The following is a 72,089-nucleotide window of genomic DNA, read 5'->3' on the forward strand; positions in this document are numbered from 1 at the left end:
AAATGTTTTAGTCATACTTGGTTTAAAACGTATTCAAACGGGTACACGAAAGGAGATTCAACAAAAATAGCTGGGCGCTACCGTAACTTACGGTAGCCACCGTAAGTTACGGTAGCCACTGGGCATTCAGGGGCTGCCGTAAGGCAGTACATCTTCAGCGTAACAACTTTAGTTGCTACCGTAAGTTACGTTAGCTACCGTAACTTACGGTAGCTGCTGCATGTTCTTCATGCTTTGCATTACCACGTTTCTTATCATATAATTTTCCACCATGGCTGAAATGATTGTGGGTTTACTATGATAAACTATATAAACCGAGTTTTTACACTTCAACTCATTATTTACGGCAAGACTCAAATAGAGCCATTTGGCCAAGGTATTACATCTTTCAACTTCTATATTTGTCCTAAGTATTTGTCTAACCAAAAAAACTCGTTTCCAAACAACCTTTAGGGGTTGTTTGCTCAGTTGGACTTATAAGGACGTTTTGGTCCATTTTGGCCCTTCATTAACGATGAAAGATTTTTGTAAACAAGTTTGACCCATAAGCCTTCTTCTTAACTATGATTTTGTTTGAAAGGTTATTAGACCTTTCAAACGTAATGGCCATCGTTCGTAACATTCGGTTTACCTATTAAAGTAACCGAAATCTATTTTAGACTCCGATTAACTCTCATTAAACCTTACGTTTAAATGAGAGTTAATCTATTATGCGTACCTGGCTCAGATCATTATATTGACCCATTTAAATACCTTGCCTCAATAGCCGCTAAGTGTAGCGATGTAATTATCCATTCGATAACTATTTCTGTAATCATACAACTCAACAAATCATTAGTCGATATTGTCAAAGAGTGATATTTTCACCTTTTGACCCGTTTGGTCTAGATGACCGATTATATTGGCGAGATGAAGCTTTTTTGCCATCTCGTCTACACGACTCGCTCCGATTTACACCGCACGGTCGTTTTTAATTGTAATTCACCTCTTAATGCTTTTGGCCTATTAAGGCTTACGAAATACGTGCATTTCAAAATGAACAATTATTATCAACAAGTGACCGAATTACAATTTTTTTACCCTTAGTGGTTATCATGGTTTACCTTATATGGTAACCTTTAAAAGTACTTGTTTAATTCGTCATAATATGATCGAATCACCGATTTAACTCATTTTTTTTTACCATCAATACGGTCTCTTATCCTAATTGGTTATCTTGTTCCGTACGACCACACGCCGGAACACCATATCTCAAATTCCCATTTGTCTTACTCGTAATCAATACGACAAAAGAACATTCTAAAATATATGACTAGTGTAAGCTATACTTACCTTGCATCTTTGCGAGCTTCATACTTGAACTTGTATCCATTTGACCCGTTCATTTCCAAGCTCCTACCTAGCTTGTCAGAGTCAAACTACCATATCATATCCACAAGATGATTAGATTAGTCAACCATTAACATGACCATCACACCTTATGGATTCACAAACTTATTCACCAAAGTATGCTATTTATTCAACAACTATTTTTTTTTCTTTTTTCCATAATTCTTTCCTTTCACTAACCGTTTGACCCGTTAGTCAAGTTACTTATACAAACTAGTTAGTAAGTGATTTTGAACACTTTAAGCATGTCATATAAAGTGTTATTTGTTCCTAACAATAAATACTTCATGACTAAACAAGTATATGCAATCATATGTCTTTTTTTCGGATTAATAATAACATTATTAATGTGCAGCGATTTTCTATTCAGCTACTGTAATCGACCATTATGACCCATCTAAAGTCCGAACTAGATTAACATGTTCAAAATGGATCGTAGAAAACTTCAATACCTTCGCAAGCATATAAGGTACACCTTCTAACGAATTTTCTATGATTTTATATGATTTTTATAAAATCAGCACAGCAACTATATTTTCATTTTTCAATCAGCTTTTAAGTTTTCTAAACAGCAGTTTTAATCACATTTTTGACCTCTTTAACAACCACATTTGTTTCTTATTATTGAAAACAGTAAAAATTACTTCATAAGCTTTCCGAAAAGGTATAGAACACCCAAATCGGATAAACGGTTGATTTTATATGATTTTTTTTAAGATTAGTCAAAATCCATATAAAAAGCTATGGAAATCATGCTTAGGTTCCTTTCAAATTCGACCCAAACCATCAAATGTAACCCATTTCCATGGCTATAACCCTTATTAAACTCTTGGTAATGGTTAGAAACCTATAACACAGTGATTGTAGGCTAAGAGATGTCAAAAACATCATCTATTTCAGCACTTTAGTTTTCATTTAGGCATCCTAACAAACACCTAGTGTGCATAATTTTACATGTTTACTAACTAGTTCATAACTAGTTATTTTTACTAAAGTTAACATCAGTTTGGTAATTTCACATCAATTTTAACATAAACAAACCTGAAATTGCTTTAGAGAATTCAAATTACACTAGTACAACTATCATAATCCTAGTGTCTTCATACTTCTACATCACCCACTTAACACCTTCAATGGTGATTATGGAATTCTCAAGTATTGAGCATAATTTCAACAATCTAATGACTAGGGTTTATTCCTAGACACTATTTCATTCTAATTCCATCTAAACAACATTCATGCATGATTATCAAATTTCACAAGTATCATCAAAATATAATTTTTGACATACCTCTTGATTCTCTAAGCTTGGTGATCACAATTTTAGTAAAAGCCCCAAATTTTCTAGCTCGATTTCCCTTCGATTTACTGAAATTTCGTGAGTTTAGGGTTTCAAAGAGAAACCCTCTTTTGCTCTCCTGTACGTTCGACCAAGACACACATATGTGTGTGTGTTTTTGGTTTTTATTAATTTTATTCACTAACTTGTATCATTTTTCCTTTTTGGTCCCTTTAGTTCCAGTTTTATAAAAAAAAGGGTACCAATTCATGCTTCGTTTATTGTTTTAGACAATTAACTAACTAGGTAAATCATTCTTAGTTACTTGGTGGGTTCGAGGTAGTCATAACCTGTTTCGTTTTAAGTCCCGTTAACTCGGGTCTCTTTTGAACTTTGTTCCTACAAAAGTTTTTATTCTCTTTTATCTAATATTAGGTTTATTTATTTAAATCCTAATACTTACCGGGTTAATTTTACCACTAACGGTATTTTACCCGTTCTTTAATATTTACGTGGTTTGATTACCAAACCTGTTTTTGGGGTGTTACAAGTCTACCCCCCTTAAAGAGGTTTCGTCCTCGAAACCTTTATTAACTTAAATCATCGAGTTTAAACTCAATGCATTTGATCCGAGAAATCTTTTAAACATTACTTATACTTTTAACCAGTTGTTAGTATTACCGGAAAAGTATGGTAATATCTTTTTGGTTACTAATTGTCTACGTATCTCATACGACATAGTGCAATCTTGAAATAACGTAACCTCGTTATTTCCACTAGTCTAGTTAACTTAGCGATATCCATCGCTTTCATATATCATCGGATTCTTTATAAATCCGTTATTTTGGCCCGTTTAGTCTTTAGTGAAATCTTTCACTTTTAGCAACAATTCCTTTGTTTGTGAACTTATAGCTTTATGATCCCTCCAAATAAGTGATCAGTAATTCTGTTAGTGAGGTCTCATGGGCCGTCACTTTATTCCTTGTATCTATATACCTTTGTTGTTTACTTGACCGAGTCGCCAAACGTTGGCCACTTATTCACATAAGTTTATAGATTATGTTTATTCTACGTTACTCTTCGTAGTGAATAACGTATTAAACAATTTCTTAATTTGAATTTTGACCTTAACCGGTCCTACTAATTAGACTTATCAGTCCAGTTACTTTATACCAATCACTCGGGTTATAATATGATTACTTCACCTTACTTTTCTTGACCGTGATCGCGTCACGTCATGTTTAGGTTTATTCCAACCTTTCTTTATCGAAAACCTTTCTTTTCGAATGCATCGTCTTGCACTTATCAGTGTCAAGACTTATATCTTTAACATTTGCTATCTAAATTCCTATCAGATTTTAGGTTTATAAAAACGTTATTTCTTAAAATATATGTTTGGTGTCAAGACACCTTGTTTATATTTACAAAATCATTCGGTTTCAAGTTTCAGATTTGTTAACCTTGACTGTAGTTCATAACTACAATCGTTTTATTTTGGATCATTATCCCGACCCTATGACTTTTCACGTTGTTTATGCGTCGGTTTTTTTTTCTTACGCTCACCGTTTTCTGGTTTGCATATATCCATATTGGATTCTTTACCATTACCGGCTCATTATTCTTTTGCGTTTAACGCTACCGTTATCTGGCTTGCGCTTGCTTATGACATCCGGCTTTATATCGTATTCGACCCGTTCAACTTAAAAATGGTTTAACATAATTTATCAAGATTTCTATTTACGTCATTTTGTCGTCTTTTAGTCATAACTCAAAACCGGTGTCTTTTGACTTTCCATCCAAGTTCCCGTTTCTCGGTCTACTCACGTGTTTAACTCCTTACCCATCAATCGGGTGTTTTACCGAAGTCGTTATTATTGCAACCTTTCCGGTATGCATTAAGAACTTGTTTCACTTTTATATTCCGACTCTGTCCTTAAGTTTGGCGTTTTACAAAAAAACGGCCCGTTAAGAGTCATATTTGCATTCTCCAGGTTCGAGCGTAAGCACACCCCCTCCCAATGCATGTCTTAATCATTTTACATGTTTGGATTCTCCGGGTTCGAGTGCAAGTACACTCCCTCCCAATGCATGTCTAAATCATTTTACATGTTTGGATTCTCCGGGTTCGAGTGCAAGTATACTCCCTCCCAATGCATGTCTTAATCATTTTACATGTTTGGATTCTCCGGGTTCGAGTGCAAGTACACTCCCTCCCAATGCATGTCTTAATCATTTTACATGTTTGGATTCTCCGGGTTCGAGTGCAAGTACACTCCCTCCCAATGCATGTCTTAATCATTTTACATGTTTGGATTCTCCGGGTTCGAGTGCAAGTACACTCCCTTCCAATGCATGTCTTAATCATTTTACTTATTAATCATTGTCCCTTCACTCGGGCTCATTATCCTAATGTAATACGCTTCCGTCACCCGGCTGTGCATTTACATTATTATCAAATATTTTGCTCATTTGATTCATTTGGGTACTTTTAAAATGTCCCATTTACCTTGTCCTTACTACATCGGATGTAAGTATGTCCATCATAAAAGTTCATGGTACCACGTGTTCATTACTTACTTGGCCAGAGTAAGCGATCAAGACCTGATATGCACGACCTTTTATAATTTTCACATTCCACCCCATATAAGTAACACCTCTATTTAGTTTCCTTGGAAATAATATTCTGGATAGGTATTCTATTCAGATTTTTTTTCCAAGTTTTAATTTACATATGCAATGGTCAATCTCTATGTATTTGTTGCATATTACTATTGGCGTTATTATTTAAAATGCGCACCTGCAAATGCTTGCCCTAACGGGCTTCTCTTGCCATTAGCCTTGTTCGCATTGCCACGCGATTTAGGTCCTTGCTGAGTATGCTCTTCTTGTCTTACCTTGGACCGTTCCATCATCAGATCCGCAATTCATTCAACTCTCGTCATCTTCAGACACGTGTGTCCTTCAGTTAAAACATTCACAAAAGTTAGTAATGTCAACTTCAATAATTGCCCGTATTATAATACAAGGCTTTTCTACTATATGCGTCAACGCGCGTAATTTCGTCAACTACATTTATCGCTTAATTGAGGTAACGTGTAACACACGATATCCCCATGTGTTGTTTACAACACTTTAGCATGCTAAACTATTAGCATAGATGTACTTACCGGATTTGCGATCAAGCCTCGAACCGAACACCAATCTTCATCAAGAGCATAGGGTTTAAGTCCAAGTATAGTTTTTCCACCATACTTGAATCTCTTAAACCAGGGCTCTGATACCAACTTGTAACAACCAGGTTATAATTACAAATTAAATGAGTATTTAGATTTAAACATTCTTGCTCAAATACGGGTTTATTAAAACTTTTCTAGACTTGAAAGTAAAACAACTTAGTGTAATTAAATTCGTCGTTTGAAATGTAAAACGACAACAACTTGCGGAAGCATGTATCTTTATCGTGTTTGGTTCTTCGTTGAGCTTGATCGTCTTCCAGCATCAAAATGTACCTACATTTCATAAACGTGAAATGTTTTAGTCATACTTGGTTTAAAACGTATTCAAACGGGTACACGAAACGAAATTCAACAAAAATAGGTGGGCGCTACCGTAACTTACGGTAGCCACCGTAAGTTACGGTAGCCACTGGGCATTCAGGGGCTGCCGTAAGGCAGTACATCTTCAGCGTAACAACTTTAGTTGCTACCGTAAGTTACGGTAGCTACCGTAACTTACGGTAGCTGCTGCATGTTCTTCATGCTTTGCATTACCACGTTTCTTATCATATAATTTTCCACCATGGCTGAAATGATTGTGGGTTTACTATGATAAACTATATAAACCGAGTTTTTACACTTCAACTCATTATTTACGGCAAGACTCAAATAGAGCCATTTAGCCAAGGTATTACATCTTTCAACTTCTATATTTGTCCTAAGTATTTGTCTAACCATAAAACTCGTTTCCAAACAACCTTTAGGGGTTGTTTGCTCAGTTGGACTTATAAGGACGTTTTGGTCCATTTTGGCCCTTCATTAACGATGAAAGATTTTTGTAAACAAGTTTGACCCATAAGCCTTCTTCTTAACTATGATTTTGTTTGAAAGGTTATTAGACCTTTCAAACGTAATGGCCATCGTTCGTAACATTCGGTTTACCTATTAAAGTAACCGAAATCTATTTTAGACTCCGATTAACTCTCATTAAACCTTACGTTTAAATGAGAGTTAATCTATTATGCGTACCTGGCTCAGATCATTATATTGACCCATTTAAATACCTTGCCTCAATAGCCGCTAAGTGTAGCAATGTAATTATCCATTCGATAACTATTTCTGTAATCATACAACTCAACAAATCATTAGTCGATATTGTCAAAGAGTGATATTTTCACCTTTTGACCCGTTTGGTCTAGATGACCGATTATATTGGCGAGATGAAGCTTTTTTGCCATCTCGTCTACACGACTCGCTCCGATTTACACCGCACGGTCGTTTTTAATTGTAATTCACCTCTTAACGCTTTTGGCCTATTAAGGCTTACGAAATACGTGCATTTCAAAATGAACAGTTATTATCAACAAGTGACCGAATTACAATTTTTTTACCCTTAGTGGTTATCATGGTTTACCTTATATGGTAACCTTTAAAAGTACTTGTTTAATTCGTCATAATATGATCGAATCACCGATTTAACTCATTTTTTTTACCATCAATACGGTCTCTTATCCTAATTGGTTATCTTGTTCCATACGACCACACGCCGGAACACCATATCTCAAATTCCCATTTGTCTTACTCGTAATCAATACGACAAAAGAACATTCTAAAATATATGACTAGTGTAAGCTATACTTACCTTGCATCTTTGCGAGCTTCATACTTGAACTTGTATCCATTTGACCCGTTCATTTCCAAGCTCCTACCTAGCTTGTCAGAGTCAAACTACCATATCATATCCACAAGATGATTAGATTAGTCAACCATTAACATGACCTTCACACCTTATGGATTCACACACTTATTCACCAAAGTATGCTATTTATTCAACAACTATTTTTTTTTCTTTTTTCCATAATTCTTTCCATTCACTAACCGTTTGACCCGTTAGTCAAGTTACTTATACAAACTAGTTAGTAAGTGATTTTGAACACTTTAAGCATGTCATATAAAGTGTTATTTGTTCCTAACAATAAATACTTCATGACTAAACAAGTATATGCAATCATATGTCTTTTTTCCGGATTAATAATAACATTATTAATGTGCAGCGATTTTCTATTCAGCTGCTGTAATCGACCATTATGACCCATCTAAAGTCCGAACTAGATTAACATGTTCAAAATGGATCGTAGAAAACTTCAATACCTTCGCAAGCATATAAGGTACACCTTCTAACGAATTTTCTATGACTTTATATGATTTTTATAAAATCAGCACAACAACTATATTTTCATTTTTCAATCAGCTTTTAAGTTTTCTGAACAGCAGTTTTAATCACATTTTTGACCTCTTTAACAACCACATTTGTTTCTTATGATTGAAAACAGTAAAAATTTACTTCATAAGCTTTCCGAAAAGGTATAGAACACCCAAATCGGATAAACGGTTGATTTTATATGATTTTTTTTAAGATTAGTCAAAATCCATATAAAAAGCTATGGAAATCATGCTTAGGTTCCTTTCAAATTCGACCCAAACCATCAAATGTAACCCATTTCCATGGCTATAACCCTTATTAAACTCTTGGTAATGGTTAGAAACCTATAACACAGTGATTGTAGGCTAAGAGATGTCAAAAACATCATCTATTTCAGCACTTTAGTTTTCATTTAGGCATCCTAACAAACACCTAGTGTGCATAATTTTACATGTTTACTAACTAGTTCATAACTAGTTATTTTTACTAAAGTTGACATCAATTTGGTAATTTCACATCAATTTTAACATAAACAAACCTGAAATTGCTTTAGAGAATTCAAATTACACTAGTACAACTATCATAATCCTAGTGTCTTCATACTTCTACATCACCCACTTAACACCTTCAATGGTGATTATGGAATTCTCAAGTATTGAGCATAATTTCAACAATCTAATGACTAGGGTTTATTCCTAGACACTATTTCATTCTAATTCCATCTAAACAACATTCATGCATGATTATCAAATTTCACAAGTATCATCAAAATATAATTTTTGACATACCTCTTGATTCTCTAAGCTTGGTGATCACAATTTTAGTAAAAGCCCCAAATTTTCTAGCTCGATTTCCCTTCGATTTACTGAAATTTCGTGAGTTTAGGGTTTCAAAGAGAAACCCTCTTTTGCTCTCCTGTACGTTCGACCAAGACACACATATGTGTGTGTGTTTTTGGTTTTTATTAATTTTATTCACTAACTTGTATCATTTTTCCTTTTTGGTCCCTTTAGTTCCAGTTTTATAAAAAAAAGGGTACCAATTCATGCTTCGTTTATTGTTTTAGACAATTAACTAACTAGGTAAATCATTCTTAGTTACTTGGTGGGTTCGAGGTAGTCATAACCTGTTTCGTTTTAAGTCTCGTTAACTCGGGTCTCTTTTGAACTTTGTTCCTACAAAAGTTTTTATTCTCTTTTATCTAATATTAGGTTTATTTATTTAAATCCAAATACTTACCGGGTTAATTTTACCACTAACGGTATTTTACCCGTTCTTTAATATTTACGTGGTTTGATTACCAAACCTGTTTTTGGGGTGTTACACAAACTTTGACCCGACATTTAATCTAGTTAGAGCAGGAATCAGAGGGTGCCCTTTTAAGGGTTTAAAGCCCACATGATTACCAACTTATAACCACCTTTGATTCGACTAAACACTGAACCATTAGTGATTAATCGCTAAGTTAAATGTTAATTATGACGGTTTGACTTCTAAGCTAATAACTAAGTAAAACTCAATTAAGGAAGGTCAAGGGTACTTACCAAGGTCTAATGTACTATTAGAGATGCTTGGGAACAGGTCTTATGCTCCAGGAAGCTCCACAAATGCAGATGGAAGGTGTGATCAAAATGTTGCAACATGAGAGCCTTTTATAGTGAATTTGGTCCATTATGATCATGACAAATCATGCTACAACTGGTCATGGATCATCCACAAGTGTCCCTAGTGCCTAGGAACTGTTAGGGGTCGCCCATGAGGATGAAAATGTCTCTTTAAGTCGGTTAAAACATTTATAACAGCCAACTGCCAACTTTCTGTCGCTGGGCACTCCTTACGGACCGTAAGGCAGGACCTTTACGGTCCGTAAGCCTTTACCAGAAGGAAAAAAAATTACCCTTTCAAGCTTTGAACAAGCAACTTGTATAACATGTTTTTGAGCCAGGAATTGTCAGTATGAGGCCTTTAACCCATGCTTGACCAGTTGTGTCTACTCTATTAAATTGTATTATTGGCTTGAACTATATTGAAATTCATAAACGAAGGCTTCTCGTGCATTATTTCATAGGATCCCATTCTTGCAATTAGGAATCCATTATTGTTAGAAATCACCGGATTTAAAGGTATACTAGATGTTTATTATTCATTTTAGGGTCTTGGGATTTATAATGAAGTCGTTCAGAGGTATAAATTAACATGTCGACATGTTCAAAAATCCTGCCATACATCTTTAACTAAATCCGGGTTTATAATGCTTTTGTTGTACATGACACGTGTCGTTTATATATTGAACACAAATTTTCGAGGTGTTACATCCTCACCCCCTTAAAAGAAATCTCGACCTCGAGATTTACTGAAACAACTGAGGGTATTTCTCTTTCATTGTGGACTCTACCTCCCATGTATACTCGGGAACTCTACGGGCATCCCATTTTACCTTTACAATAGGCACATGCTTCCTTCCAAGCTTCTTAACCTGTCGATCCTCGATCGACACAGGTTTTTCAACAAACTTCAAGCTCTCTTCTATGTGCACATCTGTATGTGGTATGACTAGTGATTCATCAGCGAAACATTTCTTCAGATTGCAGATGTGGAATACATTATGAATACCACTGAGCTCTTCAGGTAAATTTAACTTATAAGCAACTGATCCGACACATTCGATGACCTCGAATGGTCCTATGTATCTCGGGCTTAACTTACCATTCTTACCAAATCGCATCACTCCCTTCCAGGGTGATACTTTAAGCAACACTTTATCACCTACCTCAAATTTCAGCGGTTTACGCTTTAGATCTGCGTAGATTTTCTGCCTATCCCTGGCAGCTTTTAGGCGTTCACGAATCTGGACAATCTTGTCCGTCGTTTCAAAGACTATTTCCGGTCCTGTCAGTTGAACATCTCCAACTTCCGCCCAACACACTGGAGTTCTGCACTTCCTACCGTATAAGGCCTCGAAGGGCGCAGCCTTGATGCTGGTATGATAGCTATTGTTGTACGAGAACTCGATTAATGGCAGGTGGTTATCCCAATTACCACCTAAGTCAATCACACATGCACGAAGCATGTCTTCCAAGGTTTGGATTGTACGCTCACTCTGGCCGTCCGTCTGAGGATGGTAAGCCGTACTGAAATTTAAGCGCGTGTCCAAAGATTGTTGGAAACTCTTCCAAAAATGAGATGTGTATCTAGTATCTCTGTCAGAGATGATAGACACGGGTACGCCATGTAGCGATACAATCTTATCTACGTACAATTGGGCTAACATATCGGAGCTATAAGTCTCTTTAATGGGTAGGAAATGCGCTGACTTAGTCAACCTGTCAACTATCACCCATATCGTATCATTTCCTTTCCTTGTCTTCGACAACTTGGTGATGAAATCCATTGTCACCATTTCCCACTTCCATGTGGGAAGTTCAGGCTGTTGTAGTAAACCTGACGGCTTCTGATGTTCAGCTTTGACTTGCGCACATGTTAAACATTTAGCTACATAGGTAGCTATAGACTTCTTCAAGCCTATCCACCAAAAGTTTACCTTCAAATCCTGGTACATCTTGTCAGCTCCAGGATGAATGGAGTATTTGGAACTGTGGGCTTCCTGGAGAATAACATCTCGAAGTCCTCCATAAACTGGAACCCATATTCGTCCATTTAACCTTAGAATTCCGTCCTTGCCATAGGATAACTGTTCTTCAGTTACTCCTAGCTTTTCATTAGGATAGTTAGCTTCCAGCACAGCTTCCTTCTGCGCAGCAAACAACCTTTCATTTAAACTATTCTTTATCTCAATGCTTTTGGCATTGATTCTTATAGGCTTCACTCTTTCCTTCCGACTCAAGGCATCAGCGATTACATTTTCCTTGCCAGGATGGTATCTTATCTCACAATCATAATCATTCAAAGTTTCCATCCATCGTCGCTGCCTCATGTTCAAATCCTTTTGGTTAAATAGATGCTGGAGGCTCTTATGATCAGAATAGATCACACATTTGATGCCATATAAATAGTGCCTCCATAGCTTCAGTGCGAATACAACGGCACCCAACTCCAAGTCGTGGGTGGTGTAATTCTTTTCATGCACCTTTAACTGTCGAGAAGCATAGGCAATAACCTTTCCTTTTTGCATAAGCACACATCCCATCCCGGTGTGTGATGCATCACAATATACCACAAACTCTTCTATTCTATCAGGCAATGCTAACACAGGTGCATTGCTTAGCTTCTGTTTAAGGATATCAAAGGCTTCTTATTGCTTCGGTCCCCAGTCGAACTTAATTTTCTTCCTAGTCAGAGAGGTTAGGGGTGCAGCAATCCTTGAAAAATTTTCAATAAAACGCCTGTAATATCCTGCCAATCCCAAGAAGCTGCGAATTTCTGTGGGCGTCTTCGGCTCTTGCCAATTCATGACAGCTTCCACTTTAGCGGGATCCACTTGGATACCACGCTCACTAACCAGAATTCACACTTCGAAAATTTGGCGTAAAGCTTCTCCTGTTGAAGTAGTGAAAGAATACATCGAAGATGCTTCTCATGATCAGCTTGGTTCTTTGAGTAGATGAGGATGTCGTCAATGAAGACGATGACAAATTTGTCCAAGTATGGTTTACAGACACGGTTCATGAGATCCATGAATGCCGCTGGTGCATTAGTGAGCCCGAAAGGCATCACTAGGAACTCGTAGTGACCATAACGGGTCCTAAATGCAGTCTTGTGTACGTCTTCATCTCTAACCTTCAGTTGGTGATAACCTGACCTCAAGTCAATCTTAGAGAAGTAACTTGCCCCTTGAAGTTGATCGAACAGATCGTCGATCCTGGGCAATGGATACCTATTCTTGATAGTGACCTTATTAAGCTCACGGTAATCGATGCACAGACGCATCGATCCATCCTTCTTCTTGACAAATAAAATTGGTGCTCCCCAAGGAGACGAACTAGGTCTAATGAAACCTTTAGCTAGCAATTCATCCAGTTGTGTCCTCAACTCTTTCATCTCCGTTGGTGCCAATCTGTAAGGTGCTCTAGCAACAGGTGCTACTCCAGGAATAATGTCAATCCTGAACTCCACTTGCCTATCTGGGGGTAATCTAGGTAGTTCTTCAGGGAATACTTCAGCGTATTCAGAAATGACAGGGATATCCTCAATCTTGGGTTTCGGCTCATCAATAGTCACTTGTGCTATGTAGACGACACAACCCTTCTTCAGACACTTAGAGGCCTTGAGCATAGTCACTTGCTCAGGCAGACCATACTGGGTATCTCCCTGAATGGTAAGTGATTCACCAGACGGAGTCTTGATTACCACTTGCTTCTTATTGCAGATAATCTGGGCCTGGTTATGAGATAACCAGTCCATACCCAGAACTATGTCGAAACCGGCTAACTTCAAAGGAAGTAGGGACAACGGAAAAGAGTGGTCCTTAATGGATATAAAACATCCATCTAAAATGATTGTGGCGGTTTCTAAGGTGTCATCTGCTAATTCCACCTCATACTTCACACTTAAGGTTTTAACAGGTAAATTCAACAATTTACAAAACTTATTATCTACGAAAGATTTATCAGCTCCTGAATCAAATAGCACTCTCGCATAAACATCATTTATAAGGAAGGTACCTGTGATCACATTGTCGTCCTGCACAGCTTCCTTTGCATCCATCCTGAAGACCCTAGCATTGGTCTTCTTTCCTTCATCAGCTTTCTTTGCATATTTTGGGCAATTTGTCTTAATGTGCCCTTTTTCGTTGCAACTGTAGCACGTTGCGTCCTTCAGTTTCTTGCAGTCTAGGGTCTTATGTTCCGAGGATTTGCAAATCCCACAAGGGCTCGGCTGAGATTGGGATTTTGAGTCAAGTCTGCACCTTCCAAATTGGTATTTCTGACAAGTCTTACACTTGGGCTTATCTCCAGATTGATGCCCATCCTTCTTAGAACCAGACCCCTTCTTGTGGTCATTGTTTCCCCGGTGCTTCTTGTCTGACCTTCGTGAATTGTCATCATCACGCTTCCTTTTCTCGGCATCTGTGTTCCTTAGCGATCTCTGCCTGACCGCGTCCAGTGTGAGGGATAAAGATATATCAGCTACAGATCTGAAGTAGCTGGCCGAGAGGCTTTTACACTTGCCTTGATCTCCGGGGCTAAGCCCCCAATGAAACGAGCTATTCTTTTGGGTTCCGGGGTCACCAGATAAGGAACCAACCTTGACATCGTATTAAAGCTCGTAAGGTAAGCTTGGCAATCCAGATTCTTCATAACCAATGACAGAAAATCCGACTCAATTTTCTCTACCTCATGCTGAGGGCAGTAGTTCTCCTTGATAAGGGCAACAAATTGTTCCTATGACATACTGTACAGTGGAATCTTTCCCGTAGCTTGAATCAATGATCTCCACCAGGCTAAGGCCTCACCTTTGAATGATTGAGACACAAACTTTACCACATCCTTCTCAGCGCACCCCCTGATATCAACCATTGTGTCCATCTCATCCAACCAAGTCATGCAGTCTATAGCCCCTTTTTCCCCGGTGAAATCCCTGGGTTTGCATGACACAAAGTATTTGTAGGAGCAACCCTTATCACGGGGTCCTTGATTCAACACGATCTTTTGAGATGGGACACTTTGCCTGTTTGAAGAGTGACGATCGTCATCGTCTTTCTTTAGTTCATCTTTCTTGGAGGGTGGAGGCTTGGTGTGGGCCTCAGAATGAGTCTTAGGCTTGGAATGCGGTGCGGATAGGGTCCTACTCCGAGAACTGCTCGACTCATTATACTGCCTATCCAAGGCTTTCGTAACAGCGTTGTCTATTAATGCTTGCAATTCAACACCCGCGATATTAATCCGAGCATCATTCTGATTCTCCCTTGGGTGACTATTGATCTGATCCGAGTCAGCCATGTAGTTGAACTGTTACATAAGATTTGACACTGGTTTATTATGGAATTGTCTTTTTATGGCAATTCATTAACCATGGTAAGCATAGACCATATTTGGTTAACTTTATTTAGGATTTTTATTTATAATTATCCTAATTATAAGACAATAGCAGTATTATTAGTGGCACAATAGGCCTAGTCACAAGGACATTTTTAAATCATACTTCGTGATTTCAGAGAATCAAAGCATTAGGGTTCGAACATAGTTCTTTACCTTTTCTGACAGGGAGTCGTAGACTACTACTGTCTTTTGTCTTATATGACAATGAGTATGGCCCGTAGGCATTACATCACCTATGGATGTTCAATATATGATCATCTTAATTGATGATTTAAACCCATGATTTATAGATCATTAAGTTAGGTTTAGGAATCTTTTGAAGAATCCTTATATAAGAATGACGCATGTGCTTTTAGCGAATCACGTCTGCCAAGAGTGTTAACATGTTTTCAGACGTTAACAGAGATTTGAATCTTTTAACCAGGTCTTACCATCTTGGCCAGGTCTTATCATGACACGAAAGGCTAGGTTATACCGTTAAGATTCTAAGTTAATATTTGAATAGGCAGATAAATTTTAAAAGGAATGATTTTGAATTATTTATTTCATATGTAATGTATTTATGCATATAACGACAAAATGAAATTTATAAACTTAGCATTCCATATTAAAAAGGATTACACATTGCCCTAAACGGGACTTTTAAAATAGACAAATTACCCACGCAGAGGCTAAACAGAAATACGAGTCCATGCAGGGACCCAATACTAAGATAGGTGTCCTCGCAGGGACTAAAGAGACAAGTCCACATAGGGACTGAAAAGACAAGTCCACGCAGGGACTGAAATGACAAGTCCACGCAGGGACTAAGTAACAAGTCCACGCAGGGACTAAATACACAGATAAATGTCCACGCAGGGACGTGATTGAAATAGAGAATACAATAATACATATAGGGATTAATGATCCCTCTTCTTCTTTCCTTTTAACAAGCTTGCCAGGCCCTTGAGGAATCCACGGTTGTTCTTACGCTCTTCTTCAAAATCTCGTTCCACCCTATTTAACCGGTGGAGGATTTCTTCCTGCTCCGGTGGGGAAAAACGTGGCGGCTACGACTGCTGTTGAATCGGAGGTCGAACAGGTGTTTGATACCCATGAGCTGGGTATCCCATTCCCTAGGGAGTTCCATATGGTCCTTCAGGATGAAGGGCGTTGTAGTTTGCCGCCGCTACTAGGTATGGGTCGGCATCAATATAGTTGTAGTGAGTGTGAGCTGGTTGCTCAAATGGGTTATATGTCGTGGAACCGGCGTATGTAGGTATCGGGTTATCATATCCAAATGGTAGCGGTGGTGGTGCAACTGGTGCAGAATTCGCCTCTTGAAGTGGGTTTGAGGGCCCACCCATTTGTGGGTCTTCCTGAAGTGGCGGGTAATGACTGCCACTGGAGTGTCGAGGGGTGCTAAAGTGAAAATCCCCTCTTCGTGCAGATATCCGCGCGCCTGTTCTCCTACGCCTTGGTGGTTCTGGAGGTGCTTGATGAACTGGTGGCGGTGGAGGCGGTGGCGTGACTGCCACGAAACGTGAATCCCCCGAGGGATCCTGCTACTGCTGCTGCTGCTGGTGAGGCGATGAATGGTGAGAGGGCATAAAATACCATTCATACTGGTTAAACCTTGCTTGGTAACTGTCTGGACCCTGATAGGGTGTTCCTGTGGAAGGATGATCCATCAGAGATCTCGATGGGATGGTTGGGGGTACCTCTTGCAGGTTCGACGGGATCCGTGTCTTCGTCCATGTCCATTGCATTATCTTCTGAGAAGTGGTCCTCTGGTCCTATTGGGTTAAAACCCACTGGTTCTTGGATAAAGTTTGCCGGGTTAAACCGGCCCTGAAAGACAGGAGTAGGGTCGCCGAAGGAACGGTGCGAAACGGAACGCTGGAGAGGTATGTATGAAGGTTGTGGGTTATCGGGCTCGTTTTCCGAGTGCGGCCCAAAAGAGTGACGGTAAGAAGGTGTTGAACTGTGTGAGACAGACCATCTAGCGGGCTCAAAAAGGTTCCTCCTGTTTCTCTGAGGTTCGGCACTCATTGTAGTGGAAGGAGTTCGCAGGTGAGAAGGCCCGGCCTCGTGATCATTGGGGGCAGTGATTGGCCCCTTGCCTCTTCCTCCTCTTCTGAATCTCGGTGGCATATTTCCTGATTAAGCAATTGAAATAAATAACAAACAATAAAGGACAAACTAAAGCAACAATTTAGATTCGTCCTAAGTTCTTGTCTAGACTCGAGTATGTGCAATTGTGTCATTGAGATTAAACACAAAAGGCTAGTGTTTAATTCACTCAATGTTGGCTCTGATACCAACCTGTCACACCCCGATATTCCAAGTTTTACAAGTGTGCCCGGTGGGGGATTATCGTGATGTAGTTGGTAACATTACAGTCAAACAACACAATATTTAAATGCACAACGGAAGCAAAAGATAGATATATTTCAACTTTAATAAATTGTAATATCAAGTATCACAACAGTTGAAAGTAATCCACAGGTGGATCAAAATAAATAGGAAACATTGTTCAACAGTTTTGACATCCAAGCTTGCGAGACTTATTGTGGACGCTAGGAGAAAGCCAGCCTAGTTCGCGTAGTACCTGCACTTAACCTTTTTGAGAAAATACGTCAGTTTACACTGGTAAATACATTCAACCGACTCATTTTGAAAAGTTAAATAAAATTGATTTGAATGCACGAGGCACAAACTTTTTATAACTTGGGATAATTATTTGTATATAATCTTGTAAAAGAATTACATGTTCCTTATGCGTTCAGTAGCCCGATCCGTAGACCGGGTTAAAGATCAATAGGCACACCACATTATATATTCTTGGCACTGACGGGTGTACGCCTACACCCCGTGCTTAGGTCGTGGCCATTTCGTGAAATGATACCTGGGATATCCAGGACATGGTCATTAACCCCCCCAAAGGCTTTAAGCAAACAAAACATTTCAAAACGGAGCATATCAATGAGTTAACCTCTAATCGATTAAAGATTCAATGTTCGACCAAGCGGTATTTTATATACCATACCACAAGCCCGTATAGGGAAGATAAGTTAAAAGTATTTACATGACAAAATGGTTTTAAACCCAAATTATGCGTTTAATTACACTTAAAAGGCTATTTTAAGCGATTTCCGGGTTATACAGGAAATCTGAGTTTTTTGATCAGGTTATATAGTTCAAAATACTTTATTTATTATATAAAATCAGTAGCAATTGGATTTGTGTCAAAATATTATGTAGAACTAGTTTTATGCCCGAAAAGGGTATAATCGGTGTTTACTGAATCAAGGCCATAACCTTAGGTTATGTGCAGGTTAAAAATAATTAAAAATCTTTAAAATCTCAAAATCTTATATTACATCAGTGGGTAAAAGGTTTGGTGCCAAAAGTTGGGTTTAGATAGGCTTTATGCTAAGTGCGCCGTTTAATTAACAAAAGCTTCTTAATTGCGCTATTTAGCATAACTCCTATTCTGGACCTCGAACTGTTATGAAACTTTAGGGACATGTTTATAAACTAATAACAAAGATTTTTGCTCTCTCACTTTTCCAAAATTCTCGTTTTATGGGCAAAAGGGCATTATGGTCAACATTTAAGCATTTAACGGAAACGTGCAATTTAATCGGACAATCAACGAACCAGTCATAGAGGGTTATAATATCATGTAACCTGGTCCTAAGTAAGTCCTAAGGCATCTCTAAACCCTACTAAAACGGATCAGAACTGAAGTCAAAGCAAAAGTCAAAGTTTTACGACTTTCGGTTCCGAATCGGGTCTAAACAGAAAATTGTCGGATCAAACAAGCCTAGACCAGTTCTTATACTTATTAGCATGATATATGAGTGATAAAATAGGTTACACGTCTTCTACATTGTTAATTCGAAAATCTTGCTTCTGTTGACTTTTTAATACAAACTTTGACCCGACATTTGATCTAGTTAGAGCGGGAATCAGAGGGTGCCCTTTTAAGGGTTTAAAGCCCACATGATTACCAACTTATAACCACCTTTGATTCGACTAAACACTGAACCATTAGTGATTAATCGCTAAGTCAAACGTTAATTACGACGGTTTGACTTCTAAGCTAATAACTAAGTAAAACTCAATTAAGGAAGGTCAAGGGTACTTACCAAGGTCTAATGTACTATTAGAGATGCTTGGGTGATAACAGAATTACATACAAAATGACCGAATTGGCCTTCTCGTTAACAGAAAAAATGGATGAAGTTAACCAAGTGGACTAAAATGGCAACTGTGAAACCTTTTTGGACCCACAGGTTAAAAATGAAACCTTTGGACTAAACTGGCAAAATGGCGCAAACCACAAGGACTAAAATGGCATTTAACTCATAAATAAATTATGTGCATAAAAAATGGTGATATTGAGGATAGGGAGGACCAGACTTCCTTGCCTAAACCTCCAAGATTTAGGGGTACAAGGTTTGAAGACATGGGGACATTTACTAAACAAAATGGCAATAATGGTTGCGGATTGGCTGCTAGTCAACAATTTTGTGTGTGAAGGAAAAAGTTGGAGGGGACTCAACTCACTAGTAGGTAAAAGTTTAGATGAAGGACTATAATTTGGTCTCTTGATCATATAGGCTTGAGAAAGTGGTATGGATAGGTTTTCATCTTGAACGATGATTTACGGAGTAAAACCAAAATCTTAAAAATTTGAAAAGCTCCAATTTGGAAATGTTTAATAATAATCTTCCAACCTATATATTAATTCGAAGGTTCTATGTGACATGTTGGTTTTTAAAAATTCTAGTTTCCCCTTTATACAATGTTAAGGTCTTGCTCACTTGGTATTTTAGAGGCATACCAAGGCCCTAGATAGATTTTCATTTGCCTACTCCTTTTCTATGTTTTCTTGGCTGGTATGGTTGCTAGGTGTTCATAGTTTTATTTTCAGTCTTGTAGTTGTTTTATTTCGTCCGATTGGTTGTTTTCAGTCATTTATTCAATGAAATTTGTAATTTTTTTGGTTTATTTTTCTATTTTTAATTCTAAAAATTAGTTATCATCAACTAGCATATATGTAATTTGGTATATATGTAATTTGGTGCAATGGATGAGAATGCTCTTAGAAGAAAGTTTTGTATGCTAGAAATAAAAAAGAAAGTTGGTTAACCATCATCTCATCTAATACACAATTTCATAAACTTTACAAAAAAAAAATTGTCATAATATTTTGGTCATAGTTGAACAGGAAAATCAAACATTAAATGTGACAAAATAAACTTTTTTTTTTTTTTTGAATGACTAAACTTGCACATCATGGGGATTAAACCCATGACCTCCTACTATTCTACACCTTGTCTAACTCACCAATACCATTGCGCTATTCCCAATGGATATGACAAAATAAACGATAGCATTTTTTGTGTGACTCTAAAAATATTTTTTTAACTAAAGTGCTTTGGTATAGTTTTGTAAGCTAGGGGTTAGGTAAAATGAAAAGAATGTGCCCGAACTTAAAAAAAATCACATCATATATAGTGATACCAAATACATTTAGAATTAACATCCCGCTGCAACGCACGGATTAGCGCTAGCTCGTTTATATAAAATTTAAACATTGTAAAAAACATATCACCTCATTAACAACATTATATTTTATTAAAATATAAGTTTTCAATACATGTTTCTAAACTTTAACTGATAGAAAAAAATATTTTCCATGTTTATATATAACATTTATGTTGTTAAATATCAAAAAATGTAATCCGAGGCTACCTATGTTTATACAAGGTAATATTTATATTTAAAAAAAAGAAAAAAATTGTGTAGAAACCAATGTTTTAAAAACCAAACCGGTTTTTAAATCATGCCAGGTTAAGCTTTGAAATGGTTCAACCGGTTGAATCGGGTTGTACCGAGTGGTTCAACCGGGTTACTAGTTAACCCTATAATTCCATAAAATACAAATTTATCTCAAAAATCGATCCAGTTTCAATTAGAATTTATGTAATTGATCATGGGTTTATCTAAAAAACAACTTTTTTTTTTTGTAAAATATTAAACATTTTAAGAACATTTTTATTACTCATAAACAATATTACATTGAACGAGATATGTAATAGCTTCAACAACGATAAAATATTAGAATGGAAGACATTAGTTTATTACCAGAAATACGGAAGGTTGGTATTACCCTAATATTGTATTTTATTATAATTAGAAAATCAAATTTTAAGATAATGCAATCTGATTTAACCGTTTGAACCGGTAGAATCGGATTTACCGCCTGTACATAAGACATACCATATTCGGATTTTACCAGACCTGTGTCCAGTATCCGATTTAACCGGTATAACCGTCCGATTCATACCGGTATTTAAAACATTGAAGAAAACCCTATAATGTAATGTAAACATTTATAAAAAAAACCCCACTGCCCCAGTCGAACACATTGAGCTTCCTTCCCCTTGGTCTTCTGTGTATATTTCATTATTTGAATCAATAACCTTTCCAAACGAAAAATGGCTACATCATCGCCGCCGCAGATCGGCAGTGAAGTGGTGGCCGAACGGCGGGGAATACCGGCGGCATCTTTCGTCAAAGATGTGCAAGCTTATTTGAATCAATTAGGGCTCGATGTTAACAATACACTCGCCTTTCTTCAAGAAAGGTCTTCATTTTCATTTTCCTTTCACATATTCGTTCCTGTTTTGATTCAGTATAACTTTGCTGTGATTTTTTATATTTAATCTCTAGTATCAGATCCGTATTTGTTGTGTTAGGGTTTATGAGCAACGTTGTTGTTTTGTTGAATGTTGAATTGTTGATTGATTAGCATTTGAAAGTTTTAGTTAAGCTAAGTAATGTAGATAGTTGATTTGATTTGAAAGTGAAATTGTTTTCGGATAAAAGTGTTGATATTTTGATGATTTGTAGTGGAAATATGCTTTAGAGTGTAATGTGTTTGTATGTATTGCTTTGAATGTGATACACAGGAAGGTTATGTAATCGGTAAATGATCCGGATAGTAGGTTTGATTTGGTATTGAAATGATGTTTATCGATATTCAGAAATTTAGTTGATTTATAGTGAAAATATGCTTCAGAGGAGTGTTCTTTTTGAGAATCAACCGTGTAATGCATTTGAATGTGATACACGGGACACTGTTTCTCTCGGTCATTACTTCTGATGCGGTTGTCATGGTTTTCAACATATTATTGATTCTGAAACCAAGGTGCCCCTTGTGCTTTATGACAATAAATGAGGAATGTTTATTTCATCTTTATTTGATATATCAAGCCGGCCCGCTAAATCGCTAATCAGATCTTATAAACCATTTGTATCTCTGCTAATAGGATTGATGAACGACTTTTGAACATTTAATTGATGTGTGTTCTTTTGATTGTATGTGCAGGCTTCAGCAATACAAAGTGGTTGAGATGAAACTTCTTGCCCAGCAGAGAGATCTTCAGGTAGTTATCATATGGATAAAGAACAGTAATAATTTGTATTAAAAAAGTTACTCTTTAATAACACATTGATTGCAAGGTTTAAAAAAACAGAAACGAGTTTCGAGGCGTGTTCCCTTCGCCTCACGAGGCGTAAGTATTGAGGTGGAACGAGGCGTAAGGCTGAGGCGGTATTAATAAATAAATATTAAAATTATATATATCATAAAATAATAATACTAAACATCAAAAAAAGAGTTTTCTCATCAAATTTCATCAGATTCAGTAGTTAAAAACATAAAAAAGATTCAAATTTCATCAAATACTTGACATAAAAAAGCTATTTAAAAAAACCAAAAAATAATGGCAGATGCGTTTTTGTGTTTTTGGATTTTGATAATGAATAACCCTATAAAGCTATTTAAAGAAACCAAAAAATAATGGCGCTGGTTTATTATTGCCGCCAATATGTTTTGGCGCCTAAAAAAACCCTCGTCAAATTAGTTCCGCCTCGAACCGAAACTTGCGCCTCACTCCACTGAGGCGTACATATAATTTCTGTCCCTGAGGCGCCGCCTCATATGCGTTTTTGCTCCATTCGCCTCAGTACGGACGCCTCGGCCGTTTTTTAAACCATGATTGATTGATATAACGTATGGATTTGGTTTGGTCCAGATAATTTTCCAGTTTCAAAATATATTCATATTTGTTTTCTGCTTACCAGGCGAAGATTCCAGATATCGAGAAGTGCTTAGACGTTGTTGCTACTTTACAAGCTAAGAAAGACAGTGATGAGGTTAGTTATTATAGTTAATGTTATTGAGAAATAATATTTATTCCCCAATCGTACTAACACGCAATTGTAATATGCTAATAAAAGCCTATTTTGGCATGACATATGTCACATATCTTATATTTGTGTTTGTGTGATTTTGTGAACATAATATGTGGGCACCTACTTTCCTTTACAGGCATTGCTTACAGATTTTGAAGTATCTGAAGGCATCTATGCCCGGGCCCGGATCGAGAATGCAGATTCTGTGTGCTTATGGTTGGGAGCAAACGTAATGCTAGAGTACTCATGTGAAGAGGTGCGTATATTGTTTTGGTATATCATTAGAGGTGGCTAAATAGGCGGGTTTAGCAATTGGTCAAAGTCGGCCGGTCCAGGTTGACCCATCACCACGTTTTGTTCTTTTGTTAAATATTTATTAATAGGTAATGCATTAAATATAAAATATCCCCACAAAAACTATACTTTCATCCACACATTAGATCTTTTTATGTTTTCGATAAGTTTTTGAAGTTTTTCTCCCTTTGACCCGTTGGAGATGAAGTTGACCCACATTGACTTATATGTGCGTGGATTAAAAGTTAAAACCATTCAAAATGGCACCTATGTAATTATATATAACCTTTCACTTGCATTTTAGTGAAATATTTCGCGCCTTCTGATTTATCATTTATGTACATTAAAACATGCAGGCCACTACTCTGCTCCAGAACAACCTTGAGAATGCAAAAGCCAGTTTAGAAGTACTAGTTGCTGATCTACAGTTCTTAAGAGATCAAGTTACCATTACACAGGTACCAATTTAATTAAATATTTTTATTTGCAACCTGTAGAATTCAAGCCGGGTTTATATCATAAGTTTGATGCTACTTTTGTTAAAAAAAACGATACATTTGCCTTTTCAATATTAAACCTTGTATGTATCTAATCAAACGCTTGGTTTAAAAAGGCATGCCTGATGCGGCGGAAAGCGCCCCCCTGGCGGTGCCGCATGTACGTTTGGGTCAAATTTGGTCAAATTAGGGTTTGTAGGAGACTAGTATCCAAAAGAAGCAAAGGGATAAAGAAGTTATGAGATGCTTGCTTTTAAAAAGGTTGATATGTAAAACACATGAGAGAGAGATGCAACTTCTGGTTGTAAATAAAGGTTATTTAGTTGTACATAGAGCAACACCTCGTGTACGTGATGGGAACTAAATGCCCGAGAGCATCTCACACTTTTTTAAAACCAAGATCGAAATATTACTCACTCACACACACACACACACACACACCTATGTTGTCAAAAGCGCAAAAAGCGCGCGCCTAGGCGGCACCTATAGCGCCTGGTGGTAGCCTAGGCGCAAAAATGGGTTTTTTAAAAAAAAAAACGCTGCTGAGGCGCAAAAGCGCCTCACGCGGGCCCGGGTTTTCGGAGCTGCATTCGTGTCTGCAGGATGTGCGGGCACGCACGAGTTCAACCAAATTCCAGCATAACATATTTTTATATTTTTTTTCTCTATGTGCGCTTTTCTTAAAAAAGCCCACGCCTTTTTTGCGCCTAGGCTCCGGGCGAGGCCGATGCGCCTCGCCTGCGCCTTGCGTCTTTGACAACATAGACACACACTCACTGATTTTGCCACCACTTTTCTATTGGTCGTATAAAAGTTCAATCTATCTATCTATCAATATTTGCACATGATTTACTTTCTTGGAATTACTTTTGTAAACTAGGTAACGATTGCTCGGGTCTACAATTGGGATGTCCATCAACGAAGAGTTAAAAGCACTTCTTCCTCACAAGATTCATGAGAAAAACAAATAGAAAGAGGTGTTTAAGGTTGTTATCAATTTAGGTAAACTTCTTTCATTAAACTTTCTGCAGTGTTTATGAATTTTGGTATCATTTCAGCATATTGGTTTGTTGCTATGTAGCCCTTGTGTAACATTAATGTTTGATTATACTGAAGAATTGTTTTGTGGCTATTTGCATCCACATCTTATCTGATATTCATTATTGAATATTATTGCCCGACGTTTGACTATCGTTGCTCTCATTTTTGGAAAAAAATAGTTGGAAAATAAAACTGTTAGTTTTTATGTGTAGGTCAAACCAGTCGGGTTGGGTTTACGGACATGTTTTTGTTCACTTTTATATTGTAAAAATGTTGCTAAAAATAACTATATTATGAAAATCACAAAAAAGTTTCTCATATAAATAGCTGAATATACGCTACACATATCCTTCAATGTTTTTGCTCGAGAGTTCACTTTCGCGATTGTGAATTTTGTTACTTTTTTTTGTAATATGTTCGCCTTATGATTTGCTGCCATCTAGATGAGTCTTTTGGTAGTTTCATATTACTTGTCGGCATCAGCCACAATCCAAACAGACCGAAAGGGAAACATCTGTAACTATGTAGGTGGTGTTCAGAAGTCCTTGCTAGCAGTAAAGGTGGTTCATGGGGTGTTTGAGAAGATGCTGACTCTGTATATCGTGATGTGCGTTTTTAGTCATTCGAGAAAGCTTTTCTTTGCTTCTATAGAGTGTGTTTGACAAAGAAAGGAACCCCACACAACGAGTCTGTGTGTGTTCATGAAACTTCTTTCTAAGATGCCTTGGCCATTGTCTCGTTATTGTAGCGCCCCTTATCAGCCTCAGTTTCAACAAGTTCTTTCTCTATCTTTTAGGCCTATATCAAAGAATTATAGGTGTGTAGTTGGTGTTTGAGCTTGTTGGTTTCTTCATGATCTTAGCCTCTTTTCTTTGTAGTCTCCAGTAAATTCAGAATTATGTAAAAGCATATCTGCCTTAACAACTCAACCTTGTGAGCTCAAGTACCATCCAAATAATGATAAGATGTGAGATCATTAGGTTCTAGTCCCAGCTCACTGCTCTGTAGGGAGTTAGGAAGAATGTTAACGGGGCATTATGTTAGCATTGATCTAACTTTGGCGCCTTTGGTCCTTCCAGCTTCAGATTGGTGTTAACCATGTATCGGACAACATACTTTGGACGCCATGGTGTTGGACAAAAGACTTTGGATATCACCGGGGTTGGTCATTGGTGTAGACCTAGTTCAGTACAAAAACTCCCGACTCGCTTTTCAATATGCTTAAACTTTGTTTTCCACCGTCAAAATCATAATAGTTAACACCGATCACACAACGTGATATACACATATACCCGTTTAAGTCTCGTAAATTTTGCACTTTGCTTAAACTCTGTTTACCACCATCAAAATGAAAAGATTGAGAGAACGACATGCATATCAATGGAGTTACATAGCTTCTATCACTCTAGAGACTCAATAAGATGAACATCAAAATTTGAGGGTTTGATTTAGAGAGTAAAATGCACGGATAGTCCCTGTGGTTTTGCAAAATAACACCTATAGTCCCCAACTTTTGGAAATTACACCGGTGCTCCCTATGGTTTGACAGTTTGTTACTCGGATAGTCCCTGGAGTGGATGACGGTTAGTTTTCTCCGTTAAGTGGATGTGAAATGACAAATTTACCCTTCATCTTCTCCACTCTATAAAAACAAAACAACCCCATCCACTCCCCACTCCCCACCTTTCTCTCTGTTTTCCCCCAGGTTAAAGTCACCAGAGTTGTGTTCCGTCAGTCTACGTGTTTCTCTTCCGCCGCTGCTTACGTGTCTAGCTCCGGCCACCCGGGTCTCACTAAACCGAAGCATCCACATATAACACTCCACCAGGTGGGTGTTTGTGAACATTAATTCTAACCTAAATCTAAAGCTGTTTGGGAATTTTAAAAGCTTGCCACCCAAGTGATGTACAGTGACCCAACGCAAAAAGCTCTGTAAATCTTGTTCGATATGTGGTAGGAAACGTGAAATCGTGTTTCCTATTACAATCACATGAACCTGGACCTCAAATCGAACTATATGACAACATATAATTATCGAATATCATCGAATGGGGAAACCAAATCTTCAAGATCGGAATTTCTCATCTAAACGCGAATAAAAAATGTCGGTTCAGTATTTGATACAAGTAAAGCACCCCTTGCACCTCTTCGAACGCTTACACACTGAATCGCACCTTAAAATCATTTCGGGTTCTATTCAGCAAGTCTCACCGGAAAACCTGCAACCTCACCGGAAGTTGGAACTCGCTAGACCTCACTCTATCTCTCTTCTCCTTCATATAAGAAAGGTATAATATGCACCCACTCATTCGTTTCTAATTTCTAAACAAAACCCCTAATACAATTTGTGAGACAGGAACTAGCGTTTCATTGAATGTGCTGGTGACTTTAATATGGGGAAACAGAGAGAAAGGTGGGGTGGGTGGGGTTGGAGTGGGGTGAGGTGGGTTGTTTTGTTTTTATAGAGTGGAGAAGATAAAGGGTAAATGTGTCATTTGACATCCATTTAACGGAGAAAACTAACCGTCATCCACTCCAGGGACTATCCGAGTAACAAACTGTTAAACTACAGGGAGCACCGATGTAATTTCCAAAAGTTGGGGACTACAGGTGTTATTTTGCAAAACCACAGGGACTATCCGTGCATTTTACTCAAAAAATGATTTTCTTATTTTGCTCACGTTTCTTCCTTGGTTACTTCTACTCTTGTTTGAAAAGAAAAAAGTGGCTATCACAAACACGTCAATATTTTTATGAGTTAACCACTTATGTTATTTCAGGCCAAAATTTAAAATTGTATAATTTTTCTACCTGACATTCTCGAAAGGTGTCATTTTAGTCCAAAAAAACTAACTCCGGTTAAAAAAAACTCAGTTAGTTCAGGGGTAAAAGGATCCTTTTTACATAAAACTTCTTCTTATTATTATTAAACTTCTTTTTATCTTTTAAAATGACCATTTTACCCAGAGTTAACTACGTTTTTTTACTAAGATTAGTTTTTTGGACTGAAATGACACGTTTCGAGAAGTAAAAGGAGGAAAATGGCACAATAATTAACGTAAGTGGACAAACTATAGGGACGTAAATGACTATTAACTCATGTTTTATTTTAGATTTCTTTGGTAAATCTCAAGTCAATCAAGTTTATTTATTAGACTTTGACCACCAAAACTTGACATTTACAAGTTTCTACCCAAAAATCAGGGGTGTTCAAAAAAAATCTGAATCCGAAATATTTGAAAATTTGTATCCGAAATTTTGGATATCCGAAAATCGGATAATCAAAATTTTCGGATTCGGATATGAATTTCTAAATTTCGAATAATCACTGTATATAATACAAAATTTTGAGATGTAACATTTGACCTATTTTATTCAATAATGAATTATTGTTTGTACTTCAATAATTAGTTAATTATTGTTTGTACAATCTTACGGTACGCGTCAATTTACTTTTCTCGTGTGGCTAGGGTATGGAAAATTGGATTTTAATAATCTCAATATCGATCTGCTGGCCGGGATTAATCCCAACTTAGGAAATGTTTACTGACAGTCCATACTTTGAACATATTTTCTTTTAGCGATTCCATACTAATTGAAAGTTAACCCAATTAGTTTTTGCATCCCAAGAGCCGCCTTTACTGTTTTTGAACTACGACCCTAGTCTAGGGTGGCTCGAATGACTAGTGTGGTCTACAGAAGACTGTTCAAATTCCAACAGTCTTTATGAATTAATTTTCTTTTATTTCTGAATTCATGTCACAAACTAATTAGATTAATTCATTTTAGTTGAATTCAGATTCATTTTTCCATTGAATTGCAGCAACCGTTTACATGGTCATTTCTGGTGAATACAAGGCATTTGTGCTTGGTTCACACACATCAAACTACATGTATTGAAAACCACACACATACTCAAACGATTTTCCTAACTTCTCGGCGTTGTGCGCTCTCATTTCAGGTAGTGTTTCGGGTCCTTGGCTAATCCCGGCAGTACAGTCTGCTTAGGTTGTTGTACCCTGGGAAACAGACAGGTTCACTTGGGTGACCCGAAATTTGTTTTTAAGGCCTCAATTGAACATAAATTCTTAGTCGTCTATGTTTTATTTTGTTTATTTTTATTTACTGTAATCGGTGTACGCATACTACTTTTGTTTTTGTAATGAGATTATGTTTTACTTCAATGTATTGTACTTCATAATATTAATTCAGGTTTACATAATCTTCCTTATACTGCTTTCTCTTCCTGCTAACAATTGAAAAGATATGTCCGAACGTTGAGCCTCTTTTCAGACCGGCAAGTTGAGCTTGAGCTTTCAGATGAGATTGCCTTAGTTGAGAAGTGTGCTCCTTTCACTCTCCCTCTCCTGCTTATTCATTAGGTCGGTACCGGTTCTGCACAGGTATTCACCGGTTTTTACCCTCAAATACCGGTGCCGTACCAGTACCGACCGGTACCGAACCGTACCATAATGAACAGTAGTGCTTTATTATTAAATTTGAAAAGATATGTCCGAACGTTGAGCCTCTTTTCAGACCGGCAAGTTGAGCTTGAGCTTTCAGATGAGATTGCCTTAGTTGAGAAGTGTGCTCCTTTCACTCTCCCTCTCCTGCTTATTCATTAGGGCGAGCGGCTTTTCACCTACGGAAGAGCTAGTTAGTCTTCCTTCTTCGCCAGCTAGGTGCTTGCCGGCGAGGGGAACTGCGAAAGGTGTTATGCTTTCCTGGTTCTATTGGGTTAGTGTTAAGTAGGTGATTGTGCCTTCTATCGAGAAGGAAGAGGGAAGCAGGGCGACAGCTAGTTGTTATCGCTCCTCTCCTTTCAGTTGAGCTAGGCTGAAGGCTTTCTCTTTCTAGCCAAGCAAGCCCCCAAAGGCACGTGTCGTTGGCTAAGCCCTCACTTAGGATGAGTCGTGCGGGCTGCCTTGAAAGAGAATTCTCACCGCTTTGCCTTCGATGAAAGCCTGAATTCACTTAGGGTGGACATGACCTTGGGCTCTGGTTGGCTTTGGCCTTTGGCCAGCTCTCTCTTGATTGAACGAGGGGAGATCATGCTGTCAATATCGCCAAGATCAAATTTTGAGGCAGATTTGGATGTTGACCTAGGAGCACCTATTTAGCCAACATAAAGATAAGCATTCGTGATCCTTTAATTTTATTTTATTTGATTATACATGAGTACTTAATTGACATTGTGAAGGAGGTGGATGTGATATCTTCTAAACCCTTTGCTTTTGGCTTGAATGTTCTAATCGTTGAGTCTAATGCCCAGAATGTAGCTATTCTTTGTTCAGTTCCAGGCTGCTCAGTAAGAGAGGAGAAATTGGTCACTGCACAAGTAAATAGAACAGGATCTGTTATCCTCACAAAAAAGGAACTCTCTACCGTCCTAACCTAAGGATCCTATATCCTACCCTTCAAAGTCCACTTTTTTGGAAGACTATTCCCTAAAGGAACAGTATCCCTCCTCACAAAGAAGAACTGGTTCCTCTAGGAGGTATCGTTTTTGGTGGTTTTGAGGAGTGGGAGTGGTTGCTGAGGTTTGACTTTGAATAGAAATTGGTGGGATCCAAGAGACACAAGATTGTACAGGCACGAGAGTTCAGAAAGGTTGAAATCCAATTCTTCATCACTTATGATCTACTCAAGAGTGTATAACACCCTCCACAGCATCGGCATCGCCTGACTGTAGCACAGACTAGTCAATGTGAAGAATCGTTGGGTGAACTCAGGGAAGGGATAGGAATAGCCAATTTGGAATGGTGCAGTAGGAAAACAAACCCAAACAGAGGATATCGAATCACTTTTGAGTGAAGAATCAAAAGATTGAAATACTATTCCCGGAGGGAAACGGGTATACAACTGATCGACTTCAGGATCGGTGAACCTACATAGCACTGTAGAAGGATTCTTCAGCAGGTTTTGGCTTTTGGGTTGGCTTTCATGATCCTGATCCTTATTCAGAGAGGATCGAGTGACCATTTTTGTCATTGAATTGCTGAAGAAGAAAGATGAATACAGAAGAAAAGAAGAAGAGAAGATGAGAGAATACCTGATGAAATTCTGATAAGGGTTTTAAATTAGTGATCTCTGATCTTAAATGGGATTTTCGACTCTATTTATTCCCCTATATATTTGTAATGATAGTTGCAAGCTTATCCCATCAATGACGCAAGCGGCTGTAACGACTAGTTCAATTCGTAACGACTAGTTCGAAAGAAACTGAAATATGGTAGATAAAATTAATCTAATATCAGCCATTTTTGGGGACAATTGTTAGGGGTTAATTTTTATAACAATGGATCACATATCCTTAGATTGGCGTCGATCACTGATCCTTAACAGATGGTGCAGGAAATCTGAGGATCATAGATCCTTATTATTGTTTATATTAACTAACAATTGTATCCTTTGTTTAAAACTTGTATTCGCAGGACATAACGAATTGGACTTAGTCAATGCTAGAATTTCGGGGAATATTGTAACACCGCGTGTTTTCGAATGCCAAAGTCAAAGTCAAAGTCAACTTTGACTTCTTGACTGTAATTAGTCGATTTTGTGTTTTATTTGTATTATGTGGAGTAAGTGTTGTCTAAATGAAATGATCGAATGTTTAATCAATGCGACCGATTTACGACTATGAATAGCAGGAAGTAACAATGTGATAAAGTTAATCAATCAACAATCAAGTTAATCGATTCGTCAATCAAACTCGAGACTCGAATTATGCGAACTCTGGTATTATTATACGTGTGTGTGTGCCTTGTGTGTTACTTGTGCGTGTTTACTTATATGTTGGTGTGGTATTCAAGCGAATCAATCAAAACTCAAATCGAAACTCGAAAAGCAATCGAACTCAATCGAAACCGACATCGAAACGTGACTTATAGAAGATTGTATGTTAGATATAGTAGTTGGGACTGAAAGTAATTTGACTAGGAACTCTATCGTATTCATATCGTCGTCCATCGAAATCGAAACATCGAAAATCGTCGTGAAATACTCAAAGTGGGTCGCGGATCGAACAGGAGGCATCCTGATCGAACAGGCCAGCCGATCGGCTAGCATCTTCCTAGCCGATCGAGCAGCCCGTTCGATCGGAGCTCCTGGCCGATCGGCTGCCACTTTCCTCTTTTGGAGCCTATAAATAGGGTTGTCATTGTCACACTTTCTATTTTTGGAAAGCTCTGACCGAACCAGCCTTCTTCTTCACCTTTTCTCAGATTTCTCTCAACTCCGGTAAGTTTTCACACTAATTCCTGTACGTTTTTGATCATTGCATGCTTCTACACCTTTCTATCTTTCAAAACTCGATTTCTAACCGTGAAATCACCAAGATCTAAGTGTTCTTGGGTGATGTCATCATGGTGTTCTTGAAGAACACCAAACTTTGGCCTCATTCAACCATGAATAGCTTAGATCTGACCGGTTTCCACATAAACAAACTAAGATCTGTAAGAATCTTAACATTTTTATGAATAATTTCCGATTTTCTTCAACCTTTCACACTCAAAACCTTAAACCGGTAGAAACGGAGCTTGAACCGGCTAACTAATCGTTCTAACAGTTAAGAGGTTCAAGATTCGAATTCTATATACAAGGTTCACCGACGATGGGTTAAACTCTAAACCGACGTTCCGAACCGTTCACCGGCCGGACTTGGGTGATTCCTGTCCAAGCCGATGAAGCGAGTAGGAACAAAGGATATCATAGTTCAACTCGTTATCAAAACTACCTCGATATGATGACAAGTAATCAAACAGCCAAGTGTTAGACGAAAGGCCGACCAGGTCAGAAATGATGGCCGAACGGCTAGGCTGTCCAAACAGCCCAGCCGATCGGACATGCCAGCCGATCGACCGGGCCAGCCGATCGGCTAGCACATGGTTCCACACTTTTCAAACTTTACGAAGTATGCTATTGACGAAGTGATGTTCGATCGAGTATGCTACTCGATTGGTAAACATTACTCTTCGGATCATGAGATACTATGCTTCAACAATCAATTGATTTTACAACTCGTTCGTAGTAGGGAATGCCAGCCGATCGAACAGTCCGTCAGATCGAGCGACATCCTGTTGAGCATCACTCTAAGGTTCCCAGCCGATCGGTTAAGCCGGCCGATCGAACGGACCGTTCGATCGATCGACCTGAAAGGTAAGGACATTTTTGTGTTCTCATATACTACAACGAAAACTTCAAAAGTTCAAATCCTCAAACACAAACACACCAGAGGAAGAAACAATCCACTCGAATGGCTCAGCCAATCGAGCCTACCGGCCGATCGAACAGGACTGTTTAACAGGCATACCAGCCGATCGAACAGCCCGTTCGATCGAACCTGCCGTTCGATCGACCAGCCTATTCGATTCATCCACATTTGTTTACATTTCCACGTTACTCATCGTTGTGCTATCGAACTATTCAGGCTAAGCCTACTCTCAGCGCTCCCTTCAATCCATAATCAATCACTGTGAGTATACTCGAACCCTTTTTGCTTTAGCATTTTTGGGTGTTACTTATCAAAATCACAATCGAACACACTATTCAAACTATTTGAATGCTAACCAATTGCATGTATTACGTGATTTAATGTATGCTTGTTGTTATGTTTACACGTGGAATGCTGTCTACCTGCCTTAGCAACGTAGTACTGTAGTTTGGACTCAGCACCCGTTCACACGGGGGTTGTTAAGGACAATTACTTGCATGGTTTACGGTGGTAACCATGTATTGCGAACTGTCTCGGACAGTCAACCCGCAGTCGTTGGTATTGATAGGTCCATGTCGATAATTTATATGCATCATTTCCCTCTGTGTACGTGCTGGTTATGCGTAAACTATTCGAACTCTATATGCTATTATCAAACTTGTATGCTCACCTTTACATTATATGTATTGACTTTATTTTAACGTATGTGACAGGTGTTTAGGATGCTTACTTGTTCTATCTGCTGTGAAATCGAGGCTAGGAAAGAGTCTAGAAACCAAGACAATTTATATTTATGTTTAATTTAAATCTGAGTTGTCGGAACAGGATTAATTGTTTGGATGTTATCTGTAATAACTTGTTATTTGTTCGGGATACGGTATGGGACCTATCATTTTAAACTGAATTTATATTAATAGTTGTTGTGGAAACTTCTGGACAATCTGTTTCGCTCAGTGTCGCGCCCCGATGATTCCGCCATCGGTTGGGGTGTGACAGATTGGTATCAGAGCCATAACTATAGGGAATTAGGTTAGACACGACCTAGTCCGGGTCGCTGTCTTAGAGACCTATACTATAGTTAGGAACCAACAGACCAAGTTTATGTGCCTTATTCTGCAATTCTTCACTATCACTGCACTCGAATTTTTAATTTCAGTCAAGCGATTCGGTCAGGAATAGGTGTGAAAACCGCAAACTCCCGACTAAATTGCTAAACTTGTACTGATTTCTATCCATTTACTCATGATTATCCTGACAATTTCACTAACATACGAGGAGAATTATACCAAAACAGGAGTGAAATCCCCATTTTGATGAAAATCCTCCTTAGGTTTCCTTAAAAACAAGGAAGAAATTGCTAAGCCAGGGGTGAAACCCTAACCTTGGCAAATTGTTCCGAATATTATTCCATCTCACCAAGGCATTCGACGGACTCCAACGACCTGAACTCACAAGTATGACCTAAGGAATGTGTGTTGAATGCCCAAGAATCGAGGCAGAAACACGACCCTTAAGGTCGAAAGTGACGACAAGTCTACTGTGAATAGTCGAGTTGCCTTGGGTAGTCGATGTCTAGTAGCCGCAGACAAACTATCTCTCGATTTTATGTTTTTCGAGTCTGAGAACCGCAACCGTGTACTCGGATGACTCGTTGATTTTTATGTGTTTATGTGTGCTTTCTCTGTTTTTGTGTTTATATTTGGGATATTATTCGATTTTGCTATCATTTCAATCGACACACACGACTCGTACTGTTATTCTATCCCTAATCGATCTCCAGTTGCTGCAATCTAGACGATATTACGATATGATATGCTATACGACTAAGTTGGGCTATACTATACTGTGCTACTCGATATGCCATACGCGATCGCTATACGAACGACACTCGACTTGGAAGGATAGGTTTCTGTTTTCTGACTGCCTCTGTGATTAAATGCGTATGTGCCTTTCGTGACTATGTGCTTCTGTGCTCTACTTGCTTATGTGCTTCTGTGGTTATGTGGATTCTGTGCTTTTGTGTCTATGAGATTACGTGATATGTGTTTCGACGTGTTCCTAAGCTTTAGTAAGTAGTAGACGTGTGAGGTGAGATTCGATTCTGATGTGTCTAAGACCTACGACGATGTCTGTTGCAGACCATGTCGTCATCCGGACAACGAACCCCACTTACTCGCCAAGAAAAGAGAGACAGGCGTCTTGCTGCTATCATCGCCAAGCAAGTAGCGAAAGCTGTGAGCGATGTTTACGAAAACGTCAGCAAATCATCTGAGGAGTCGAGAACTAAAGCTCCCAAAGATGCCGCCAAGACTGTTTTCAGCATCAAACAGTTCAAGGCATGCGGACCAAAGGAATTCACCGGAGAAGATGGCCCTACCGCTATGTTTCAATGGTTCGATTCTATCGAAGTCACCCTGCGCCAAAGCGGCTGTCCTGAGAATCTCCGCACACTCAATGCTACTGGCGTCTTCCAGTCCCGTGCTCTAGACTGGTGGACGGCCGAACGAAACAAGCGCGGAAATGATGCAGCTTACGAGCTGACATGGAAAGAGCTGAAAGCCATTATGATGGACGAATTATGCCCTCCCCATGAACGCCAAAAGCTGGAGGACGAGTTTTGGAACATCAAGCAGAGGCTGGAGACAAAGCTTCCCTGACTGCTCGCTTTAAGCAGCTTAACATCATATGTCCCGATCAGGTCAAGACCCCAGATCAAACCATCAAGAAGTACATTCGAGCTCTACCCGACTGTGTAGCCGACTTTGTTCACGCCGCCAAGCCAGCAACGATCGAAGAAACTTACCTACTCGCCGCTGAGATCAATGACAAGCGAGTAAAGTCTGGTTTTTGGGATAAGCAAACCAAGTCTCTGCACCAAACCACCGCAGCACCCACCGACTCATCTGCTCAATCCTCCAAGTCATCGAGAAGAAAGAAGAAGCACAACAACAACAGCTCCAGCAACAAGAGTTGTGCTGCCGCGACAACTGCCACTCATCTACAAGCTGTACCAGCTCAGCAGCAACAGCACCCTCGCTCAGCTCCAGTGATCAATGCACCGCCAGCGAAGCGTGCATACACAGGCCCTCACCCACTCTGCCCGACATGCTTGTATCATCATCCAGTGGGTCTAGCCTGTCGTTTTTGCGCTCACTGCAACCTATACGGTCATTTCACTGCGAACTGTCGCTATGGTCCCCGTCAAGCCCCAGTTCAAACCACTGTCAACCAAGCTCTACTCCCTGCCCCTCAAGGCCAACCAGCAGCTCAAGCACCAGCAGCCAACGCTCGAGTCTGCTTTGCATGTGGTGACCCTAACCACTTTGCAAACAGGTGCCCGAACAGGGTGGTTAAGCAGGAACCCCAGCAGCAACAGCCACAACAGCAGCCTCAGCAACAACAGCAGGCAGCCCATGCCCAAACCTTTAACATCAATGCCCGTCAGGCTCAGGCGGATAACAACGTGGTTAATGGTACGTTCCTTGTGAATGGAATTTATGCATCATGTTTGTTTGATACTGGAGCCGATAATTGCTTTGTGTCATTTGAATTTGAGAAGCTCCTTAGTCGTAAGCTCTCTTATCTGTCCTCGTCATTCGAAGTCGAAGTCGCTACGGGAAGGACTATTGCTGTTAATTCTGTACTCCATGATTGTACTCTTGAACTCAACAATCACATCTTTCCAATCGACCTTATTCCAATGCAACTCGGAAGCTTCGATGTCATAACAGGCATGGACTTTCTTCGCGAAAACCATGCTGAAGTTGTGTGCTTCGAAAAGATGATTCGATTCTCGCTCGCGAATGGTGATCTATTGTGTGTGTACGGTGAAACAGCGTCGAAAGGTCTCAAGCTCATGTCTTGTATTCAAGCCAGCAAGTATCTCCGCAAGGAATACCGAGCCTTCTTAGCCAACATTGTAGTAGCGGAGAAGGAAAAGAAAAAGAAAGTTGAAGTCAAAGACGTTCCAGTGGTTCGTGAATTTCCTCAGGTGTTCCCTGATGATCTTCCCGGACTACCACCTATTCGTGATATCGACTTCCGCATCGACCTCATTCCTGGAGCTAACCCCGTTGCCAAAGCCCCTTACCGACTCGCACCATCCGAAATGAGGGAACTCTCGAATCAACTCCAGGAATTACTCGAAAAAGGCTTTATTCGCCCAAGCACCTCTCCTTGGGGCGCGCCAGTCCTTTTCGTCAAAAAGAAGGACGGATCGTTCCGGATGTGCATCGACTATCGGGAATTGAATAAGCTAACCATCAAGAACCGATACCCCTTGCCCCGAATCGACGATTTGTTTGATCAGCTACAAGGCGCATCATGTTTCTCTAAGATCGATCTGCGTTCAGGATATCATCATCTACGGATTCAAGAGGAAGACATTCCCAAAACCGCTTTTCGAACCCGTTATGGCCATTACGAATTTGTTGTTATGCCCTTTGGTCTAACCAACGCACCCGCGGTGTTTATGGACCTGATGAATCGCGTGTGTAAGCCTTATCTTGACCGCTTCGTCATCGTGTTCATCGACGATGTCTTGATTTATTCCAAAACGAAAGCCGAACACGCGCAACATCTACGTTTGGTTCTCGAGTTACTCCAGGGGAACCAACTCTATGCCAAGTTCTCCAAGTGCGAATTCTGGTTGGAGGAGGTTCAGTTTCTGGGTCACATCGTGAATAGTCAGGGTATCCATGTCGATCCCGCGAAGATTGAAGCCGTCAAAAGTTGGATTACGCCTAAGAACCCATCTGAAGTTCGTTCTTTTCTCGGACCAGCGGGCTATTATCGACGATTTATTGAAGGATTCTCCAAAATCGCTATGCCACTTACCGCTCTTACTCATAAAGACAAGCCTTTTGAGTGGGGAAACGCACAAGAGACCGCTTTTCAAACCCTCAAGCATATGCTGTGTAACGCTCCGATTCTTACGCTGCCCGACGGAAGCGACAACTTCATTGTCTACTGTGATGCTTCTAACCTTGGTCTCGGCTGTGTTCTCATGCAGCGAGACAAGGTTATAGCCTACGCATCTCGTCAGCTCAAGATCCACGAGAAGAACTACACAACCCATGACCTCGAGCTAGGCGCGGTTGTCTTTGCATTGAAGATTTGGCGACACTACCTGTTTGGCACTAAGTGTACAATCTACACTGATCACAGGAGTTTACAACACATCTTTAATCAGAGAGAGCTTAATATGCGCCAACGCCGATGGGTAGAACTTCTCAACGATTATGACTGTGAGATTCGTTATCACCCAGGCAAGGCGAATGTGGTTGCCGACGCGCTCAGCAGAAAGAGTTACGTGCTCAGTACCAGGAACATCCAAGCCCAGGACGATCTCGAAACCCTTATCCGCGAAGCTCAACATGCTTGCTTTAACGAGCGTACATGGAAGAAAGAGAGAATCTATCACGATGGAGCTCAGTTAGTAAGCAAATCCGATGGGATATTCTATTATCTGGACCGAATTTGGATCCCTGAGCGGACCGAATTACGAAAGATTATCATGAATGAAGCCCACAAATCCCGGTATTCTATTCATCCCGGTGCAGATAAGATGTACCAGGACCTTCGTTATAAGTACTGGTGGCCGGGCATGAAACGAGATATCGCCCTCTACGTTGGAAGTTGCTTAACTTGCGCAAGAGTCAAAGCTGAACATCAAAGACCTTCTGCTTACTCGAACAACCGCCGATACCTATATGGAAGTGGGAGAGTATAGCTATGGATTTCATAACAAAACTCCCACCCACGCCATCAGGTCACGACAGTATTTGGGTTATAGTCGATCGTCTAACGAAATCAGCCCACTTTTTGCCGATACGAGAAGACTATAAGGTGGAACGACTAGCCCAAATCTACACCGACGAGATCATTTGCAATCACGGTACGCCTCGTGACATCATTTCAGATCGTGACGCTCGGTTCACTTCGCGATTGTGGGAAACGTTTCAAGCGGCCCTTGGTACGTCGCTTAATCTGAGTACTGCATTCCATCCTCAAACCGACGGACAGACTGAAAGAACGATCCGTACTCTTGAAGACATGCTCCGAGCGTGTGTCATAGATTTTGGTGGTAGTTGGAACAAACACCTGCCATTGGTGGAATTCTCGTACAATAACAGCTATCATGCCAGCATTCAAATGGCACCTTTCGAGGCTTTATATGGTAAAAGATGTCGATCGCCTATTGTGTGGCACGAGATCGGTCACTCGCAACTAACCGGTCCCGAGATTCTACAAGAAACGACTGACAAAATCCACCAGATTCGAGACAACCTGGTGAAAGCTCGGAACAGACAGAAAAGTTACGCCGATAAAAGACGCAAGCCCCTTGAATTTGAAGTTGGTGACTACGTACTCCTAAAGGTATCACCTTGGAAGGGTGTAGTCCGATTCGGCAAGAAAGGGAAACTCGCGCCTCGATATGTTGGACCTTTTAGGATTCTGGAAAGAATCGGAAAAGTCGCCTACAGACTCGAACTACCGGAGGAACTCAGGAACGTCCACCCGACTTTCCACGTCTCTAACCTCCGAAAATGCCTTGCTGGTCATGATCTAATCGTGCCACTCGACGATCTTCAGGTCAACGAGACCTTGCACTTCGTGGAAAAGCCTGTCGAAATCATGGATCACCAAACCAAGCAACTCAGGCGCTCACGCATCCCTATCGTGAAGGACCGATGGGAGGGCAAACGAGGCGCGGAGTTCACTTGGGAACTCGAAAGCGACATGAAGGCCAAATACCCGCAGTTGTTTAAATAGATCTGAAGCGTCAAATTGGTAAACGACTCACGGTAATGTGCAGCTTCGAGCCTAATTTCGGGACGAAATTCCCTAAACAAGGGGAGGCTGTAACACCCCGTGTTTTCGAATGCCAAAGTCAAAGTCAAAGTCCAAGTCAACTTTGACTTCTTGACTGTAATTAGTCGATTTTGTGTTTTATTTGTATTATGTGGAGTAAGTGTTGTCTAAATGAAATGATCGAATGTTTAATCAATGCGACCGATTTACGACTATGAATAGCAGGAAGTAACAATGCGATAAAGTTAATCAATCAACAATCAAGTTAATCGATTCGTCAATCAAACTCGAGACTCGAATTATGCGAACTCTGGTATTATTATACGTGTGTGTGTGCCTTATGTGTTACTTGTGCGTGTTTACTTATATGTTGGTGTAGTATTCAAGCGAATCAATCAAAACTCAAATCGAAACTCGAAAAGCAATTGAACTCAATCGAAACCGACATCGAAACGTGACTTATAGAAGATTGTATGTTAGATATAGTAGTTGGGACTGAAAGTAATTTGACTAGGAACTCTATCGTATTCATATCGTCGTCCATCGAAATCGAAACATCGAAAATTGTCGCGAAATACTCAAAGTGGGTCGCGGATCGAACAGGAGGCATCCTGATCGAACAGGCCAGCCGATCGAGCAGCCCATTCGATCGGAGCTCCTGGCCGATCGGCTGCCACTTTCCTCTTTTGGAGCCTATAAATAGGGCTGTCATTGTCACACTTTCTATTTTTGGAAAGCTCTGACCGAACCAGCCTTCTTCTTCACCTTTTCTCAGATTTCTCTCAACTCCGGTAAGTTTTCACACTAATTCCTGTACGTTTTTGATCATTGCATGATTCTACACCTTTCTATCTTTCAAAACTCGATTTCTAACCGTGAAATCACCAAGATCTAAGTGTTCTTAGGTGATGTCATCATGGTGTTCTTGAAGAACACCAAACTTTGGCCTCATTCAACCATGAATAGCTTAGATCTCACCGGTTTCCACATAAACAAACTAAGATCTGTAAGAATCTTAACATTTTTATAAATAATTTCCAATTTTCTTCAACCTTTCACACTCAAAACCTTAAACTGGTAGAAACGGAGCTTGAACCGGCTAACTAATCGTTCTAACAGTTAAGAGGTTCAAGATTCGGATTCTATATACAAGGTTCACCGACGATGGGTTAAACTCTAAACCGACGTTCCGAACCGTTCACCGGCCGGACTTGGGTGATTCCTGTCCAAGCCAATGAAGCGAGTAGGAATGAAGGATATCATAGTTCAACTCGTTATCAAAACTACCTCGATATGACGACAAGTAATCAAACAGCCAAGTGTTAGACGAAAGGCCGACCAGGTCAGAAATGTTGGCCGAACGGCTAGGCTGTCCAAACAGCCCAGCCGATCGGACATGCCAGCCGATCGACCGGGCCAGCCGATCGGCTAGCACATGGTTCCACACTTTTCAAACTTTACGAAGTATGCTAATGACGAAGTGATGTTCGATCGAGTATGCTACTCGATTGGTAAACATTACTCTTCGGATCATGAGATACTATGCTTCAACAATCAATTGATTTTACAACTCGTTCGTAGTAGGGAATGCCAGCCGATCGAACAGTCTGTTCGATCGAGCGACATCCTGTTGAGCATCACTCTAAGGTTCCCAGCCGATCGGTTAAGCCGGCCGATCGAACGGACCGTTCGATCGATCGACCTGAAAGGTAAGGACATTTTTGTGTTCTCATATACTACAACGAAAACTTCAAAAGTTCAAATCCTCAAACACAAACACACCAGAGGAAGAAACAATCCACTCGAATGGCTCAGCCGATCGAGCCTACCGGCCGATCGAACAGGACTGTTTAACAGGCATACCAGCCGATCGAACAGCCCGTTCGATCGAACCTGCCGTTCGATCGACCAGCCTATTCGATTCATCCACATTTGTTTACATTTCCACGTTACTCATCGTTGTGCTATCGAACTATTCAGGCTAACCCTACTCTCAGCGCTCCCTTCAATCCATAATCAATCACTGTGAGTATACTCGAACCCTTTTTGCTTTAGCACTTTTGGGTGTTACATACGTTACTTATCAAAATCACAATCGAACACACTATTCAAACTATTTGAACGCTAACCAATTGCATGTATTACGTGATTTAATGTATGCTTGTTGTTATGTTTACACGTGGAATGTTGTCTACTTGCCTTAGCAACGTAGTACTATAGTTTTGACTCAGCACCCGTTCACACGAGGGTTGTTAAGGACAATTACTTGCATGGTTTACGGTGGTAACCATGTATTGCGAACTGTCTCGAACAGTCAACCCGCAGTTGTTGGTATTGATAGGTCCATGTCGATAATTTACATGCATCATTTCCCTCTGTGTACGTGCTGGTTATGCGTAAACTATTCGAACTCTATATGCTATTATCAAACTTGTATGCTCACCTTCACATTATATGTATTGACTTTATTTTGACGTATGTGACAGGTGTTTAGGATGCTTACTTGTTCTATCTGCTGTGAAATCGAGGCTAGGAAAGAGTTTAGAAACCAAGACAATTTATATTTATGTTTAATTTAAATCTGAGTTGTCGGAACAGGATTAATTGTTTGGATGTTATCTGTAATAACTTGTTATTTGTTCGGGATACGGTATGGGACGTATCATTTTAAACTGAATTTATATTAATAGTTGTTGTGGAAACTTCTGGACAATCTGTTTCGCTCAGTGCCGTGCCCCGATGATTCCGCCATCGGTTGGGGTGTGACAAATATGCTCTCTATTTCGCACAAGTTGGAAGCATGTAGCCGTTATAGAGAACATGGGAGACTTGCACATTTTTCGGATAGTTAGTTAGCTAGATATTTCTAATTATATCAACGGGTATTGAGCTTGATTAGAACATAGAACTCGTACACTTTACCACTCTCGAAACTGCTCTCAAACACACACAAGAATTCGATTGTAACAAGCTCAATATCATCCAAAGCTGTACTACATTTTTATTACTTGTTGAATAGAGTTGGTGATCAGTAGTTTCCATCACCCGAGGTTTTTTATGCCGGAGATCTATCAAAGATCAAGGGCTTTTTCCTTGTATAAATATTGGTGTTCATTGTCATTTTTACATTATACTTTGATCACTCAAGTGTTCATACACATTAGCACTCTACCTCACATTCAAAATTTGGTTACATTATCCTTAAACTGATTTTTGACCAAAACAATCTCCAAAAGATTCCAATGTCCCATTCGACCTAGGTGGCTTTAGTCTGAAGCAAAACTCGAGGACGAGTTTTTTTCGAAGACGTGGAGGGGAGTATGATGCAAAATATTAATTTTATTGTACATTATTTAATTTCCTGTTTTATATTTATTTAGTTTCATATTGGAATTATGACTCCTAGTTATAAATTAGGGTCTAAGGTTTGTTGTCTAGTAGTTTTTTTCTTGATTTGAATTTAAAAGAACTTTGTTCTTAGAACCTTTGGTTCTTTTTGTCGTTTGTGATAACTAATCGTTCTTGATCCATTTGATTGCACCCGAAAGTGCAACAGAATCCCTAAGTGAATCGGGTTGTGATTAAAATGAGTGAATCTAGGGTTTTTGTATGTGGTTAAAATGGGTAAACATTGTTGGTGATTTTGAATTTTAAAGTGACTTTTGAGAAGAGAATTGTAGGATCTTATGGTTCAGTTTGAGATATGAATTGCAGGATTGTATCAGAGGATTTAGGGGGTGTAATTATTATTAGAAGACAAGTTTACCATTTACCTCTGAGATGGACAGTCAAACTAACGTTTGACAGACGGAGGGAGACATTGCGTGATGAAACGCAGCTACAAGGAGCCATACGACAAAAAATGGAAGATAGGAAGGCAAAGTACAATCTGGAGCGAACCACAAGATGACAAATTGCATTTTACTCCGATAAATATTAATCGGTGCACTACTTACGTTTCTTTTTACTAAGCTTTGCATACTGTGGAGTTCCATCAAGTCTTAAGAAAAAAAACTAGTAAATTTCCCCGCGCGATGCGACAAGTCTAAATGTAAAGTAACTCGGATTTGTGCAGTGAAGACCTGAACCGTTTCTGAACAAAAGTTGTGTCTTAACGTAGATAAACTGAAGATGTACATAAAAATAAGCACGGAAATGTATTGTATATGGCCCGACTTATTTACAAAATAAATTTACGTCGAACACCAACTTGAACTTATACCGACACGTACATAAAAATAATTAAAAATATGTTTTTAAGTTAAAAATAGTATCGTGCGTTGCGGTGGGGCCGAAACGTAAAGTAAGTCGAATTTATAAAGTCTAATGAAAACATATTATTTTTTACCCGACATGTTGTAAAACAAAATTTATGTCAAAACGTAGATCAATTGAAAATCTACAAAAAAGCGAAAAAACATATTATATCCGAGCCTACCCATTTTTAAAGATACATAATCAACTTGAATTTATACCGACACGTACATGAATATAAGCACGTAAAAAATGATTATAAAGTTTTTAGAAAGTTGAAGGGTTGTAAGTGCTAAGACTAAATATTGAAGGGTAAAGATTAAAATAAATAAAAATTTACTAAAAGACAAAAAGTAAGTTATCAAGTTGAAGGATTGTAAGTGTCAAAACTAAATATTAAAAGGTAAAGGCTAAAAAAAAACTTACTAAAAGAAAAAGAGTAAATTACAAGTTTTGTCCTTTATGTTTACACTAAATTGTAGGCGCTGTCCTTTTTTCCAAAAGTTTACAGGCAGTGTCCTTAACCTTCCAAAATCTTGCATGTTATGTCCTTTATGCCAAACCCAGTTAGATTTTTTGATTAAATCTGGTCATGTGCATTGCACATGAGAGCATATTTGTCTATTTACATTCCCAGGGGCTATTTTATAAAAAAGTTATTTTTCAGGAACTATTTATACAAAATTAAGAAATAAAAAACAAATATAAACTTCATCTCGCTCTCTTTATCTGAAACATCATCTCTCTCTACGATCTAGAACCAGAACAATATGTCATCTTCGCGGCTAATTCCGGCGATTCCTCGACCGAATAAGCAAGAGCGATGCTCCGGAGATGTTCCAATCGTATCTCAGTCAATGCCATTGAATTTTCAGCAATCGGTCTAAAGAATTAGAAAGAATATGTGATATAATCTAGAAGTCTCAAAAAAGAGAAATGATCCAAATGTGATTTTGCTCTATCTAAAATGTGCTGTAAACAAAAAAAAAAAAAAAAAGATAGAGGCATATAAAAAGAAATTAAAACCAAAAAGAATACCGTAAGAATATATAAACAAATGGCCTAGCGGTAGCTGACGGAGGAGATCGGCGAACGATATGAAAGTAACAGAGACTAAGGAGGGTTTTGTAACCCTAATCGATTGAAGTAACAGAGACTAGGGAGGGGAAGTATTTGAAGCTAAGATGCAATCTAAGGTATCCGGAATGGTAGACGGAGGGATTCGCCGGAAACTGGACATGATGGAGCTTCTGTAATCGCTCATCTTGTGTACCGCTTCGATTGATCTCGCCGCCGGGGAACAACTTACGAATGGAAATGACTTCCTGCTACTCCAGGGTTAACCTTTTGTGTTTCCAGATAAAGAGAGTGAAGAGAGAGAGAGTAAGTTTATTTTTGTTTTTTTATTTTTCAATCTTGTATAAATAGTCCCTGAAAAATAACTTTTTACAAAATAGTCCCTGGGAATGTGAATAGACAAATATGCCCTCATGTTCAATGCACATGACCAAATTTAATCAAAAAATCTAATTGGGTTTGGAGTAAAGAACATAACGTGCAAGATTTTGGAAGGTTAAAGACACCGCCTGTAAACTTTTGGAAAAAAGGACAGCGCCTGCAATTTGGTATAAATATAAAGGACAAAACTTGTACTTTACTCAAAGAAAAAAAAGGAATTATCAAATTGAATTTAAAAATGACTATAAACCTTTTTTAGAAAGTTCAAAGATTATAAATGAAATACAAATGTTTTTGAAGAAAAAAAGGTTAAAATAAAGAAAAAATACCAAAAAGAAAAATGTTGACCAATGCCCAGCTACTATCCAGCCGTTCCAGTGGCGTAGGTTAGGAGGGGCCAAGGGGCGTCCGACCCCCTTCCCCGAACTTTCGCTCAGTAGTGTTATATATGTAGTTTTCGTATAGAAATTTTTGGTGTACACGTTTTAGACCCCCCGGTCCTATTGAAATTTTTGCGTATAGACGTTTTCGACCCCATCAAAAATCTTATGCTTCGCCACTGAGCCGTTCCAACTTACAACTGTGAGTGTACAGAATAGAAAACTAAAAAAAAATGTTTTAATTTGGTGCATTGCAAGAAATGCGGGCATTTCATAGTTCATTCCCACGTTTGTATTCATAGCCACTTTATAACAAACATGTAAACGTTACATAGTAAAAGGGTAAGAAATGAAAATATTGAGCCCCACTATAATCGTCCTCCCTCACAATTAAAACAAACAATCCAACAACATTTGGTTCCATAAACCCTATTCTCCCTCTCTCTCTTTGAAATTGATATTCGCGATCATCTAAACCCTAATTGGACACCATCACCTTGAAGATTTGGTCCACTGCAGTCGTTTAAATCAAAGGTATCTTGCTTATATACATACAACTGCTACTTATATCTATTATGTCATGTTTTCCCTTCATAAATCCAACAACCCTAAAACTAATTTCCGTCTATCTCAATATGTGTGAGCCAAGATGATGATGATTGGTTACATATTCGATTCTGTGTTTCTCAGGTTTCATAAAATAGAGATTCTTAAAGAAGTTAGGTTTTAAAAACTCTGTTATCGGTTTTTAGGGTTGGATATTTCGCTGATAAACCTACTGTTCTTGCTTATCTTCTCGTTATAAATGTATGTTTCAGTGTAATATGCCACTTCTTCTGGCATTTTTTTAATGTATGTATGCATGTTTGTGATCACTGTCTATGCTTCAATGTAAATGGGACATACCCTCCTTAATCGATCATCAGGTTTAGCTTGCATCATTGTATATATGTTTATGAGTTTATCAAACGGTTCTGACCCTGAACCGAATTCCGAATTGTTTTCATAACCAATTACCAACCCACCTTCTTTCGGTCCAGTTCAGGTTCTTGTTTTCATGCCTTTCGGTTCGGTCCGGGTTTTGTCCAGTTCTAATAATCAGCCTTATCAAAAACTGAGTTGATTGTTCTTTGTTTGTGATGTACCATTCTATTATAAGATGTTGGAAAATCTGTTATAAAATAGTTACTACTAAAAAAACAGATTGTTGGAGTGCATCATTGGAAGCATGGTAGGAAAGGTCCCTGAGTCTTTTGGCTTCCTGTGATGAATATAATTGCTCAAAAGTTGTTTGACTTTGTTGGGAAGGCAATCTGTGTTTTTTATTATATTTTTGTTGATTTTGGTCATTCGTTTTGTTTTAAGTCGACCTGTTTTGACCCGAAACTATTTTGTACAGAACCCGTGTTGACCCAAACCAACTTGGATATGTTAAAAATCAGACCGCTTTGACCCGTTAACAGGCCTAGTTGTAGCACTACACACCTATTTATGTTTGTGTTTATTTGAAAAGTTATTAGGAGTTTCAATCTAATGATTAGTTTTCACACCCTTTAAACCAAGGTGCACCAGGGTCAAAAAGGCGCGCCTAATTTAGTTCTGGGTCAACAAATAATGTATGTAGCCATGTAGGAGGTTTATATGTAAAAAAACCAAAGGTATGAAGAAATTATAAACAGTCTACGTGATAAAAAGGTTGATGTGTAAGACAGATGAGAGAGACGCAATTTCCGTTTGTAAATAAAGCTTATTTGGTTGTATGTGATGCGCGCCTATCGTACTTTGGGACCAAAAAAGCTTTGGAGCGTCTTACGCTTTTTTAAACCAAGCTCACACCCTTTACCATTGATTACTTTATAGAAATTTGGAAGAGCTATTATAGATGGAAATTGATTCAGAGTCAAACGTTAAAGCATCAGAAGAAGCTGCATCATCTATGCCAGCCAAATCCACAAATTCATCTGGAGCCGTAGTAAAAGACTTGGCCCATCTTTTTCATCTACTTTTCGACATATATACATTTTTTAACTTTATAATGATTACCCTTTTTTAACACGTCGCTAGTCAACCGGTGAAGTGAAGGATGATATCACCATGTCCATGGAGAACCTCCAGATAGACAAATCTTCCTCTGCGGGTTTTAAGAAGAAACCCGTTATCATCATTGTCGTAGGAATGGCAGGTATCATGTTACTTGACACCCTTTTATCACACGTTGAGTTTTTTACCCAACTTTCTTGTTTAATTGATGTCTTTATAATACACAGGAAGTGGGAAAACGACATTCCTTCATCGAACTATCTGTCATACACAAGCTTCCAACACAAGGGGTTACGTATTGAATCTTGATCCAGCTGTCATGACTCTCCCATACGGTGCCAATATCGACATTCGAGACACCGTTCGTTACAAAGAAGTCATGAAACAATTTAATCTTGGACCCAATGGAGGAATCTTGACTTCACTCAACCTGTTCGCCACAAAGTTTGACGATGTAAAAACTCGTGTATGCGTTTTTTGTTTTTTCTTTGATTTGTTTTAACCGTAGTGTTGTGATGTTAGGTGGTAAACGTAATTGAGAGGCGAGCGGATGAACTTGATTACGTTCTTGTGGATACCCCTGGTCAGATTGAGATATTTACGTGGTCTGCATCTGGAGCGATTATAACCGAGGCGTTTGCTTCGACTTTTCCGACTGTGATCGCGTATGTTGTTGATACACCGCGTGCAGAGAGTCCGAATACCTTTATGAGCAACATGCTTTATGCTTGTAGCATCCTGTACAAGACCCGTTTGCCCATGGTTGTGGTTTTCAACAAGACAGATGTCATTCAGCACCAGTTTGCTTTGGAGGTGAAATACACTTTTAAAATTATCTTTTGGTTTCTTTTTGATTGAAGATTAAACGCTTTTTTGTTGTGATGTATGAATAGTGGATGGAAGATTTTGAGGTGTTTCACGCTGCGCTAGAATCTGACAACTCATACCCGTCAACTTTGACTCGAAGTCTTTCTCTTGCTCTCGAGGAGTTTTATAAGAATTTACGTGCTGTTGGAGTTTCAGCGGTAACGGGTTCTGGGATGGATGCTTTCTTTAAAGCTATTCAAGCAAGTGCAGATGAGTACATGGAAACTTACAAGTATTTTCAAACTCTCTTTGTTGTCTTTTTCACACACACACACACACACACACACACCACTTATTCTAATCTGCATTTTATATGAATGTTTGCAGTATAATCATTTTATAAGCATCCTACTTTAGTAGTAATTGTTCTAATTTTGTGACGTAGTGGTAAGCGCCTGAGTCCTTTTAGCAGAGATCATAGATTTGAGTCCCTGTAGCGAAGTTCGTAGGTTTGAATACAGCTTCCACTAATTTTTCTGTCTTTAATTCCCTTCGATGCGAGTCGTCTAGCAAGCCGAATTTACCTGAACCCATTGGTTAGCATGATATTGGTGGGGTCTAGTTAGCTTCCTTGTAACAGGTTCTCACGGTTACCAAAAACAGGTAAATAATTTAGTAGTTAATATACCTGACAAAAACCCACTAGTTAAGTTTTCGGTCATTATGGGTGATCTTTGTTAACATAATGGGTTATTTCGGGCAATTAATAATTAACTAATGGGCTGAATATGCTGAAGGGAATACAAGGGTCAGAATGGGCAGTACAGGTTATTCTTCATCATTGCCAATCTTTTTCATCGACGCAGTAGGGTTGCCATTCTGGTCCTTTTTTCATTGTTTTTACTCTTCATCTAATCCGCCACAACAATTGACAAAAGATGAGCGAGAATCAATTGAGGGGATGAGCGAGAGAGTAAGGGGCACTGTTGTAAATAGCGATAATCATAGTTATCAAAGGCGCGAAGCGCACTCAAGGCGCTTAGGCTCCGCTTAGGGCCTAGGCGATAGGCGCAAAAAAGCGTGGGCCTGAGAAAAAAAAGCGCACTTAAATAAAAAAAAATAAAAAAGTTAATTAAAGCAATAAAGTACTCAAAACCAAAACAAAAATGTTCATACTCGCATTTAAAAAGAGTCTTAGATAACAAAATACTCAAAACCAACATGTTAAATTGTTAATATTCGAAAACAAATAGTTCATTAAAGTAATAAAAGAGTAAGCAAAAAAATACTGCAGAAAAAGTGGAATTTACGAAATATTACTAAACGAGATTTTGATCTTTAGTGATATCATTTGTTAGTAAAATCCCTATAAATACTGCAGAAAAAGGGGATATTACGACTTAATAAAGAAAAATATTAAATATCAATAGGATTTAGGCTGCGCTATAATTAGCTTGGAAGCAAAAGCGCAATTACTGGGATTCGCCCAGAAAAAACGCCTAGGCGCCAAAAGCGCACGCTTTTGATAACTATGGCGATAATAACGTTTGCTATAGCGCGCTTCATAGCGGAGCGACCCTATCTTGCAATCTGATTGTTAGCGACTCCATAGCATGAAAATAGCAGGATTTAAGTTTTTTTTTGTTTTAATATATATGACGGGATTTTAGGCTTTTTTTTTTTTTGTATTTCCTCTATTGAATATAAAATGCGTATTTAGATGAAAAAGCAGCTTTTTTTAATAAAATATACATATAAAATATTTCTAAAATTTTCTTCTAGTGTATTGCTAAACATAAAATAGCGGCCGCTATATCATCGCTATCGCTACGTAGCGTATAGGTAGATTGTCGCTATCGTCCGCTATTGACAACTATGCTTTGGTAGGAGCGGTCCACGCGCTATTATCGGGGCGGGGGAGGGGAGTGGTGGTGCTAGATAAAACCACTGTTTCTCAGCCAAAGTCCACTTGCTGGGTTAGGTCTTGATCCTTTGGCTCAAAGAATCATTCACACCTCCAATTGCTCCAATTTGAGCATGAACGCGTTGATTTGATCTGTCTTACTTTTAAAACAATTAACACAATGATCTGCAAACAATGTTTATGATCTACGCATTATCTATGTATCTGTTTTTAGACTACTCTTGTTTGTATCTACTGCACCACCGAGCAACACTGTTTTCAAGCCATTGCAGGAGTTGATTCTGCTTGAGTAAATTATTTGTAATTTTTTGACAGAGTAGATAGATTATATATTTTCCCAATCCCTAAGATGACAAGGTTTGGTGCCTGATCTGGGTTTATAATGTGAACCAAAATGACTTCTTAAAACGGCCCGTATTGATTATGTCAAAACCAAGATGACCCGTTTTGTCCCGTCACCCACCCAACCTGACTCGTCTGTTTTGCCAGGTCTAGTAGTTAGGGGCTGTTTGGCAACTTCTGAATGATTAAGTGCCAGTAGGAGGTCCGAACCATTAAGTGCTGAACCAGTAAGAGGTCTGAACCATTAAGAGCCAGTATAATGAATGCTTAACCGTACCATTCAGACTCCGTATAATGCATATAACCATTCAGAGGCAAATATCTGAACCATTCAGACTTCTGCTCGCAAAACAAACAGTCTGAACCATTAAGTGTTGAACCACTAAGAGGTCTGAACCATTAAGAACCTCATTAAGAGGTAATTAGGTAAACAAACAGCCCCTTAGTCTTCTTAAACTGGCAATTATTTATAGTGTTTGGAAGAGAGAAAGTATTCTGCAAGTCTTAGGAAAGGTTGAGATTTTAACAACTTAACACTGCTGTCGGATTTTGAATCAACGTAGACCGAATGAATGCTCATTTTTGTTGTATGTTACAGTTTGAACTGAATTATTGGTATTTGTGTAGAGCTGATCTGGACAAAAGGCGGGAAGAGAAGGAACGGTTAGAAGAAGAACGCAGGAAAGAAAACATGGAGAAATTGAGAAAGGATATGGAGAAATCAGGGGGCGGAACCGTTGTGTTGAGTACTGGTTTGAAAGGCAACGATAAAGGTAATACAAGCAAGATGGAAGAAGATGAAGAGGAAGAGGAAGAAGATGAAGAAATTGAAATGTTGAGTGATGATTATGATGATGATGAAGAAGAAGGTGCAATAGATGATGATGATGAAGAGATTGCAAATTTCAGATTCTGAGTGTTATGGTACCTGGCTACTAGTGATTTTATGGCTACTTGAAATTACAATGGTTTTGTGTTTTGTTTACTTTGGAGTAACATTTTGGAGGGTTGTCACATTTGACCTTTTCATCATGGTCTCTATGATTTAGTAAAAATCATCTTTACTTGCAACAAATTTAAGTGGACGGCCCAACTATGACATGTTTGGTCCAAACAAACAACTCAAAACTAGATTTTCAAGTCGATAAAAAAAACTAATTAGAACTTCTAATTAATGCGGATTCTCACCAATTGGTTTGAGAAAATACTTGCAAAGCTCAAAAACAGTCGAACTACAAAAAGAATTCAAGTTCTACGATTAAAACCCGGACCGGACCATCATGGTTCCGATCCGGATCGGAAACCGGGACCTTAGCCAGTTCAGCTAGGGTGTTGGAACCGGTTCTGATGCGAATGAGAGCTTGGGGCGGGAATCGACGGCCGGATCAGCTAACAAGAAGGTTTTAACCGGATTTTGTGGGGTTGAACCAGATTTTTAATTAAGCTATTCCCATTTTACTCTATTCATTTTATAATATTTACGAATTCATCCGGTTTGACCGATCTGACTGGCCCAACCAATGGACTAGTAAAACATCCGATTCAACGTCCGGTCTGGTTTTAAAAACATTAACTTAAAAAAACGCCACTTGATTGATTATGGGTCAACTATGATGTGGTGTGGAGGGTTTGTCAAGTTTTGACCCTATTTATTCATTCTTTCCACACTTCAAATATAAAAAAAGAAAGAGGTTTAGACATGAATGTCAGTTTCATCTGAAATGACTTTTTTTTCTGCCAAACAACCATTCATCTTTAGCATTTTTTTGTCATTTTCATCCAAACCATTAACTTAATTTACTTTTTATGTTAAGTTGAATGATATTTGGATGAAACTGGCAAATATAAAACCCGAGGGACGATTTTGGCAATTTACGCAAACTCATTTTAATTTCTTTTATTTAATTAATTTTGTCACATATATATAAAACAGAATATACATGCAGTTTTTATAAAAAAAAAATTAATAGTTTTGTCATTTTTATAAATTTTCATCCAAATCACTAACTCAATTTATTTTTTTGTTAGGGTGAAGGATGTTTTAAATTTTATAAATTAAGACAAAAATTAATATCTAGATTTTTATACAGATCAGTTTTTTAAATAGAAAACGATATATAAAATAAATATCAATGGTGTGCAACACATAACAATCGATTACAACTTTTAGTATTTAATCTTTTAATGTGTTGAGCACCTAAGAAATATGTTGACAGAAATAAAATATTTATCTTATTAAGACTATGAGGGTAACTAACTAATATTTATTCCGAGGGGTTTGAGTAAAGAAACTTCTGGTTCATGACATTATACTTACTATTAGGTGGGTAATTTTAAGGTTTGATAACGATACGTTGTTTGATTGGGGGGGGGGGGGTGGCTTCTGTTTTTTGTTAGGAGTGAATTTAAAAGAGTAGAAAATGAATTACAAACTTGGTACATATGATAAAATTTGTTTATTTGACCTTTTTCTATAAGGTCACTAGCATTTTAGTTTTATAAAATTTAGAGGTTGAAGTAGATTTTATTTTTATAAAACTGATGTATATAAAGAAATTGGAAATTAATTTTTGTCTTACTTTATAAAATTTAAAAGATCCTTCACCTTAATAAAAAAATAACTGAGTTAATGGTTGGATGAAAATTTCTAAAAATTATGTGATAAAAATATTATTTTTTATAAGAACTGCATGTATATTCTGTTTTATATACATGTGACAAAATTAATTAAATATAAGAAATTAAAAAGAATTTAAGTAAATTGTCAAAATCGTCCCTGAGATTTTATATTTGCAAGTTTCATCCAAATATACTTTAACTTAACAGAAAAAGTAAACTAAATTAGCGGTTTGGATGAAAATGACAAAAAATGTTAAAGGTGAAGGGCTATTTTACACAAAAAAAAATTATTTTAGATGAAACTGACAAACGGACCTAAACCTGATGGACGATTGTGACAATTTACTCTATAAGAAAAACATGTTTATGTGTTTAAAATAAGGTCTTTGAACTCCTTTTCATCTTTCATAATCAAGATATAGGCCATGATTCGAGGATTCTAAGGGAAAGGAAAAGGAGAGGGGTTAAATTAGTACCTAGGATGTTGTAATGCCATCATAATAGCGATATATAAATCTTTTGCATATCCTATAGATACTGTTTTTTTATAGATAGTGTTTATCTTTCTACTTGAATTGTAAAGCTTATCCTAAAATACTAGGGCCCCTCAATTCTTGAGTCAAATCTATTATATCACCAAGTCACCATCATCATCCTTTTTTGTTTTGTTAAGAACTAGTTTTTGGCATGACCGTGTTACGGGCACTAAACCGAATATTTTCTTTCATAATATGTACGTATGTGTTTTAATCACTTATATATATTACTCATAATACGATCTAAAACTTGACATTTGATTCGATATCATTCCACACGAAAAAAGGCAATTACAAAGCAATGGCAGGTAGCCGGGCAACAAGTTGCGCCACCACCCCCTTTTGAATAGAAAAACCAATTCTACTAAATACAAAGTTTGAGACCTTTATCAAAAGAACTATTAACGACTTTTTGAACCCGATCTAAAATAATTACACCGAATCAACAAATTAAAACAAAACACTACTATACTTTTGTTAAAAAAAACTAAAACGATGAAAATACTATAAATTTAAACTGGGAGCAAAATTGTAAATATTTTAGGACAAATGAGCGGGTGCCAGGCAGCCGTCTGACACGAAAAAAAAAATTTACACTGAGTCAACCAATTAAAACAAAACACTACCGTAGTTTTATAAAAAAAAAAAAAGTTAAAACGATGGCATGACTATAAGTTTACACTGAGGGCAAAATCATACTTTGACAAGGAAAAAAACAAAAATGATGGTAGAACTGTAAATTTGAACTGAGGGCAAAAACGTAATTTAACTGGAAGGAAAAAAAAACAAAACTAATGACAAAAGTGTAAATTTGCGGGGCACTAAGCCAAATATTTTCTCTCACGACATGTACGTATGTGTTTCAGTTACTTGTACATACTACTCATAAAACGATCTAAAAAAATTACATCGAGTCAACCAATTAAAACAAAACACTACTATACTTTTGTTAAAAAAACTAAAACGATGGAAATACTATAAATTTAAACTGGGAGCAAAATTGTAATATTTGAGGACAAATGAGCGTGTGCCAGGCAGCCGTCTGGCATGAAAAAAAAAATTACACTGAGTCAACCAATTAAAACAAAGAGTAAATTGCCATTTTAGTCCCTGAGATTTGATCAAAATTGCTACTTTAGTCCAAATAGTTTTTTTCTTGCCATTTTAGTCCAAATAGTTTTGTTTTTTTCTGTCATTTTAGTCCCTGACTTTTGTCATTTTTTTGCCATTTTCATCAACCACCACCACCTCCCACCACCCACACCATCGTAACCTTCTATCATCGCTACCACTTGTCTGCACCGTCACCACCCACCCACCCCACCACCACCACCACCACCCACCATTTCCACCACCATCGGCCACTTTTCCGCCACCTACGTCATCAACCAATACCACCGCCATCATCGTAAAACCAACAACCACCACCATCATCTTCACTGTAAACCGGCACAACACCATCCCCATACCATCGCACCTGCAAAAAAAAAAGAAAAAAAAAGTGGTTTGACCAAAATTCACCTACGTTAACTAAATTTTTTGAATGGGGTTAGTGAGTTGGATGAAAATGCAAAAAATGACAAAAGTCAAGGACCAAAATGACAGAAAACAAAACTATTTGGACTAAAATGGCAAGAAAAAAACTATTTGGACTAAAGTGGCAATTTTGGTCAAACTCCAGGGACTAAAATGGAAATTTACTCTAAACACTACCGTAGTTTTGTAAAAAAAAATTAGAGTAAACTGCCATTTTGGTCCATGTGGTTCGAGCAGTTTTGCCATTTTAGTCCAAATCTCAAACTTTTTAAATCTGGGTCCCTGTGGTTTCACTTTTATTGTCATTTTAGTCCAAAATTCAAAAACTCTCATTTTTACTGTTGCAACCTGCCTATTTTGTCTTTTTGTGTAGGGTTATTTTTGTCCAAGTGCTTTTAATTTAACATTTTCTTAATTAAAAAACTAAATTAAATACATTATTATATCCTTTATATACCCTTATTAATATTCATATCCCCATTTACATCATCTTCAACCCCTAAATAAAACCCTAACCCACAGGAGATCGAAGCACATCATCTTCCCCAAATAAAACCCTAACCCACAGGAGATCAAATCAACGGCAATGGTGGTTTGCACACGTGGAGCCTCAACCCAACTGAGAACCTCATGGACAACACAAAACCCAGGTCGTCGATTTCATCGGTGCAACAAACCATCAAGCTGTGGATTCGTTGCTTGGGCTGAGCCACCGAAGATTCAGAACCCGGCTGTGATGATTCCTGCACTGTTGGACACCATCAAGCGACATGAAGAGAATGCAAGACAGATATTTGCTCAGAACATGAAGCTTGAAGAAGAAGCTAAAATATTGGCACAGGAGAAGAAGATGCTAAAACTTATCTTAGGTTTCAGTTTTTTCTTGTTCATGGTCTACTATGTTAAGTCTGCTTAGGGTTTGTCTTTTGTGGGGATTTTGTATGTTTGGTTTGTATTATCGACGATGACCTGCTAATATGGTTGTTTTGTAAGTTTGTAATGGAATGTATCGGGCTTCTGTAATGAGTCATCTAACTTATTTACCAATACATGTCTTGTGCATCTAATGTTTAGTGTTGGATGGTTATAAGAATTGCTGATGAGAAACATGTGCCGATGCTTATGACCAAAATGTCTTGTGCATCTAATGTCTTATGACAATAACAGAATTAGCATGGTCACAACCAAATGATCAACATGTGCCGATGCTTATGACCAAATGTGCAACCAAATGTGCAGCGTTTAACATACCAAATGTGCAGCCAAATGTGCAGTGTTTAACATACCAAATGTGCAGCCAAATGTGCAGCGTTTAACATACCAAGAACTGCCTTCATAGCCTTTTCAAACTCTAGAATTGTTGATGCAGATGCAAAATTCCACAACATGTTTTTGTATTCATCGCCACTCCGTTTTGATTTCATATTTTCATGTATATGTCTGAGGCAATATCTGTGCTCTGAACTTGGATACACTTTCAATATTGCAAGTATTAATCCCTAACATCATAGTTACAAAATGGGTTAACATTGTAATAAGAAAATGCAAACATAACAAGTAAATCATTGAACCATAGTTATCTTTTGCCTGTCAGTTATGAAGGTGAAATTCCTGTTATGTTCCAGTTCAAGATCATCACCTAAACACTGAAGGAACCATGTCCAGCTTGCAGTTTTTTCAGCCTCCACCACTGCATAGGCAACATGATAAATCCCGTTGTTGCCATCCACTCCTACTACTGTCAGAATCTGGCCAGGGAATGGCCCTTTCAAAAAACATCTATCAAGCCCCAGTATAGGTCTCCCTATTAATTAAAATCCATCCTTTAATGCACCTAAGCAAACATATATCCTCCTGAATTGCCTTGTTGGACTGATAGGATTGCCACAAGGTTCAACATCTAACTTAACTGTGCTTCCAGGATTAGATCTGAGAAGCTCCTCACAATAATTCCTGAGATTCTCATATTGAGCCCTATAGTGACCCTGCACTTTCTCTGTTGCCTTCATCTTAGCCCTAAAAACTTGGTGCAAAGTCACTTCCACTTGATATTTCCTTTGTAGATCTTCCTGTAGAGCTTTAAGTGGTATCCCAGGATTATTTTTCACAGTGTGTTGGATTTTTTTGGATAACCAGGCAACTGTACACAGTTTAACATCTTTGGTGTTCAGACATACATGTTCTTTGTTTAGGGTTTTCACAACCCAAGAGCCTGCCTTTTTAACTTTAGAAACATAAAGCATCCAAGGGCAAGTGGGTGGTATATTCTTTTTAGGGTTAGGCCCATCTTCATTTGTTGTTCCCACTTGTGAGGGCCCGGTTGCATTTTGGGTATTTCCAGATTTACCCTTAAATGCAGTTGGTTGAGAGGGTCCTTCAGTATTTATTTCACAACTACTCAGTTTTGGAATCCTACCCATACATATGACCCAGAATCTAGTGTTGTCATTCCTTGTAAGATGGAGTTGTCTCAGAGTATCAATTGCATGATTCTTGACCATCATCTTAATACTGCCCTTATCAGGAAATGACTGGCCAAGATAAAAGGGATATTCACCAGATGTTTTAGACCTTTTCTTGTCTTTCCTAACACTCCTACAAGCTCTTTCAAGAGCTGTGTCACCATCTGAGTCAGTTAAACTTTCGAAGCCATCTAACTCAACCTGTTCATCATCCTCATCTACACCAATTTCTTGTTCATATTGTTCACTAATGTCAACATCTACTTCAGTATAATATTCTTTCATATCAACACTATAATCTTCCACTACATTATCTTTATCAAAGATGTAATCTGGATCTTCATCATCCTCATCCTGACCCACATTATCAGTTCTATCTTTCATATTCTTAGCCTTTACACTTTTCCTATGAAATGACTTTACACGTTTGCTAGGGGTGGTCTATACACCTTCTGCCTTTTCACCCTCACCTGCACTACCTTCACAGGATCCTTCATAACTACCAACACTCTCACTTTCACTATCTTCATCCTGCTGATCACTATCCTCACTATCTTCATCATGTTGATCACTACCCTCATCACTAAGGTCTACATATTCAGGTTCCTTTTCAACATCCTTTTCAGAAAACCTGCTAACATGTTGAATATACACATCTAGCACCTTGTTTGTTTCAACATAGCTAATCATTCTCAATACATCATTGTCAGTGCTTAGAGGCCTTAAACCTACCATTAAATCTTCCCCTGGAACCCTAAAATGGTAAACCACAACATCCTCTTCTGAATAACCAAATGCTAACAACATATCATTCATAACTATCAATGAAAACATATCAGAATTCACATTATCAACGTAGTCTACCTTACCCCCGTCGTATTCAAAATCATCCTCGTCAGTGAAATCACCACCACGGTGCACTTTCAGGGTGAATAATTCAGGATGATTTGCTGTGGAATAAGAAAAAAAGTTTCAATCAGAAAAAAGGATTTTCAAATCCAGCTTATCAACGACAAATACGTACCGTATTTTACTTCTGGATCAAAATTGAAGCCTTGTTTTCGAACATAGCAGCTAAAATCATCCCCATCGTCGTCCATCGGAAACGTCTCTGGTCTTGGCAAGATTGCAGATGTCGGCGATGATTTTTGGGGGGAAGATGATTGGAGATAATCTCTGTAATTGGGGGTTGAAGATGATGTAAATGGGGATATGAATATTAATATGGGTATTTAATAATTTATTTACTTTAGTTTTTTAATTAAGAAAATGTTAAATGAAAAGCAGTTGGACAAAAATACCCCTGCACAAAAAGACAAAATAGGCAGGTTGCAACAGTCAAAAATGGGAATTTTTGAATTTTGGATTAAAATGGCAATAAAAGTGAAACCACAGGGACCCAGATTTAAAAAGTTTGAGATTTGGACTAAAATGACAAAACTGCCCAAACCACAGGGACCAAAATGGCAGTTTACTCAAAAAATTAAAACGATGGCATAACTATAAGTTTACACTGGGGGCAAAATCGTAATTTGACAAGAAAAAGGTAAAACTGTAAATTTGAACTGAGGGCAAAATCGTAATTTAACTGTGTCACACCCCAACCGATGGCGGAATCATCGGGGCGCGGCACTGAGCGAAACAGATTGTTCAGAAGTTTCCACAACAACTATCATACAATTCAGTTATATAACACGTCCCATACCGTGTCCCAAATAATAACAAGTTATCATAGAAATCAACTAAACAATATGGGAACTGTTCCGACAACTCAAGTTTAATTATTACAGACCGAATTTAAATATTGTTTTAAGACTTCTAGACGGCTAACTATAGATCTTACTGACTACAGGTGCCAGTACAAGATCTACAGATAATTATGACCCTGGAGCAGGTATGTGGACACTGTCCTAAGGTCACAGGCTCCTAGAAGCTTATTATTGCCTCGCTTCCCTAGCACGCTAGTAGCTTAAACACCTGTCACATACGTTAAAATAAAAGTCAATACATATAATGTAAAGGTGAGTACACAAGTTTGATATAGCATATAAAGTTCGAAAAGTTTACGCATAACCAAGCACGTACACAAGGGCAAACGATGCATGTAAATTATCAACATGGGACCATCGATACCAACGACTTCGAGTTGACTGTCCGAGACAGTTCGCAATACATGATTACCACTGTAACCCATGCAAGTAATTGTCCTTAGCAACCCCCGTGTGAACGGGTGCTGAGTCCAAACTATAGTACTATGTTGCTAAAGCAGGCAGATAGCACTCCACGTGTAAACATAATAAACAGCAATCATTTAGACAAGTAATACATGCAAGTAGGTTAGCGTTCAAATAGTTTGTGTTGTTTGTGAATTTGATAGATTACGTATGTAACACCCAAAAGTGCTGAAAGCAAAAAGGGATCGAGTATACTCACAGTGGTTGATCGTGGATTGAGAGGAGCACTGAGAATAGGTTAGCCTGAATAGTTCGATAACACAACGATGAGTAACGCGGGAAAAGTAAACAATGTACTTGGATCGAGTAGGCCATTCGATCGAACAGCAGTTCGATCGAGTGGGCTGTTCGATTGGTTTGAAAGTCCGTTCGAACATCCATTCGATCGGCCGGCTGGCTCGATCGGCTGGTTCCTTCAAGTGGATTGTTTCTTCCTTTGATGTGAAGGATGTGCTTGTGTATGATGGTTTGTACTACCTTTCAAGTTGGCCGATCGAACAGCTGTTCGATCGGTTAGCCCAACCGATCGGCTAGCACTTCTTTGTTTTCAAATATGTCACTCGATCGGTTGGCATGTTCGATCGGGTGACATTCCAATGTTTCGAAAAGTCTAAGTGTTTTGAAGTGTAGTATCTCATGATTCGAGTAGTGATGATCACAATCGAGTGGCTCGATCGATCGAATAGAACTCTGTCAATATTACACTTCATGAGTTTGTGGGACTAAGTGCTAGTCGATCGGTTAGCCTAGTCGATCGGCTGGCATAGTCGTTCGGTTGGGCTGTTCGATCGAACAGCCTAGCCGTTCGGCCAGCTTCTCGATTCGGTTAACCTATCACTTAACACTTGGTTATTCCCGTTAATTGTTGATGTTTTAGAGATATTTTGACTACGAGTTGAACCACAAAGCTGAAGTCCCTACTTAGTCTACTGACTCGAGCAGGAATCACCCAAACTCGGTCAGAGACGGTTTGGAACCCAAGTTTAACGTTTAACCCGAAATCGGTATATCTCTCGGTAGAACCCGAATCTTGAACCATGTGTTTGTTTAGATTGATTTGTAAATCGGTTCAAGTCTCGTTTTCACCTTTTTGAGTGTAAAAGAGTTGAAAGATAGATGAAAACCCATCTTCCAATCCTTTTCCACCGTGAAATGTTAAGATCTTTGGAAGATTTTAGGTTATTTTGTGGAAATCGGTTAGATCTAAGTTATTCATGGTGGAATGATGCCAAAACTTAGTGTTCTTGAAGAACACATGATGACATCACCCAAGAACACCTAGATCTTGGTGATTTCATGGATGAAATCCAAGTTTTGAAAGATAGAAAGATGTAGAATCGATTAATGAACAAAAACGTACAAGGATTAGAGCGAAATACTTACCGGTTTGAGAGAAATCTGAGATTTAGTGAGAAGAAGAGGCTGGTCGGTCAGAGCTTTTCCAAAAGTGGAAAGCTTGACAAGGACAGCCCTATTTATAGGCTTCCAAAAGTGGAAAGGGTCAGCTGATCGAACAGCATCCCTGATCGAGCGGCTGTCCGATCGAACAGCCTGTTCGATCGGCTAGCCTGTTCGATCAGGTTGCCCTGTTCGATCGGCTTGCCTGTTCGATCAGGTTGCCCTGTTCGATCGGCTTGCCTGTTCGATCAGGTTGCCCTGTTCGATCGGCTTGCCTGGTTTAGAGTGTTTCGCGACGATTTTTTGATATTTCGACTTCGATGAACGATGATTTGAGAATGATAGAATTCCTAATCAAATTACTTTTAGTCTCAACTACTATATCTAACATACGAGCATCCTTACAACCATTTCGGGTTCGATTTCCATTGAGTTTGATTCACCTTTGAGTCTTGATTGATTTTGATTGATTCACCACACACTTTAACATAAAAGTAAACATGCACAAGTAACACATAAGGCACACACACACGTATAAAAGCATTAAAATTATCCACACTTGAGTTCGATGATTGATTTGATTAGCTTGATTATTGATTGACTAGCTTTATTGCATTGTTACTTCCTATCATTCACAGTCGGTCGTTGATTCACAGTTCGATTATCGGCCGATTAGTTTGATTATACAACACTTACTCCAAATAATACGAAAATCAAAATGAAACTAAAATGAAATTAATCTTTATTGATCTTTAATTCCAATAACAGTCAACACTTGACTTTGACTTTGACTTTTGGAAAACACGGGGTGTTACAGTCTCCCCTCCTTTAGGGAATTTCGTCCCGAAATTAGGCCGAGAACCGTACATCGCCGTGTGATTTTTACCAATTTGATGCTTCAGATCTATCTGAACAACTGCGGGTACTTGGCCTTCATGTCACTTTCGAGTTCCCAAGTGAACTCCGCGCCTCGTTTGCCTTCCCATCGTACTTTTACAATAGGAATGCGAGAGCGTCTGAGTTGCTTGGTCTGTCGGTCCATGATTTCGACAGGCTTTTCCACGAAGTGTAGCGTCTCATTGACCTGAAGATCGTCGAGTGGTATTATTGCGTCGTGGTCGGCTACGCATTTTCGAAGGTTTGAAATATGGAAAGTCGGGTGGACATTGCTGAGTTCCTCCGGTAATTCGAGTTTGTAGGCAACCTTACCGATCCTTTCCAGAATCTTAAAAGGTCCAACAAATCGAGGCGCAAGTTTCCCTCTTTTGCCGAATCGGACTACTCCCTTCCAAGGCGATACCTTTAGGAGCACGTAGTCGCCAACTGCAAATTCGCGGGGCCTGCGTCGTTTATCGGCGTACATCTTTTGTCTGTCCCGGGCCTTCACCAAATTTTCCCTTATCTGGTGGATCTTGTCAGTCGTTTCTTGCAGAATCTCGGGCCCAGTCAATTGTGAATGACCGACCTCGTGCCATACAATAGGCGAGCGACATCTCCTACCATACAAGGCTTCGAAAGGTGCCATTTCGATGCTGGAGTGATAGCTATTATTGTACGAAAATTCGACCAACGGTAGGTGTTTGCTCCAACTACCACCAAAATCGATAACACACGCACGGAGCATGTCTTCAATAGTACGAATCGTTCTTTCAGTCTGCCCGTCGGTTTGCGGGTGGAATGCGGTACTCAAATTCAGCGTCGTACCAAGAGCTGCTTGAAAAGTTTCCCACAATCTCGATGTAAACCGAGCATCGCGGTCAGAAATGATGTCTCGAGGCGTACCATGATTCTTGATGATCTCGTCGGTGTAGATTTGGGCTAGCTTGGCCACCTTATAGTCTTCTCGTATTGGCAGAAAGTGGGCTGATTTGGTTAGACGGTCGACTATAACCCAAATACTGTCGTGACCTGATGGCGTGGTCGGAAGCTTAGTTATGAAATCCATAGCTATGCTTTCCCACTTCCATACGGGTATCGGCGGTTGTTCGAGTAAGCCTGAAGGTCTTTGGTGTTCAGCCTTGACTCTTGCACAAGTTAAACAGCTACCAACATATAGAGCAATATCCCTTTTCATCCCAGGCCACCAGTACTTGTAGCGAAGGTCCTGGTACATTTTGTCCGCACCGGGATGAATGGAATATCGGGATTTGTGGGCTTCGTTCATGATGATCTTTCGCAAATCTGTCCTCCTCGGAACCCAGATTCGGTCCAGATAATAGAATATCCCGTTGGCTTTGCTCACGAGCTGAGTTCCATCGTGATAGATTCGTTCTTTCTTCAACGTACGCTCGTTAAAGCAAGCGTGTTGTGCTTCGCGGATGAGAGCTTCGAGGTTATACTGAGCCTGGGTGTTTCGAACACCTATCACGTAATTCTTTCTGCTGAGGGCGTCTGCAACTACATTCGCCTTGCCTGGGTGATAACGGATCTCACAGTCGTAATCGTTGAGAAGTTCTACCCATCGGCGTTGACGCATATTGAGTTCTCTCTGGTTAAAGATATGTTGTAGGCTCTTGTGATCGGTGAAGATCGTACACCTTGTACCATACAGGTAGTGTCGCCAAATCTTTAAGGCAAAGACAACTGCGCCTAGCTCAAGGTCATGGGTTGTATAGTTCTTCTCGTGGATTTTGAGCTGTCGAGATGCGTAAGCTATAACCTTGTCTCGTTGCATGAGAACACAGCCAAGTCCAAGGTTTGAAGCATCACAATAGACAACGAAGTCATCGCTTCCGTCCGGCAGTGTAAGAACTGGTGCATGGCACAGCATGTGTTTGAGGGTTTGGAAAGCAGTCTCCTGCGCGGTTCCCCACACAAAAGGCTTGTCTTTATGAGTAAGGGAGGTAAGCGGTACAGCAATCTTTGAGAACCCTTCGATGAATCGCCGGTAGTAACCGGCTAATCCGAGAAAAGAGCGAACTTCTGACGGATTCTTTGGCGTAACCCATCCCTTGACTGCCTCAATCTTTGTAGGATCAACGTGTATACCCCGACTATTCACAATATGACCCAGAAATTGAACCTCCTCCAACCAGAACTCACACTTGGAGAACTTGGCGTAGAGTTGGTTTCCCTGAAGCAACTCGAGAACCAATCGCAAATGCTGCGCATGTTCGGCCCTCGATCTGGAGTAGATCAGGACATCGTCGATAAATACAATGACGAAACGGTCTAAGAACGGTTTACACACGCGATTCATCAGATCCATAAAGACCGCGGGTGCGTTGGTCAAACCAAAAGGCATGACAACAAATTCGTAGTGGCCGTATCGGGTTCGAAAAGCGGTTTTGGGTATGTCCTCCTCTTGAATCCGCAACTGATGGTAGCCTGAACGTAGATCGATCTTGGAGAAACACTGAGCACCTTGTAGTTGGTCAAACAGATCATCGATTCCCGGTAAGGGGTATCGGTTCTTGATGGTCAGCTTGTTCAATTCCCGGTAATCGATGCACATTCGGAACGACCCGTCCTTCTTTTTGACGAAAAGGACTGGTGCGCCCCATGGAGAAGTGCTCGGGCGAATGAAGCCTTTTTCAAGTAACTCTTGGAGTTGGTTTGAGAGTTCTCGCATCTCAGATGGAGCGAGTCGATACGGAGCTTTGGCCACTGGGTTGGCTCCTGGAATAAGGTCGATTCGAAAGTCGATATCCCGACTTGGAGGTAATCCAGGAAGATCATCAGGGAACACCTGAGGAAATTCTCGAACAACGGGAACATCCTTGACTTCAACTTTCCTTTTCTTGTCCGTCTCTGCTACAACAATGTTGGCCAAAAAGGCTCGATATTCCTTGCGGAGATATTTGCGAGCTTGAAGACAGGACATGAGCTTGAGATCTTTTGCAGTAGTTTCACCATAAACACATAGAGTATCACCACTAGCTAGCACAAAACGAATCATCTTATCGGAACACACAACTTCAGCATGGTTTTCACGAAGAAAGTCCATGCCTACTATGACATCGAAACTTCCAAGCTGCATTGGAATGAGATTAATCGGGAATATATGATGGTTGAGCTCGAGAGTACAATCACGGAGCACAGAATTGACAGCAATGGTTCTTCCGGTAGCGACTTCTACTTCGAAGGGTGACGAAAGATAAGAGCGCTTACGTCTAAGGAGTTTCTCAAACTCAAATGACACAAAGCAGTTATCGGCTCCAGTATCAAACAAACATGATGCATATATACCATTCACGAGGAACGTACCATTGACCACGTTGTTGTCAGCTTGAGCCTGGCGTGCGTTGATGTTGAAAGTTCTGGCGTGAGCGGCTTGTTGTTGAGGCTGCTGTTGTTGTTGCTGGGGTTGTTGAGCTTCTTGTTTCACCACTCGGTTCGGGCACCGGTTTGCGAAGTGGTTAGGGTCACCACATGCAAAGCAGGTCCGAACATTGTTTGCCGGGGCCTGTGCAGCTTGAGGAGCTTGAGGAGCAGGTAGCAGGGCTTGGTTAACAGCGGCTTGAGCTTGCGTTTGACGAGGACCATAGCGGCAATTCGCAGTGAAATGCCCGTAAACGTTGCAGTGGGCACAGTAACGGCAGGCCACACCCACCGGGTGATGATAAGAACATGTAGCACAGAGTGGGTGGGGGCCGGTGTACGCACGCTTAGCCGGCGGCGCATTGATCACTGGCGCAGTGCGCTGTGGTTGTTGCTGTTGTGGCGGTACTGACTGAAGAGGAGCAGCATTGGTTGCGGCGGCGCAACTCTTGTTCTTCTTTCTTCTTCTCGAGGACTTGGAGGCTTGAGCAGTAGGGTTGTCGGTTGATGCGGTAGTAACTTGATGCAACGACTTGGATGGCTTATCCCAGACACCAGCCTTAACTCGCTTGTCATTAATCTCGGCAGCGAGTAGGTAGGTTTCCTCGATCGTTGCGGGTTTGGCGGCGAACACATAATCTGCAACACAATCCGGAAGAGCACGGATGTATTTCTTGATGGTCATCTCGGGAGTCTTGACCTGGTCTGGACAGATAATGCTCAGTTGTTTGAAACGGGCGGTGAGACCAGCGTTGTCGCCCTCCTTCTGCTTGATGGTCCAGAACTCATCCTCCAACTTTTGGCGTTCGTGGGGAGGACAGAACTCGTCCAGCATGATAGCCTTCAGTTCCTCCCACGTCAGCTCGTAGGCAGCGTCGTTCCCGCGCTTATTCCTTTCGGCTGTCCACCAGTCCAATGCCCGCGACTGGAAGACACCGGTAGCATTGAGAGTTCGAAGATGATCCGGGCATCCGCTTTGACGAAGGGTAACTTCCACAGAGTCAAACCAGTGAAATAAGCCTGTAGGGCCCTCTTCACCGGTGAACTCCTTCGGTCCACATGCCTTAAATTGCTTGAAACTGAACGGAGCTTTGCTGGATTCAGTGAGGGTTCGGGATTCTTCCGACGACTTGCTGGTGTTTTCGTACACCTCACTGACAGCTTTTGCTACAGACCTCGAGATGAGCTTGGCGAGACGTCGGTCTCTCTTTTCCTGACGGGAAAGGTTTTGGCGAATTCTCGATGATGATGACATGGTCTGCAATAGACATCGCCATAGGGCTCAACACAACGAATTCGAATCTCGCACGTCTTAGTTTACTAAAGCTTAGAATCACGTCGCATCTCACGTCACGTAACACATATAATCACATAAGCACATAATCATAGAGGCACATAAGCACAGAAGCAATTAGAGCACATAAGCAATTAAGCAAGTAGAGCACTTAATTTCCTAAACACGTACGCATTTTTATCACAGAGGCGGTCAGAAAACAGAAACCTATAACCGCAAGTCGAGTGCCGTTCGTTTTGCTTATCGGATAGCATCACATTGTATCGTCTAACTTAGTCGTATAGCGTAGCATAGCACACTGGTTTTGTTTAGATCACGTCAACAGGGATTTGAATCGAGATAGGATAGCAACAAAGGTCACGCAGATTGATAACAAATGGAGCAATCAACGAATCTTAAAACACGTAAACAGGTAAATCATATAAAATCAACGAAGCAACACTCAAAATCGGAAAATGGATTGTCTGCGGCTACTAGACTTTGACTAACCATGGCAATTTAACTATTCACAGTTGACTTGTCGTCACTTTTGACTCTAGGGGACATGTTTCTGCCTCGATTCTTGGGCGTTATGCATGCGCATTCTAGGCCATACTCGTGAGTTCAGGTCGTTGGAGTCCGTCAATTGCCTTGGCGAGATAAAATAAAGTCGGAATAACTGCCAAGGTTAGGGTTTCACCCCTAGCTCAGCAATTTCTTCCTTGTTTTAAGAAAATTTAGAGGAAAGTTTTCATCAAATTATGGGTTTCAGCCCTGATTTGGTATAATTTTTCCCCGTTTGTTGATAGAAAATCGCACAAAATAATTGGCAAAAGTTTGTAATTTAGGCAGGAATTCGCGGGTTTCACGCCTAATCCCGTCCAAATTACGAAATTTGGCTCGGAGTTCGGATGTAACGATAGAATAGAAGGAAACAACATAAAATAAGCACATAAACTTGGTCTCTTGGTTCCTAACTATAGTCTAGGTCTCTAAGACAGCGATCCGGACTAGATCGTGTCTAACCTAATTCCCTATAGTTATGGCTCTGATACCAATCTGTCACACCCCAACCGATGGCGGAATCATCGGGGCGCGGCACTGAGCGAAACAGATTGTTCAGAAGTTTCCACAACAACTATCATACAATTCAGTTATATAACACGTCCCATACCGTGTCCCAAATAATAACAAGTTATCATAGAAATCAACTAAACAATATGGGAACTGTTCCGACAACTCAAGTTTAATTATTACAGACCGAATTTAAATATTGTTTTAAGACTTCTAGACGGCTAACTATAGATCTTACTGACTACAGGTGCCAGTACAAGATCTACAGATAATTATGACCCTGGAGCAGGTATGTGGACACTGTCCTAAGGTCACAGGCTCCTAGAAGCTTATTATTGCCTCGCTTCCCTAGCACGCTAGTAGCTTAAACACCTGTCACATACGTTAAAATAAAAGTCAATACATATAATGTAAAGGTGAGTACACAAGTTTGATATAGCATATAAAGTTCGAAAAGTTTACGCATAACCAAGCACGTACACAAGGGCAAACGATGCATGTAAATTATCAACATGGGACCATCGATACCAACGACTTCGAGTTGACTGTCCGAGACAGTTCGCAATACATGATTACCACTGTAACCCATGCAAGTAATTGTCCTTAGCAACCCCCGTGTGAACGGGTGCTGAGTCCAAACTATAGTACTATGTTGCTAAAGCAGGCAGATAGCACTCCACGTGTAAACATAATAAACAGCAATCATTTAGACAAGTAATACATGCAAGTAGGTTAGCGTTCAAATAGTTTGTGTTGTTTGTGAATTTGATAGATTACGTATGTAACACCCAAAAGTGCTGAAAGCAAAAAGGGATCGAGTATACTCACAGTGGTTGATCGTGGATTGAGAGGAGCACTGAGAATAGGTTAGCCTGAATAGTTCGATAACACAACGATGAGTAACGCGGGAAAAGTAAACAATGTACTTGGATCGAGTAGGCCATTCGATCGAACAGCAGTTCGATCGAGTGGGCTGTTCGATTGGTTTGAAAGTCCGTTCGAACATCCATTCGATCGGCCGGCTGGCTCGATCGGCTGGTTCCTTCAAGTGGATTGTTTCTTCCTTTGATGTGAAGGATGTGCTTGTGTATGATGGTTTGTACTACCTTTCAAGTTGGCCGATCGAACAGCTGTTCGATCGGTTAGCCCAACCGATCGGCTAGCACTTCTTTGTTTTCAAATATGTCACTCGATCGGTTGGCATGTTCGATCGGGTGACATTCCAATGTTTCGAAAAGTCTAAGTGTTTTGAAGTGTAGTATCTCATGATTCGAGTAGTGATGATCACAATCGAGTGGCTCGATCGATCGAATAGAACTCTGTCAATATTACACTTCATGAGTTTGTGGGACTAAGTGCTAGTCGATCGGTTAGCCTAGTCGATCGGCTGGCATAGTCGTTCGGTTGGGCTGTTCGATCGAACAGCCTAGCCGTTCGGCCAGCTTCTCGATTCGGTTAACCTATCACTTAACACTTGGTTATTCCCGTTAATTGTTGATGTTTTAGAGATATTTTGACTACGAGTTGAACCACAAAGCTGAAGTCCCTACTTAGTCTACTGACTCGAGCAGGAATCACCCAAACTCGGTCAGAGACGGTTTGGAACCCAAGTTTAACGTTTAACCCGAAATCGGTATATCTCTCGGTAGAACCCGAATCTTGAACCATGTGTTTGTTTAGATTGATTTGTAAATCGGTTCAAGTCTCGTTTTCACCTTTTTGAGTGTAAAAGAGTTGAAAGATAGATGAAAACCCATCTTCCAATCCTTTTCCACCGTGAAATGTTAAGATCTTTGGAAGATTTTAGGTTATTTATGTGGAAATCGGTTAGATCTAAGTTATTCATGGTGGAATGATGCCAAAACTTAGTGTTCTTGAAGAACACATGATGACATCACCCAAGAACACCTAGATCTTGGTGATTTCATGGATGAAATCCAAGTTTTGAAAGATAGAAAGATGTAGAATCGATTAATGAACAAAAACGTACAAGGATTAGAGCGAAATACTTACCGGTTTGAGAGAAATCTGAGATTTAGTGAGAAGAAGAGGCTGGTCGGTCAGAGCTTTTCCAAAAGTGGAAAGCTTGACAAGGACAGCCCTATTTATAGGCTTCCAAAAGTGGAAGGGTCAGCTGATCGAACAGCATCCCTGATCGAGCGGCTGTCCGATCGAACAGCCTGTTCGATCGGCTAGCCTGTTCGATCAGGTTGCCCTGTTCGATCGGCTTGCCTGTTCGATCAGGTTGCCCTGTTCGATCGGCTTGCCTGTTCGATCAGGTTGCCCTGTTCGATCGGCTTGCCTGGTTTAGAGTGTTTCGCGACGATTTTTTGATATTTCGACTTCGATGAACGATGATTTGAGAATGATAGAATTCCTAATCAAATTACTTTTAGTCTCAACTACTATATCTAACATACGAGCATCCTTACAACCATTTCGGGTTCGATTTCCATTGAGTTTGATTCACCTTTGAGTCTTGATTGATTTTGATTGATTCACCACACACTTTAACATAAAAGTAAACATGCACAAGTAACACATAAGGCACACACACACGTATAAAAGCATTAAAATTATCCACACTTGAGTTCGATGATTGATTTGATTAGCTTGATTATTGATTGACTAGCTTTATTGCATTGTTACTTCCTATCATTCACAGTCGGTCGTTGATTCACAGTTCGATTATCGGCCGATTAGTTTGATTATACAACACTTACTCCAAATAATACGAAAATCAAAATGAAACTAAAATGAAATTAATCTTTATTGATCTTTAATTCCAATAACAGTCAACACTTGACTTTGACTTTGACTTTTGGAAAACACGGGGTGTTACAAACTGGAAGGAAAAAATAAAACTAGTGACAAAACTGTAAATTTAAGTGAGACAAAATTGTAATTTGATTGGACTAATGGGGAAGTGTCACGCCAGGGCTGTCCAAAAAGTTCGTGGCTCGGAGTTCGCTCGAAGCTCGCTCAGATTTAGCTCGGAAAAAGCTCGCTCGATGTGGCTCGGTTTGAAAGTGAATCTAGCTCGGCTTAGCTCGTAATGAGCCGGATTGGCTCGGTTTGGCTCGCATACCAGCTCGGCTCGACTTAGCTCGGATTATTTACGTTTAATATATTTTATATTTATATACATTATAATATCACCAAAACTTATTATTATCTACATGTGATTAGAAGTGTAATTTGATATCTAGACCACATTTAAAGGTTGATTACCATGCTAATAAATTTATATTGTATTTCGTTGAAATTAAGAACGTATTTTGTGTTAAACCTGATTTTC

At 39.3% G+C, this 72,089-nt stretch overlaps 2 protein-coding genes and 1 long non-coding RNA gene across 4 annotated transcripts in view; 2 read left to right on the forward strand and 1 right to left on the reverse strand.

The window, feature by feature from the left end:
* Positions 1–2,877, reverse strand: part of LOC110921929 — a 3,118-nt gene extending 241 nt beyond the window's left edge. The window contains exons 1-2 of the long non-coding RNA XR_004892827.1: positions 2,681–2,877; positions 1–1,418 (exon numbers count right to left, since the gene is read on the reverse strand). The exon at positions 1–1,418 is cut by the window's left edge and continues 241 nt beyond it. This is a non-coding gene — a long non-coding RNA (uncharacterized LOC110921929). The remainder of the gene's footprint in view (positions 1,419–2,680) is intronic.
* Positions 2,878–21,458: 18,581 nt separating this feature from the next.
* LOC110921947 (probable prefoldin subunit 3) lies at positions 21,459–25,298 on the forward strand. The gene is made up of 6 exons (XM_022166273.2): positions 21,459–21,724; positions 22,469–22,526; positions 23,227–23,298; positions 23,474–23,593; positions 23,988–24,089; positions 25,009–25,298. Exons 1-6 carry the CDS (start codon positions 21,576–21,578, stop codon positions 25,084–25,086), a joined length of 579 nt encoding a protein of 192 aa, XP_022021965.1. The 5' UTR covers positions 21,459–21,575; the 3' UTR covers positions 25,087–25,298.
* A 21,369-nt stretch (positions 25,299–46,667) lies between these two features.
* Positions 46,668–52,474, forward strand: LOC110926419 (GPN-loop GTPase QQT2). 2 transcript variants are annotated; one of them, XM_022170183.2, is made up of 7 exons: positions 46,668–46,820; positions 48,147–48,258; positions 48,351–48,468; positions 48,554–48,780; positions 48,849–49,139; positions 49,220–49,425; positions 52,027–52,474. In XM_022170183.2, the coding sequence occupies exons 2-7, from the start codon at positions 48,169–48,171 to the stop codon at positions 52,313–52,315; spliced, it is 1,221 nt and encodes a 406-aa protein (XP_022025875.1). In that variant the 5' UTR covers positions 46,668–46,820; positions 48,147–48,168; the 3' UTR covers positions 52,316–52,474. The 2 variants fall into 2 exon arrangements, with proteins under 2 accessions (XP_022025875.1, XP_022025876.1); XM_022170184.2 differs by having other exon boundaries at positions 48,147–48,255.
* Positions 52,475–72,089: the final 19,615 nt, after the last annotated feature.

The sequence above is a fragment of the Helianthus annuus genome, chromosome 5, assembly GCF_002127325.2.
Source record: "Helianthus annuus cultivar XRQ/B chromosome 5, HanXRQr2.0-SUNRISE, whole genome shotgun sequence".
Classification (NCBI taxonomy): Eukaryota; Viridiplantae; Streptophyta; class Magnoliopsida; order Asterales; family Asteraceae; genus Helianthus; species Helianthus annuus.

Coding starts and splice junctions, on each gene's coding strand:
- LOC110921947 (XM_022166273.2), top strand. CDS start 21,576: ATGGCTACATCATCGCCGCCGCAGATCGGCAGTGAAGTGGTGGCCGAA. Junction 22,527..23,226: donor CCCAGCAGAGAGATCTTCAG/GTAGTTATCATA, acceptor TCTGCTTACCAG/GCGAAGATTCCAGATATCGA. Junction 24,090..25,008: donor ATCAAGTTACCATTACACAG/GTACCAATTTAA, acceptor TTTGTAAACTAG/GTAACGATTGCTCGGGTCTA.
- LOC110926419 (XM_022170183.2), top strand. CDS start 48,169: ATGGAAATTGATTCAGAGTCAAACGTTAAAGCATCAGAAGAAGCTGCA. Junction 48,259..48,350: donor CAAATTCATCTGGAGCCGTA/GTAAAAGACTTG, acceptor ACACGTCGCTAG/TCAACCGGTGAAGTGAAGGA. Junction 48,781..48,848: donor TCGCCACAAAGTTTGACGAT/GTAAAAACTCGT, acceptor TTGTGATGTTAG/GTGGTAAACGTAATTGAGAG.